At 40.5% G+C, this 72,089-nt stretch overlaps 1 protein-coding gene, 1 long non-coding RNA gene and 1 pseudogene across 3 annotated transcripts; all 3 read right to left on the bottom strand.

Annotated features, from left to right (window-relative positions):
- Positions 1 to 34,089: 34,089 nt before the first annotated feature.
- Positions 34,090 to 35,521, bottom strand: LOC134646234 (uncharacterized). 2 transcript variants are annotated; one of them, XR_010096629.1, is made up of 3 exons: positions 35,380 to 35,521; positions 35,245 to 35,301; positions 34,090 to 34,418 (listed from the first exon to the last, which is right to left on the bottom strand). It is a non-coding gene; the product is annotated as an uncharacterized LOC134646234 (long non-coding RNA). The 2 variants fall into 2 exon arrangements; XR_010096630.1 differs by having other exon boundaries at positions 35,245 to 35,298.
- A 3,943-nt stretch (positions 35,522 to 39,464) lies between these two features.
- Positions 39,465 to 46,746, bottom strand: LOC134644562 (uncharacterized; annotated as a pseudogene).
- Positions 46,747 to 52,593: 5,847 nt separating this feature from the next.
- On the bottom strand, positions 52,594 to 59,580 carry LOC134644561 (histone-lysine N-methyltransferase EHMT2-like). Its single transcript, XM_063497650.1, has 8 exons — positions 59,478 to 59,580; positions 59,232 to 59,394; positions 58,919 to 59,111; positions 57,898 to 57,999; positions 56,977 to 57,048; positions 56,707 to 56,808; positions 54,336 to 54,441; positions 52,594 to 52,646 (listed from the first exon to the last, which is right to left on the bottom strand). The coding sequence occupies exons 1-8, from the start codon at positions 59,578 to 59,580 to the stop codon at positions 52,594 to 52,596; spliced, it is 894 nt and encodes a 297-aa protein (XP_063353720.1).
- Positions 59,581 to 72,089: the final 12,509 nt, after the last annotated feature.

The following is a 72,089-nucleotide window of genomic DNA, read 5'->3' as shown; positions in this document are numbered from 1 at the left end:
ATCAATATAAATTACAGGTCTGTGATAATGTTCAAATTTGTAATGAAAAAAAAAATGTTGAAGCAAGGTGGGATTGAACCCACGACCTTTGAGCTGCAGAGCCGTGTCATTACTGATTGCGCCACCTGGCAAGGGGGCGGGGCGGCTGAATAACAGAGACATCAGCAATCAGAAATAGATCGCGGTGAGAGGCGAAAAGCGCCGTTTTTTGGAGTTACAAAACGTCGTGTAACTCAAAAACTAGGAGGGCTAGCAGCATAATTCTTGTACTGGGTGAATCAGCGGACTTTGGTGTACTTTGACTGCGATTTTTATTGCTCTTTGTACCTCTGTCGCGGAGATATGACGAGAGAAGGAACAGCTTCATTTTTGGATTTTGAAAACTGAGAGGAGGGCAGATTTCCACCCCTTAAACAAACGTAATTTATGGCTCAACGGTAAGATGAATGTAAAAACTGCTTCCACTGTGAGTGTCAGCAGTGTCTGAAGATATATTGGCACAAGCTTCATGTCCTAACTTTGTTTTGTTAAGGAGAAATGGCAATTTGAAAATGCCTCCCGTTACAGAATTTCAGCTCTGAATTTCAAAACCTCCCTATAGACTTTGAATGGGGAGTAACCAGACCATGTGTCACTTCGAGGCAAATTGCGAAAAAACTGTAAATCTCACAATAAAGATAGTAACATTGTCTGAAAGCCAGCAAAAATACCTACGTTTTGATGTATAATTTGTGGGGGTTGAGTGGAAATTGAGCGAGTAGCAAGAAGTTGTTCAGACATGAAGAGAAAATTCAGAACAGACCAGCACACACTCTGAGTTAATTGCATAGCAACCATAGCAACGCATGTATTTTCTGAAAAATCACAATTTTGCAACTGAAAACTTAAAGAGGTATAAAATTAAAAAGGTAGAAGATCTGAAAAAGCTGAATCACACAGGAATAGCCAAATAATCTGAGAACATTTTAAAGTTTGAATGGAGTTTCTAGGTGAAAGTATGAGGAAGCAGTTAAGTTTCAAAACCAAGCAAGTTTTAGCAGAATTTCTGAAGATTTCCATTCATTTCAATGGGACAAATTAAAGGAAAAAAGTGTAATATTTTAAAAAGTATAATAGTAATAAACACCAAAAGTCATAGCAGGAATTAGCAGAAAGAGCAGAACAGTTTAGAGTTTGAACTGAGAAAATCGGCTGAAAACTGAGGGAGTAGTTAAGTGCCGAAAAACGTACGGAAGCAACTAGATTATGGTGGAATAAAGAATAAAGAGAAACAGGAACTCAATAGTGTGGATGCCTTTGAGGGCATCCACACAATAAAGAGAAACAGGAACTCAATGGTGTGGAAGCCCTTTAGGGCATCCACACAACTAGAAAAATTTGCATTTCCTGCGAAAATGCTGTGTGGATGCCTTAACGCTGAAGCTGTCTGCTGAAAAGCTGAAAAAGATGAAAAGTTGCGTGGTGGTGAAAAAAAAATGTTGCCCTGAGCAGGATTCGAACCTAGCCGTCCTTGTCTCAAGGTAGCTATTCATTTCACTGAGCCAAAGTCACTCTCACAAAGAAAAGGTGAGAGACTGACAATTTTGCTGAAATGAGGAGAAGCGGCTGAGAATTGTGCTGTTAAGAGGTGAAAAGGCTGAACACTTTGCAGAAAAGAGGTGAATGAGCAGAATTTCTGCTGAAAAGAGATAAAGAAGCAGAAAGTTCCACTGAAAAGAGAGGAATCAGCAGAATTTCTCCTCAAAAGTTTTTTCTGGAAACAGCTGAGAATTGTGCTAATAAGAGGTGAAAAGGCTGAAAATTTTGCAGAAGAGGTGAATAAGCAGAATTTGAGCTGAAAAGAAGTGAAAATTCTGCTGAAAAGAGTTCAATCAGCAGAACTTCTGCTGAAAAGAGGTCAATGAGCAGAATTCTGCTGAAAAGAGGTCAATGAGCAGAATTCTGCTGAAAAGAGGTTTTTGCTGAAAACAGCTGAAAAAGCTGGTATTTGTGCTGAAAAGGGGTGAAAAAACTGAAGATTCTGCTTAAAAGGGGTGAAAAAGCTGAAATTTGTGTTAAAAAGAGGTAAAAAAAAAAAAAAAAAAGTTTAACTGTTAACTGAAAGAAATTTTGCCATATGCGGGATTTGAACCCGGACCTCCCAGTCTGAGAACGGATGCTCATCTCACTGAGCTAAAACACAGGTCAACCCGGCAAGGAAATTCAGTGAGGCCATCTATAATATGGCAGAAATGGGCAAAAAATATTGCAAAACAAATTCAATGTCTCAAAAAGTATAGAAGTTATGAGCACCAAAAGTCATAGCCGGAAAGAGCAGAAAGAGCAGAATTTTTTAAGATTCGAATGGTGAAAATCGGATAAAAACTGTGGGAGTAGTTAAGTGCCGAAAAACGTACGGAAGCAACTAGATTATGGTGGAATAAAGAATAAAGAGAAACAGGAACTCAATAGTGTGGATGCCTGAGGCATCCACACAAAGAGAAACAGGAACTCAATAGTGTGGATGCCATGAGGCATCCACACAATAAAGAGAAACAGGATCTCAATAGTGTGGATGCCTCAGGCATCCACACAACTAGAAAACTTTGCATTTCCTGCGAAAATGCTGTGTGGATGCCGGAACGCTGAAGCTGTCGTCTGAAAATGACTGAAAAAGTTGAAAAGCTGCAAGGATTGCATGGCAGTAAAGAAACTGAAAAATTATGCTGAAAACAAGTGAAAAAGCAGAATCTTTTGCTGAAAAGAGGTGAGAAGGCCAAATTCTGCTTTAAAGGGGTACAGAAGTTCAAATTTGTACTGAAAAGAGGTGAAAAGGTTCCTTCTGAAATGAGTAGAAGATACTGAGATTTGTATTGATAAGAGGTCAAAGGCTGAAAATTCTGCTTAAAACAGGTGAATCAGCAGAATTTCCACTGAAAAGAGGTAAAGAAGTAGAACGTTGCACTGAAACAGGTGAATCAGCAGAATGTCTGCTAAAAAAGAGATTTCTGTTGAAAACACCTGAAAAAGCTGGGATTTGTGCTGAAAAGGGGTGAAAAAACTCACAATTCTGCTGAAACGGGGTGAAGAAGAGGTGTTGGGCTGTTGAGAAGAGTTAAATAAGTTGAACTGATATGTTTGGGTACAAATACGATGATTTGGCATTAATACTGGGTTTTAGCACAACTACTGTGATTTGGGTGAAATACTATGATTTAGAAAAAATATTATGACTTTGTACAAATACAATGTTTTGGCACAAATACTATGATTCTATAATTTGGTTCGAATGCTATGATTTGAAACAAATACTATGATTCGGCAGAAATACTATTATTTAGTAGAAATACTATGATTTACCAGTAGTACAATGTTTCTGCAAAAATACTATGATTTGGTAGAAATACTATGCCTTAGTAGTAATACTATAACATAGCAGATATAATGTGATTTTGCAGACATGGTATGTTTTTGCACGAATACTACGATTTCGCTCAAATACTATGAAATTGCAGTAATACTATGATTTTGAAGGAATACTATGATTTGGTAGAAATACTATGCCTTAGTAGTAATACTATAACATAACAGATATACTGTGATTTTGCAGACATGGTATGTTTTAACACAAATACTATGATTTCGTTCAAATACTATGAAATTGCACTAATACTATGTTTTTGAAGGAATATTATGATGTGGTAGACATACTATGCCTTAATAGTAATACTATAACATAACAGAAATTTTAATTTGGCACAAATACCATAACTTGGCACAAATACCATGATTTGGCAGAAATACTTTGATTGAGCAGGAGTACTAAGATGTAGTAGAAGTACTTTGATTTAACAGAAATACTATTATGGAGGAGTAATACTTTCTGCAGAAAAGACGGAGAGAAGCAATCACAGTAGCTGCTCATCTCACTGAGCCAAAGCAGTTCTTGTTCCAACAAGAGATATGATGAGAGAAAAAATATGCAGGGGGGGCCGAAGAAGCTGAATTGTTGTGAAAAGAGGGGAAGAAGCAGAACTGTATGCTCGAAACAGGTGAAAATGCTGAAATAGTGTTGAAAAGAGGTGGAAAAGCTGAAATTCTTCTGAAAGAGCAGAACAGGCTGAAAATTTTCAGATACTCATTGAGCCAAACTGGAAAAGAGGTGAATCAGCAGAATTTCTGCAGAAAAGAGGCAAAGAAGCAGAAACTTGCGCTGAAAAGAGATGAATCAGCAGAGTTTCTGCTGAAAAGAAGGTTTTTTTTCTGAAAACAGCCAAAAAAGCTGGAATTTGTGCTGAAAAGGGGTGAAAAAAAATGAAAATTTTGCTGAAAAGGGGTGAAGAAGCTAAAGTATACCAAATCAAAGTATTTGTGCCAAAACATAGTGTTTCTGCCATATTGTGGTACTATTACATTACAACATGAATACGGATTAAAGATGAAAGAAACTGGCAACAAATTCCTCCACTACAAACCAGTCTGATACCACTTCTTTGCAGTGTTCACGTTTACTAAGGCACTACCCAAAAGGCGCCACAAGAGGGCACTCCAACACAAGAGATGACCTATGTACACTGATGCACTTAGTAACAGTCAGCCTCCTTGAATTGGCAGAAATACTGTGATTTAGTAGTAATACTATAACATAACAGATATACTGTGATGTTGCAGACATAGTATGTTTTTGCAGTACTCATTTGTAGTGAAAAAAATTAGCAATATAAATTACAGGTCTGTGATAGTCTATAAATTTGTAGTGAAAAAAAAATGTTGACGAAGGTGGGATTGAACCCACGACCTTTGAGCTGCAGAGCAGTGTCATTACTGATTGCGCCACCTGGCAAGGGGGCGGGTTGCTGAAAAACAAAGACATCATCACTAAGGCACTACCCAAAAGGCGCCACAAGAGGGCACTCCAACACAAGAGATGACCTATGTACACTGATGCACTTAGTAACAGTCAGCCTCCTACTTTGCCACTACGTAATACAGCAGAAATACAGTAGCAGAAATACAATGTTTTTGCAGAAACACTGTAATGTCACTCAAATACTATGAAATAGCAGTAATACTATGATTTGGCAGAAATACTATGTTTCAGTACAAATACTATGACAAAGCAGAAATACTATGACTTAGAAGTAATACTATAACAAAAGGGAGTCCTCAAAATACTATGAAATTGCAGTAATTCTATGATTTGGCAGAAATACTGTACTTCGTACAAATACAATGCTTTGGTAAAAATACTATATTTTGATTTTAACTCTATGATTTGAAAAAGATGAAAGCATTGAAAAAGGTGAAAAGGCTGAAAATTTTGCAGAAAAGAGGTGAATCAGCAGAATTTCTGCAGAAAAGAGGCAAAGAAGCAGAAATTTGCGCTGAAAAGAGGTGAATGAGCAGAATTTCTGCTGAAAAGAGGTTTTTTTTTCTGAAAACAGCCAAAAAAGCTGGAATTTGTGCTGAAAAGGGGTGAAAAAATGAAAATTTTGCTGAAAAGGGGTGAAGAAGCTAAAGTATACCAAATAGGGCTGCCACAAACGATTATTTTGATAGTCGACTAGTCACCGATTATTTTTGCGATTAGTCGACTAATCAGGTCATGCATCCCTTGAACGTAAAACGTACAGCTTATTGCACCAGCATGCATCTGCTCTTATATAACTATCAGTAGCTTACAACTTTAAGTGTTTAAGGTATGTGCTAACTAAAAGTAAAGACAAGATGATAGTTTATTAAATTTAAATGAAATTTGCAGATTGTTTCGGTGGAGTTTAATAAACGCAGCCGTCTGCTCCTTGCTATCTAAAATATAACAGGACACTGGAGTATATTCTCGAGCATCTCACACTTGTTAATCAGTTGTCTGCTTGAGGTTTATTCAGCTGTGTAAAAACTATAACTTTAATCTCAGCCAAACCGATTTACTCATGAACAAATAAAATACTAAAAAAAGCCAAACAATAACATTTTTAAGTTATCTAAGTGACTTATATATCATGTTTAACCTGAGTAGCGAAAGATTTGCCGGGAGTCCGGTGTTCTCACGGACTCTAGTGAGCCTTGCCCCCGGCTAGCTATCGAGCTAGTGGGTAACAGACGTCTCCGAAAACGTCGGAGCGCTTTTGAAAATATGTGGTGTCTTGATAAACTGAGCAGATATTTGAAGTTTACACAGCTACATTCTCGCCTGAAAATATGTTAAACGTTTATTTTGTGACCCAGAAAGAATAATAAAAGTAACATTAAAACTAAGTAGCTGCCGCCACTGTTGGAAACTGAGCTGGGTTGCGCTATGAATTCTGGGACACAGTTTCTTCTTCTTCGGGGTTTAACGGCAGCTGGCATCCTTGTACATGCAGTGCTGCCATCTTCTGTTTCAGTCCGTTATTACACTCTTAAATCCTACTACTTATTCCTGCATCTTTTGGGATCTTACAAAGCTTCAAACGACGCGTCGACTATTAAATTAGTCGTCGACGATTTTCATAGTCGACGTAATCGTGACTAGTAGACTAATCGTGGCAGCCCTAATACCAAATCAAAGTATTTGTGCCAAAACATAGTATTTCTGCCATATTGTGGTATTTGTGCCACAAAAGTTACTACATTACAACATGAATACGGATTAAAGATGAAAGAAACTGGCAACAAATCCCTCCACTACAAACCAGTCTGATACCACTTCTTTGCAGTGTTCACGTTTACTAAGGCACTACCCAAAAGGCGCCACAAGAGGGCACTCCAACACAAGAGATGACCTATGTACACTGATGCACTTAGTAACAGTCAGCCTCCTACTTAGCCACTAAGTAATACAGCGATATTACAGTGTACAAATTCACATAAACTTGCAGGGGGAACAAACAAAGCAGGAACAAGCCCAGGCTGAAAGATGAAAAGGCTGAAAATTTTGCAGAAAAGAGGTGAATCAGCAGAATTTCTGCAGAAAAGAGGCAAAGAAGCAGAAGCTTGCGCTGAAAAGGGATGAATCAGCAGAGTTTCTGCTGAAAAGTTTTTTTTTTTCCTGAAAACAGCCAAAAAAGCTGGAATTTGTGCTGAAAAGGGGTGAAAAAAATGAAAATTTTGCTGAAAAGGGGTGAAGAAGCTAACGTATACCAAATCAAAGTATTTGTGCCAAAACATAGTGTTTCTGCCATATTGTGGTACTACTACATTACAACATGAATGAAGATGAAAAGAAACTGGCAACAAAGTCCTCCACTACAAAACCAGTCTGATACCACTTCTTTGCAGTGTTCACGTTTACTAAGGCACTACCCAAAAGGCGCCACAAGAGGGCACACCAACACAAGAGATGACCTATGTACACTGATGCACTTAGTAACAGTCAGCCTCCTACTTAGCCACTAAGTAATACAGCGATATTACAGTGTACAAATTCACATAAACTTGCAGGGGGAACAAACAAAGCAGGAACAAGCCCAGGCTGAAAGATGAAAAGGCTGAAAATTTTGCAGAAAAGAGGTGAATCAGCAGAATTTCTGCAGAAAAGAGGCAAAGAAGCAGAAACTTGCGCTGAAAAGGGATGAATCAGCAGAGTTTCTGCTGAAAAGTTTTTTTTTCCTGAAAACAGCCAAAAAAGCTGGAATTTGTGCTGAAAAGGGGTGAAAAAATGAAAATTTTGCTGAAAAGGGGTAAAGAAGCTAAAGTATACCAAATCAAAGTATTTGTGCCAAAACATAGTGTTTCTGCCATATTGTGGTACTACTACATTACAACATGAATGAAGATGAAAAGAAACTGGCAACAAAGTCCTCCACTACAAAACCAGTCTGATACCACTTCTTTGCAGTGTTCACGTTTACTAAGGCACTACCCAAAAGGCGCCACAAGAGGGCACTCCGACACAAGAGATGACCTATGTACACTGATGCACTTAGTAACAGTCAGCCTCCTTGAATTGGCAGAAATAATGTGATTTAGTAGTAATACTATAACATAACAGATATACTGTGATGTTGCAGACATAGTATGTTTTTGCACTACTCATTTGTAGTGAAAAAAATCAGCAATATAAATTACAGGTCTGTGATAGTGTATAAATTTGTAGTGAAAAAAAAAATGTTGACCAAGGTGGGATTGAACCCACGACCTTTGAACTGCAGAGCTGTGTCATTACTGATTGCGGCACCTGCAAAACGAAAACATCTGCAATCAGAAATAAAAGAGATTTCTGTTGAAAACACCTGAAAAAGTTGGGAATGTGCTGAAAACGGGTGAAAAAACTCAATTCTGCTGAAACGGGGTGAAGAAGAGGTGTTGGACTGTTGAGAAGAGTTAAATAAGTTGAACAGATATGTTTGGGTACAAATATTATGATTTGGTAATAATACTGTGTTTTAGCACAACTCCTGAGATTTGATTGAAATAATATGATTTAGAAGAAATATTATGACTTTGTACAAATACAAAGTTTTGGCACAAATACCATGATATGGCAAAAATACTATGATTTAGCAGAAATACTATGATTGAGCAGAAGTACTAAGATGTAGTAAAATTACTTTGATTTAACAGAAATGCAATTATGGAGGAGTAATACTTTAAAATGGGAAAAATATTGATACACACACAGATACACAGAGCCTAAAGGGAACAGTATTGTGGCATGGAGTGCTAACAAGAATTTGAGGTCCATATTAGAAAAGCTGCTAAAATCATAAAACTTTGCAGAATTGTAATAAATGATGAATATGAATTACTTGTCTGTGATAGTGTGTTAATTTCTAGGGAAAAAAATTTTTTGACCAAGGTGGAATTGAACCTGTGATGTTTAGGTTGCTGACCAGTGTCATTACCAACTGCGCCACTGGGAAACAGAGCAGCAGCTTGGAAAACGGGGAGATGAACTGTCAGATTTAGATCGCGGTGAGAGGCGTAAAACGCCGAGTTTTGGAGTTAAACTAGGTGGGATAGAAGCACAATTCTTGTACTGGGTGAAACAGCGGACTTTGCTGAACTTTCACTGCGATTTTCATAGCTCTTTGTACCTCCGTCGCGGAGGTATGACGAGAGAAGAAACGGCTTCATTTTCAGAGTTTGAAAAGTGAAAGGGAGGACAGATTTCCACCCCTCAAACAAACGTAATTTATGGCTTAACAGTAAGATGACTGTAAAAACTGCTCTATGATTTACATGAAATACTTTGATTCAGAAGAAATTCTATAATCTAGCAAAAAGCACTACAGCATAGCAGAAATGATATCACTGAGCAGAATTACTAGGATTTAGCACAAACACTATAATTTGGCTCAAAAATCTTTATTTTGCAGTTATATTATGATTTGGCAGAAATACTATGACCAGTAATAATATAACAGTACATAATACTGTTATTTTGTGGAAATACAATGCTTTATCACAAATACCATGATATGGCAAATATACTATGATTCAGCAGAAATACTATGATTGAGCAGAAATACTAAGATGTAGTAAAAGTACTTTGATTTAGCACAAATACTATTAAGCAGGAGTAATACTTTAACATGGGAGAAATATTGATACACACACACATACACAGAGAGCAAAGTGTGCAGGGGCTGTTGAGAGTCTGGGCTTGGCATATCTAGGTCAGCTAAATTGGCTGCACCTGCTGTAATCAGCCCTTGTAATCACTTCTTTGCATTGTTGACGTTTACTAAGGCACTACCCAAAAGGCGCCACAAGAGGGCACTCCAACACAAGAGATGACCTATGTACACTGATGCACATAGTAACAGTCAGCCTCCTACTTTGCCACTACGTAATACAGCGGAAATACAGTAGCAGAAATGCAATGTTTTTGCAGAAACATTGTAATTTCACTCAAATACTATGAAATATCTGTAATACTATGATTTGGCAGAAATACTATGTTTCAGTACAAATACTATGACAAAGCAGAAATACTATGACTTAGAAGTAATACTATAACAAAAGGGATTCCTCAAAATACTATGAAATTGCAGTAATTCTATGATTTGGCAGAAATACTGTACTTCGTACAAATACAATGCTTTGGTAAAAATACTATATTTTGATTTGAACTCTATGATTTGAAAAAGATGAAAGCATTGAAAAAGGTGAAAAGGCTGAAGATTTTGCAGAAAAGAGATGAATCAGCAGAATTTCTGCAGAAAAGAGGCAAAGAAGCAGAACGTTGCGCTGAAAAGAGGTGAATGAGCAGAATTTCTGCTGAAAAGAGGCAGAATTTCTGCTGAAAAGAGGCAGAAGGTTCTGTATGTAGAAAAAGAAACACGATAAACCATGTGTGAAATAAAGAAATGAAATGAAAGAACAACCTGATTGTGCTCAAATTCACCAATCAGAGCTACTGCCTCTGTCTGCTTCATTAGGCTGGGTACTTGTATGTATTTCGGTCCATATTAAAAAAGCTGCTAAAATTATAAAACTTTGCAGAATTGTAATAAATGATCAATATAAATGACAGGTCTGTGATAGTGTATAAATTTGTAGTGAAAAAAAAAAGTTGAACAAGTTGGGATTGAATCCACGACGTTTGAGCTGCAGAGCCATGTCATTACTGATTGCGCCACCTGGGAAGGGAGCACGCGGCTCAAAAACATAGACATGACCAGTCAGAAAATAGATCGCGGTGAGCGGCGAAAAGCGCCGTTTTTTGGAGTTACAAAACGTCGTGTAACTCAAAAACTAGGAGGGCTAGCAGCATAATTCTTGTACTGGGTGAATCAGCGGACTTTGGTGTATTTTGACTGCGATTTTCATAGCTCTTTGTACCTCCGTCGCGGAGATATGACAAGAGAAGAAACGGCTTCATTTCCAGAGTTTGAAGACTGAGAGAAGGACAGATTTCCACCCCTCAAACAAACGTAATTCATTGCTCTACGGTAAGATAATTGTAAAAACTGCTTCCACTGTGAGTGTCAGCAGTGTCTGAAGATATATTGGCACAAGCCTCATGTCCTAACTTTGCTTTGTTAAAGAGATATGGCGATTTTAAAATGCCTCCTGTTACAGAATTTCAGCTCTGAATTTCAAATCCTCCCCATAGACTTTGAATGGGAAGTATCCAGACCATGTGTCACTTCGAGGCAAATTGCGAGAAAACGGTAAATCTCACAATAAAGATAGTGACATTGTCTGAAAGCCAGCAAAAATACCTACGTTTTGATGTATAATTTGTGGGGGTTGAGTGGAAATTGAGCGAGTAGCAAGAAGTTGTTCAGACATGAAGAGAAAATTCAGAACAGACCAGCGCTCACTGTGAGTTAATTGCATAGCAACCATAGCAACGCATGTATTTTCTCAAAAATCACAGTTTTGGAACTGAAAACTTAAAGAGGTATAAAATTAAAACGATAGAAGATCTGAAAAAGCTGAATCACACAGGAATAGCCCAATAATCTGAGAACATTTTAAAGTTTGAATGGAGTTTCTGGGTGGAAGTATGAGGAAGTAGTTACGTTTCAAAAACAAGCAAGTTTTAGCAGAATTGTGGAAGTTTTCCATTCATTTCAATGGGACAAATTAAAGGAAAAAAGTGTAATATTTTAAAAAGTATAATAGTAATAAACACCAAAAGTCATAGCTGGAATTAGCAGAAAGAGCAGAACAGTTTAGAATTTGAACTGGGAAAATCGACTGAAAACTGAGGGAGTAGGTAAGTGCCAAAAAACGGGGGAGCAACTTGAAGAATAAAGTTTAAAGAGAAACAGGAACTCAATAGTGTGGATGCCTTTGAAGGCATCCACACAATGAAAAGTTGCAAAAAGTTGTATGGTGGTGAAAAAAAAAATGTCGCCCTGAGCTGGATTCGAACCTGGCCCTCTTGGACTCAAGGCGGCAACTCATCTCACTGACCCAAACTTGTTCTCACTAAGAAGAGGTGGACAGATTGACAATTCTGCTGAAATCAGCAGAAGCTGCTCAGAATTGTGCTGATAAGAGGTGAAAAGGCTGAAAATTTTGCAGAAAAGAGGTGACTCAGCAGAATTTCTGCAGAAAAGAGGGAAAGAAGCAGAACGTTGCGATGAAAAGAGGTGAATGAGCAGAATTTCTGCTGAAAAGAGGCAGAAGGTTCTGTATGTAGAAAAAGAAACACTGTTAAACCATGTGTGAAATAAATAAAGAAATGAAATGATAGAACAACCTGGTTCTGCTCAAATTCACCAACCAGAGGTACTGCGTCTGTCTGCTTTATCAGGCTGTGTACTTGTATGTATTTCTGCCATGAAGCGTTAACAAGAATCTGAGGTCCATATTAGAAAAGATGCTAAAATCATATAACCACCTGGAAAGGGGGCGGGCGGCTGAAAGACAGAGACTTGGGCAGTCAGAAAATAGATCGCGGTGAGCGGCGAAAAGCGCCGTTTTTTGGAGTTACAAAACGTCGTGTAACTCAAAAACTAGGAGGGCTAGCAGCATAATTCTTGTACTGGGTGAATCAGCGGACTTTGGTGTACTTTGTCTGCGATTTTCAATGCTCTTTGTACCTCCGTCGCGGAGATATGACGAGAGAAGAAACGGCTTCATTTTCAGAGTGTGAAAACTGAGAGGAGGACAGATTTCCACCCCTTAAACAAACGTAATTCATTGCTCAACGGTAAGATAATTGTAAAAACTGCTTCCACTGTGAGTGTCAGGAGTGTCTGAAGATATATTGGCACAAGCCTCATGTCCTAACTTTGCTTTGTTAAGGAGATATGGCGATTTGAAAATGCCTCCCGTTACAGAATTTCAGCTCTGAATTTCAAAACCTCCCCATAGACTTTGAATGGGGAGTAACCAGACCATGTGTCACTTCGAGGCAAATTGCGAAAAAACAGTAAATCTCACAATAAGGATAGTAACATTGTCTGAAAGCCAGCAAAAATACCTACGTTTTGATGTATAATTTGTGGGGGTTGAGTGGAAATTGAGCGAGTAGCAAGAAGTTGTTCAGACATGAAGAGAAAATTCAGAACAGACCAGCGCACACTCTGAGTTAATTGCATAGCAACCATAGCAACGCATGTATTCTCTGAAAAATCACAATTTTGCAACTGAAAACTTAAAGAGAGATAAGATTAAAATGGTAGAAGGTCTGAAAAAGCTGAATCATACAGGAATAGCCCAATAATCTGAGAACATTTTAAAGTTTGAATGGAGTTTCTAGGTGAAAGTATGAGGAAGTAGTTAAGTTTCAAAAACAAGCAAGTTTTAGCAGAATTGTGGAAGTTTCCCATTCAATTTCAATGGGACAAATTAAAGGAAAAAAGTGTAATATTTTAAAAAGTATAATAGTAATAAACACCAAAAGTCATAGCTGGAATTAGCAGAAAGAGCAGAACAGATTAGAGTTTGAACGGTGAAAATCGGCTGAAAACTGAGGGAGTAGTTAAGTGCCGAAAAACGGGGGAGCAACTTGAAGAATAAAGTTTAAAGAGAAACAGGAACTTAATAGTGTGGATGTCTCAGGCATCCACACAACTAGAAAAATTTGCATTTCCTGCGAAAATGCAGTGTGGATGCTGTAAAGCTGAAGCTGTCTGCTAAAAATAGTTGAAAATAGCTGAAGAAGCTGAAGAAATCAAAGTCAGTGTTTAAAAAGTTGTTGAAATTTTAATAACTTTGCAGAACAACATCAAGTTAACAAAAATGTAATAACTTAGCAGAAATGCAATAACTTAGAAGAAACATAACAATTCAGCAGAAATGTTGTAGTTTACCAGAAGCTACAACTTAGCAGAAATGTAATAATTTAGAATAACATAACTTAGCAGAAATGATATAATTTAGTACAAAATTAATAACTTGGCAGAAATATTTCAACTTACCAGAACTGCTATAATTTTGCAGAAATGTAATTATTAGGAAAAAACTGTAAACAGATAACAGCTGAAAACGATGAAGTAACCTCAAAGTTACTTGTTTAACTGTGAAAAATGACCAGAAAGATTAGAAAAGGAAAAAAAACAATTCAATTCAATTTATATAGCGCCAAATCACAACAAAAGTCGCCTTAAGGCGCTTCATAGATACAGAGAAAAACCCAACAATCATATGACCCCCTATGAGCAAGCACTTTGGCGACAGTGGGAAGGAAAAACTCCCTTTTAACAGGAAGAAACCTCCAGCAGAACCACGCTCAGGGAGAGGCGGCCATCTGCTGCGACCGGTTGGGGTGAGAGAAGGAAGACAGGAATACCAGCCAGCAGATAAACTGATGTGAAAAAAAACCAAGGTAAAATTGCAGAATTTACACAGTTGGTGAAATGTAAAAATGGCAACAAAAAAACCCCAAACAAACAAACAAAAAAAACCCACAAACAACATTTACGTAATAAATGCACAAGATGATTTGATGATAAATATGGTACCAATCTACAAAATACTGTCGAATTGAAGTCCACATTGTGATATATTTGAGGTGTGGAGAGTCACACAGCTGAACAATCGATGTGCATATTTAAAGAAACAAGGATCAAATAAAGAACATTGTTGTGGAATAAATTACAGTGAAAAATAATCACTGCTTTGCGTTAGAGAGTGACTTATGATGAGGTATTAATCGGGTTAACTTTACCTCTAACAGCTTTTCACATAGTGCTGTGACCAGGGTGAAATCCATCATAAAGTAACTGTAAACAGTAGAACCATTAGCATGAATGTTATGGTTCTACTCTGATCAAAACTCAAGTCAGCTGTGTGACCTGATATAAAATGATAAAGAGGAACACATATAAATGACCTTTATGAACTTTTCAAAATGACTTTATATGTCTGACCCATTATCTATATATATTAGAGCAGATGTGGAAAACCACTGTTAGACCTACTCTATACTAATGTAGTTACTGACACCCCATACTAAGGCAGGATTCATACAAACACACATTATTTATTCTCTTAAACATTTTCTTTTTTCACATTTTGAGATTGTGTAATTTCTATAAAGAATATGTGTAATGGTTCAATAGATATAGTTGTCTGTGAAGGTTCTCAGTCATCCAGGTCATCGTAGTCTAAGGAGCTTAGACAATAGATATAGTTATTTAAATGTCCATAATAATCACATGATCATTTTTGTACATCCTACAATTCAAGATTTAGAGCTGTGTGTTTGTATGAATTCAGCTTGCTATACTTATAGACTTAGATATATTAATCCACTATTTACCCAAACAAATTACATTGTTTGGGTAAATAGATTGGGTTTGTCCTACAAAATAATTATTCAACAATAAAAAAAACCCACAAAAAACATCTGCACATTAATCCAGAGTTCAGTTTCATATGTCTGATATTGTTTGTTAAATCTGGTGACACAAACACAGTCAAAAATTCCTTGCTAGTGTGACATGTGGTCCTTTTTGCCTTTGACCAATGGTATGCTGGTTACTTGGACCAGTTTAGTATTTGCTGTCACAGAGGAATGTTAACCATAAATCCAAAAGACAAAACTGAAAAAAATATGTTAATTGCAAACATGTTTTTGCTTAGTAAAAGGACTGAAATTACATTGAAACTGTCACATTAAAGCCTCATTGTAAATATCATCACAAACAGATGTTTTACACAGAGCTAACAAAGCTCCACCACATCTGATCACTGCATATAAATGTAAAAGAAAACAAAAAAAAAATAGAAAAATTAACACAAGGGAAGACTTTTGATTTAATAACTAAGCTTAAAATAAGTGTTACCTTTGAATATTTGTGGGAAAAATCTGATGCTACCCCAAGAATTCAAAGCCACACTGGAAACGATGACAGGCTTGCAGCCCTCTGTCTTCCTGGAGTGAGGTGCCTGATCAGTAGCACTGAGTTGACAGAAGTCGGTGTCTGTAAGAGTGGCCAAACACTGATACTCTGTCCACTTGCGTAGAGTCTAAGAAGCTGGAATGCAGGCACACTGTACGAGCTTGTTCTAAAAAATACAGAAAAAGGAACATTTTATTTGTGTTAAGGCCTAAAATCTACAAATAAGTTATAAAATTGACAATTTTGAAATACCTTATAGGTGCTGCAGGCCACATAACCAGAATCCAGAGCAATCTCACACTCACATGATGGTGAGGAAAGACATGAGCTCTGCAATGAGGTTTGAATGTCTCAGTTGGGACACTGAAGAACTTAGAAGACAGCAATACCTGCACAGAGAGACAGAGTAGAAAAAGCATAGATTTGTAATCCATAATGTGAATTAAAACTCAAAAAGTGTCAACAAGTATAATCATTTGAGTGTGTAATTCTTTATGCATTAAACAGAATTTAAATTAATTAAATGAATTAAAAGCAATGACATTTTTATCAAAGATAAAGAATTGTACCTCTCTCTGCTCTGAGGATCACTGAGCATCTCTGACAGGAAATACAGTTTCCTCAGTATCTGTCATCATTAATGGTGTCAGAGGTGTGTAGTGTGGCAGCATGATGATGGTCTCCAGATCAGGCAGGAGGTCAGGTGATGGGTGTGTCATCTTCTCCATTGAAGACACACTGGTATGGCAGTTCATAAAACAGCAGTCTCTGTGTGGCATGTAGTTATCTGTGCAGTCCAGCACTGATGGATCAGGTTTGGCTCAGCAGTTCATGAAGATGGTGTTAAGATGTTGTTGTTTCAGCAGAGGATGGTGAAGCTTGAAGGTTTTCCCACAAAAGAAACAGGACTGTGTGTGCCCTGTCTGAAAAAATACATCTACAAAACATAAAGTGCTTTTAACACCACCCACCCACCCTCCCCACCCACCCATCTCAGCCCCCAAGTGTCTATGTAATGCTGGTATGGGGTGTCAGTTACTAAATCTAATTAGTGAATCAGAAAGCGGGGGCTACACCTAAAGCCCCCGCTTTCTGATGTCTTTGTTTATTAGCAGCTTTTTCCAGCTGCTCAGAGAATTCTGACTTGGCCTTTATCCATCCAAACCCAAACCCACCCAGATAAAGGCCAAGTCAGAAAATGGATGCAGAAACTTTCCATGTACTTCTAAATCAGATTTAATATATATTCTGTAAGCTGTAAAAATGTTTTTCTCTACATAATATATCATTATAGACATCTCTGGTAGCCTAAAGATAGTTTAAAACTTTTAATATTTTTTTACCTGTAAAACATGATTAGCAAAAACTCATTCATCCCAAAAACATTTGATTCTACAAAATGTACTATAATCAAGAAAATATAATTGTCTGTATTTATTCATGTGACCCATAATAAATACCTGCATTTATCTGGGCTTTATTTATTTACTATTTCATATTTGAAAGTCCTTTGAGGGGAAGCTCTCGTTTGTTGAGATACATACGTCAGAGTAAAAAAAGTACCAAAAAAATGACAATTAACATCCATGAAAAAATGCATTAGTAGATTTAGTCATTTAAAACATGAGAATAAAAAATAATGTCCGTTTAATACTTTTTGTAGCATATTTCAGATCTGAGGTGCATGATAACAGAAAGCAGATCTCCCGGCTCTGCATGAAGTACAGCCATGATTTGGTGAAATGATTAATAACATTGCAATAAGAAAGGGTCTTCTTACAGACAGAGTAGGGAAGACAATATGAAGAAATAAGATTTTTCAATGAAAAATCTTTTTCATGCTCTACAATCAGTAAACTCTGTAACAAACATGATCTGTAATTGTTTCAAAACTCACCAGACGACTTCATGATTGGCTGGAGGACAGGACACAAAACACAGGGTTGTGGTAACTGTAATATGTCCTCAAAACACCTGAATGAAGATTCTGCTGTGGCTGAGAAATAAAAATGAGGTCAAGCAGGGTGTTCTTGTCTGTAGTGGCAGAAGTGATCAGCTGTGAATACCCTCTCGACTGAAACTGCTCCAGAATCTGTTTTCTTCCACTCTGTAACTGGTTCTCATTAAAATCTCCACACACAATGATTGGGTGACAGTCCATTATTTCAAGTGAATCTAAAAGACTTACCAGGTTTTGCATGAACGGTGCCAAACTGTAGTCAGGAGGTCTGTACACAACCGCAATGAGCGCAGGGAATGGAGCCTGAACTTTCAACACTAAAAACTCAAGATCAGTGACATTATGCAGATACTGTTTTACCTGAACCTGAAAATGATTCCTCAAATACACAACAACTCCACCACCACTTCTGCTGGCCATGTGAGGAAAGTTTGTGTAGGACACATGTCTGTTGCGTTTGAACATGGTGTAGCCGTCCAAATGAAGTCTGTCTGCAACAAAGGAGCCTTGGAGGTGAGACTCTGTGAGACACAAAACATCTGCTAAACACATTTCATGATGACTCTTGATGTCACTGATGTGAGATGGCAAACCCTCCGTATTGTGATGGATCAGTGTAAGAGTGTCAGGTCTGCTGGCTGTTTCTCTGAGCTGAAGAAGAGGCATCAGTTCCTCAACGCTGGCTTGTCTCATGGTTTGGAGCGCTGCAGTTACCTCGGGATTGGCATAAATCCTTTTCTCATCCAAGTCCTGTAAATAGAGTCCACTGAGAGACGTCACCCTGCTGAGAGCAACATAAGCCATACCTGGTTCAAAAATGTTCTTCATTGAAACTACAGTTGTCTGTGTTGTAAGACCCTGGGTTTTGTGGATTGTGCAGGCAAATGCTAGCTTTACAGGAAACTGTCTGCGTACCGCTCCTTTAAACTTCAGACTCTCCTCTGCTCTCTCAATGTAAACCAGATCATCAGATGCTGCATTAGCACTGCGGTTGTGTCTCATAGGCTGCCGGTTGTCCATTCTGAGCCCCAGTTTAATTATGTGTCCATCATTTTCAGATCTCACCACCTTTATCAGTATGCCAAAAGCACCGTTGACCAAACCGTTTAGTGTGTCCAAGTTTCTGGTCAGCATCACTCGGGCTCCTTCAGCAACATTCAGGGTGTCGGGTAAATCATTTCTCCCACCTGTAAATGGTCTGTCTCTTTGTGCCATTCTGCCTGTACATTTATCCTTCTGGAAATCGTCTGCAGTGATGATTATAATGTTTGAATGAAGCTTCTTGAGCGTATCTGTGTTGTGGGATTCAACATACTTGTTGGTGGCATAGATGTGTAAGACCTCGATTGGACATTCTTCTGGTGCAGTCACAGCCTGTGACAACAAATCTCTGTCGCACTGAGAAAGCTCATCTGTCTTTTCTTTGACTCTAATCCTGTTCAGCATCTCTGCAAAGGCCACATCATCTTTCTGACGCATGATCTCGGTTAGAGTGATCATCTGAAAATGTTCCTGCCATAGGTCAATCTGTTCTGGATCATAAACACAGAGAGGCTTAGACTGTCGCACTGGTGGTAGCTGGTAAAAATCTCCAACAGCTAAAACTGACATTCCACCAAAAGGTCTCTGAGTGCCTTTGATGTGTTTCAGTCTTGCATCCACATAGGCAAAAAGGGGTTTTGAAACCATTGAAATCTCATCAATAACAATAATTTCAGCATTTATAAGCTCAGATCTGACTTCATCCAGTTGGTTACCAAGTCCTTGAATGGGTGGTTTCAGACTCCTGGGTAGTTTCAGTAGGGAATGTAATGTAGAGCCATTGATAGAAAAAGCTGCTGTCCCAGTAAATGACGTCAGTAAAACAGTTGGATTTGATATGTCAGCTTCTTCTGCATTAGCAGGCAGTCTGCTCAGGATCTTTGATGCTTCAGAGTGAATACATTTAATCAGATGTGACTTTCCAGTTCCTGCACCACCGTTGATATAGAAGAAAAATGGATCTGGGTTCAAACCACAAACTCGCTGAATACACCAGTCTCTTATAGCATAGAACACGCAGGCCTGCTTCTGGTTCAGATGCTGATACATTACACGTACCACAGCTGGATCGACTGCAGGTTGTTCTCTGACGGCTCTGATCTCTGTTACAGCATCAGACTGACGACTGTAGTCGGGAACATTTTCCTGTTCGTTCTCATCATCAGAATGTCTCTCAGGAAGATTCTCATCACATTGCAACCTCACAACTTCAGATTCAGGAGCAAGATTACACCATTCATCGATCACAACATCCCTATTTTGTTCAAACTCTTCCAGTGCACTCTCAATATCCTCAGAGTTCTTCTCATACTTGTCTTTATTTCTCTTCACAACCCTTTTCACAGACTCACTGTGGTCTGAACATGGAAGTCGCACAAAACCTGAGTTGTAGAAGGACTGATAGGTTTGGAACCCTTGTGGTTTCAGTTCCTGCTCTGATCTGTGTGGAAGGTAAAGTCTCAACAGTCGTCCATAATATTGCTCAGGATCTTTTTCCTGTGAACAGTGGTAATACCTGATTATAGCTGGTTTATCATTCTTTCGCCTTTGTACAAATCCAAGTTGGTTTAGAAGAGGAAGCACATCTTTTCCTTCATTTGGACCACTCACCAACCGGCACAGGGCAGCAAAATCAGCCAGGGACATTTCCTCATATTCAGGTGTCTCAGGTCTGCATTTGTATTTATCACTCAAACTTGTCATCCAAATATTACAACTGTCGTGTGTTGTGGTTTCCAGGTAGCTCATCGGGCGACTCATTTTTACTGGGTTATCATCTGTTGGTACAAATACAACACTGCGGGAACATTTTTTCATTTTTATGCCACAGACTCGAGTCACACACTCCTGTGCGCTGATTTCTCTCTTTTTTGAATAAGCCTGCATCACAGCTCTCATTTCATCACATTCATTGACCGTGTTCTTATCAGAGTTGTCAATAACTGTCTTTAGATATTCAGAGAGGCCAGATTCTTTCTTCGTTATATATTTACAGAGGTATTCTATACATGAATAGGCATTCAAAATTAATCAGACATCTAAATTAGAGTTCCAGGCTTCAAGCAGGTCTGGGTTGTAATTGTTGATCCAACAGTCCTTTCGGTCACGTTTCAGAATCAGCGCTGTTTTCTTGTTTATGTCCTGGAGGCATTGTTCATACTCATTCATTGTCAAGTTGCATCGTGACAGAATCTGTTCTATGGTGAGGGAAGCAGCTTCAGGTTCCTTCAGCAGGTTCAACAAAGGTCTGAGTTTGGCTTTTGCAGCTTCAGTGTCTGAATCCTCATCCTTTCTCACAATCATTGTTCTTGTGGCTGGTGGTTTTGGAAACCCAAATCTACAACCAGAGTTCACACTCTTAAAGCATGTCTTTGTGTGGTTTTTGCTGTGCTTTTGTAGTTCAGTGACTTTTTTGTGCAGTTCAGGTTGTTTTTCTGGATCAGGGAGTTGAGCTGAGATGTATCTGTCCACAAAGTCACAGACAGTTTGGTCATCATCCACATCTACTTCTACCTTTTCTCGAATCCACAGCAACATGTGTATATGCGGACTACCTCTGTGCTGGAACTCAACTCTGTAAAAGTAATCAATGATTTCACCAAGGGGCTGTGCAGGAGAAAAAAGTAAATCTCTGAACAAAGCCTCAACACGCTTATCAAACATTCGCATGGTGGTTACTGGATTTGATCTTAGAATTTCACACTTTTCTGACCAGTCCAGGGCTTCAAAATCAACCTCTTCACCTTGCTGTCTCTTTATTGCTTGAATCACTTCGGGCCATCTCATCTCAGCAGCAGAGAAAGTGACAAAGAACTGAGGTGTTCGTATTTGACGGACCATACTGAATAGATCTTTGGTGGTTTTCTGCCAGTAAGCTGGAGTTCCTCTGAGTGGCTGCATAAATCTGATTGCATCTTTATTTCTTACCAGCTTCTCTACTTCTGTCTTACTTTGTAACATTCCTGATGTGATTTTGCGTCCATCTTTGGTCATAGTTTTACCTTTCCTTAGCTGTATTGTCATGCTGGAATTAGCCAGGTGTATTTCAGTAACAAACTGTGAGAAAAACAGGTAATTTGTATCTTTAGCAAATCTTGCATCAATGTTGAAAAGCCTTGACTTGAAGTAAGCACTCGGTGTGAGTTTAAGACGTCTCTTTTCATCCAGTGAATTCTGACCAGTAGGAAACTGCACAGGAAATGCCATGGCTTCCAAATGAGGAGTTCTGAAGAAGCTAACAGGATTGTTTCTTTCTGCAGGAGCAACACAATATGTGTTATCAGTGAAAGAGAGAATCTCTTCTGAAATGTCTACAGGCTGCAGACAACTTTCTAGAGCAAAACCTCCATTGTTCAAATCACTTTCTGGTTCCTCTGGATTTTGTTCCTCTGGTTGTTCTTCGCAGGATACCATATCAATATCTTGTTCACTTTCAGACTCACTTTCACACAAAAGGGCATCTTTTTCATAGTTGTCAATTTCCATTAGATCTGCTTCATCATAATCATCACTTCCCATGCTGGCTTCATCACTGCTGTCATCATCAGGTAACGTGGGATCACAAAGCAATGCATCATCTCTGATAACAATATCTGTGTACTGTGGATGAATCTGTTTGAGTTTACGCAGGGCTTGGATCAGTTTAGACCAGGTGACAGTCTGGAACAGCTGATGGCCTTTGTAGCACAGTTGTCTTTTCAGCTTGATCCTCATTATCTGCGATTGGCTTCTGATTCGAGGTAAACAGTCAACTGTTTGTTGGACCTCAGATGGGACACACACCACATTACCACGTATGAGTCTTTGTCTGCCCTTTGGAAGAGGAATAATCTTAGCAAATGGGATGCATTTGGCAATCAGATGTCTCTCCAGAATGTTGAGATCACACAGTTCAGCTGGAATATCCTGCAGATCTAAAGCATTGACAGCAGCGAGCCTTGGCATGCGTACACTTTTGAGGGAACTGTGACACGTGTGACAGATATACTCCTTTTTTCTCTCAACAGGAAAGCTGCAGTGATCATTACATGCTTCATCACACATATGAACAAATTTACCAGTTAGACACTGCTGAGCTACAGTTTGGTGTTTTGAGCAATTTGCTCTTTTGCAGATTTTCACCTGATTAGGAAAAGAAGCTTTTAGACAAACAGTACAAACATAAGATGGTGCTGATTTAATGTTTGATCTGAAACGAGATATGGCCTCATTCATTAAACTGTTATCTGGATTAGACTGTAAACTTTCAGCTGGTTGATGCATCTGACGATATTTTCTTTTTATGTTCATTGCACATCTGATATTATGCATCTGTCTAAAAGAAAAACCGTTCCAATATTTCACTCTCATTCGTTCTCTCATATTGTCCTTGTGTTGTTGCTGAAATTGTTTCTCTTCTACATAACGTTTAGTGATATAAGATTGTTTTCTATGTTTAAATTCTTCACTTTCTTTATACAAGTTGTAAACATGTGACCTCATGTAAGCTTTATGTTCCTCTCTGAATTCAGCACAAGTTCTGTAAGTTCTTCTTATACGCTCCTTCTGCTTCTCTCTGAACACTGGAGATTCTCTATAAGATTCTCTATATGTTTTTCTCATACGTTCTTTCTGCTTTTCTTTGAATACAGGAGACTCTCTGTATGTTCTTCTTATACGCTCCTTCTGCTTCTCTCTGAACACTGGAGATTCTCTATAAGATTCTCTATATGTTGTTTTCATACGTTCTTTCTGCTTTTCTCTGAATATGGGATCGTCTTTATACATCCTTATGACACATTTTCTTTTTTTCTCTCTAATTTTAGCACTTTCTCTATAGATCCTTCTCATTTGCTCCTTCTGTTTTTCCTTAAAATCATCCCTTTCTCTATAGCTCTTTCTCAAATGTTCTGTCTGTTTCTCTCTATATGTAGCATTGAATTTATAAAGATTATTTTTGTACACACTTTTCTTCTGTCTGCGATCAGGATCATTAGACTGTCTACTGGAGTGTTTTTTCTTTGCCTTAAAGCTTTCATTAAAAGTGTACATCTGCCTTTCTTTCTTTTTCTGATTTTCCTTCCTTTGTGGTAGTTGGTGTTGGGACAATAATCATCTCCTCATTTTTTTCCTTTCCTGTTTATTACGTTTCAACAGTTTATATGAGAGTTCTTGTGTTGTCTTAGTTGAACAGGAGGCAGTGTTTGAATCATTTTGAGGAATAGAATCGGATGTTACCTGAATGCCACTCACACAAGATGCAGAGGCTTTATTTAGCAGAGACGCAGCAGCTGTCTCATTTGAATAATCCACTCTGGATGATGTCCCTTCTGTGGTTAAAGTGTCGGTCACAGTTTTTTGTGTCTGCTCAGTGGATGTCTGGGAGTTTAATTCAGGAACAGGTTCATTTAAAGCTGCGGCTGGAACACTTGCAGCGGTTTGTCTGTATTCGGTGGTTTGATACGCATCTCTTTGGTCAGCAGCGTTTTCACTGTGAAACTCGACAGGCTGTAGCTCATAAGTGCTGGTTGGTGCGATGCTAAACATTCGGTACAAACATTTGATCCTGTCAGTCATGCCGTTAAGACGTGTGAATTTTAACATAACTGCAGTTCCACCACTTACACCTAGTGACAATGGCATTCCTGTAGACTTACGTGAGTGAGGGTCAAAATATGCGTACCTGAAGTCAGCCTGCAAACTGCAATGACGTTTCCTCCCATGACTAGCAAAGCATAGCGAACCACTGAAGCCAAACACTGTAGTCCCTGTTCATGGCTCGGAAGATGATCTGTACCATCAAATGTGCCGTAATGAGCAAACTGAGACATGTCCACTTGATACTTGTGTCTGCGGCTGGTGACCACTGTGGGAAGCTCATCAGTGGCTAGAAACACCCTGTTCACAACCCTCTTTCTGGCATCTGAATGCACGGCATGGCCTTTGTCCAACACACTGTTAAGATCTGCTCTCGTAATGAATTCATCCTCGTGTAAGAATGACAGGAAAACCAAACTGTTAGCCATGCATTGCTGATTCCTGTAATTTCCATACTTAGGAGAGGCCTGGCTTCGGGACGCACAGATGCTACTCACTCGTGGACGACTTTCACTGTTTGTAACCTGTACATGAGACGGTCCTGGAGCTTCTCCATCATGCTGCGTTTGCACAGTTACCTGGGGTTCAGTCTGAATTACCTGCTGTACTTTAGCATCTGGCACACATGCTGAGCGAACACCTCTCTTTACCACATCTGCATAAGACAATGCGGCTGTCTGGACGCTGCTCTGCACTTCTGGACTGGGAATACTTGTAACTGACACCTTTACCTGCTCACCAGTCTGAGAAGCATTTACCTGTTCTCGCTGCTTTTGCCATCTAAGCTTCTGGGACTGCGACCTTTGACCTTTTCTTGGCATTTTGTTGAAGTACAAACTGGAACTTATATGTATACACAAATGTAAACAAAAGTCAACCTGTAAACACTGAAAAACTAATGACTTTAATGACTATTAAATCAGAGATTTATCAGAATTAATGTAAAAGGCTCACTTAAATACAAACTCAATATAAAAGTTATTTAAAGTTCTTTGAAAACACTTTGGTCTGTTTTATTGTAGCTTTTTCAAAAACTGTATATTATTACTTATATTTTTTTTAACCAGACTGGATAACAAATAGGTCTATACTTCTGTAATGTAATATGCAGAATAAATCTCAACAATCAATCAACAGGCTATAATAAAACTCTTAGCTTTTAAGTAGACTTTGTGTAAATCTTTCAGATATTTAAAATTTAAAGCAAATATAAGGAGCTGTGATGGTGTGGTGATCAGATGACAGGCGATGGGGATTCTTCAGCTGGATGTTCTGCAGCAGTCAGGAAACAGAAAGTCTGGGTTCTCAGGGCAGCCTCTAGATGACAATTCTAACTGAACACTTACACTGAGTGACAAAAAAGGGTTTGTCCTTAAATAATAATAGTATAAACTTGTAGTCAAATGTTATAGCCAATGAAACAGACTTGAAAAATGTATTTGAATCAAGTTTAATATTTATGTGAATATAAGAGTCTGAATTACAAAATAACCAGATTATCTTACTACAAATATCTCAAAAAAGGTGTATATAAGTTTATATAATTGATCAAATTGCACTTTTAAGCCAAACTATCAGTGTTTATTTCAAAGTGTAATGCAAGTAATGTATATTATTGTGCTATCTACTGTACAATATAAAGCGCCTTGAGGCGACTTTTGTTGTGATTTGGCGCTATATAAATAAAATTGAATTGAATTGAATTGAAAATTAAAATGACAAATGTAGGGCTCTGTAAGTAATTTCTACAGTGAGTTCTACTGTACTGTAATTCTATTACTGTATATTCAACTTTTTACTTGTAATTTCCAGCAAAATGACTGGATGTGAGAGAGTTTAACGACAGGAAAGATGGAGCAGTGAGAGCGGAGATCTCTCAGAATTCTGAAAACAGATCGACGAAGTTCTGGTAACTTCAATTCCAAAAACTTAGATTCTGGTAAAACTTGATTTCAAGTCACAGGATTGCGTTTCAACTCAGGTTCAAGCTTGTCAACTTAGATAGAGCTCATGGCGGAGAAATGATAGAAGATAGAATGGCTTGTCAAAAAAGATGGACCAGGGAGAGGGAGAGTGATAGGACAGACTGAATTGCTTGTTAATGATAGAGGGAAAGGGTTTTCTGCAGCAGGTCACCTGTAAGACAGAAAGAAAGTGGAATTAGACACACTTCCAGTGAACCTGGCTTTACCGTATTTTTCAGACTATAAGGCACATTTAAAAGCCTTAATTTTCTCAAAAATAGACAGTGCACCTTATATATGGTTGCGCTTACTGACTTCAAACCAATTCTATGTGGTACACGGCACTCAAAAATCTGTCAAATGTTTTAGTATGTCTTTGGTAAGCTACAAAGCAGCACCACTTGATGTATTGTCGGAGCATGGCTACCATAGTCACCACCCTCGTAGAGTAATTCGTACTGTGCTCCAACGTAATATGGTGTGTGTATAAGGGCCTGGCACCTGTTGAGAGCCATGTTTATGAAGCAGATTTCAAACTGATCAATCCACATTCATCAATCCACAAATCCTGAAAAGTGAGTGTATTCTGTATTTTATGTCTTATAACTGAACAATGTTGAGAGTTATTGTAAATGAGTTGAATAAAGTTTGGCTTATCTGTTTTGTTTGACTTAATGTGCCTTAGAATTTAGTGCGCCTTACAGTCCGAAAAATACAGAACATGTATATCATTACACACTGAAGAGTTGTACAGTACATTATTAGATTCAACTGAATGAAAATGTTTAACATATGGTGGTGGAACATTTCTAAGGACATTTTTGCATTCTATTAACACAATAACAACAAACAGAGTCTGTAAACCAAGATGTGGTGCTACAGTAACTTACTGTAAACATTATATGGTCAAGCTAAACCCACACAATGAAGTTAGAGCAGACAGTTTCAGACCACCTGCTTTAAACACTTCACATGCACTCAACTCAAACTTATGACACATCACATGTTCCTAAATGCCCAAAGGTCTCAAATTCCCATTTCTGTGTGTACTTACCTGGTACAACAGTATATCATAATGTCTGGGGAGCCGTTAACACAAAAGTAAAAAATAATTTACTCAGTATGACTTTTGGCAAAATGAAAAATTTGGAGACAGATGACTCCTATACAGCAGTTTCTACATATTTCAGTAAAATATGGGGCATGTTTAATACACACCCCGCTAAATCTACAAAAAACTTAGCATGGCCGATATTAGGGCCTAATTAAAAATGTAGTATGATGATAATAGAGATCTGTAAGTCTGGAAATGTTTACATAGACTTTTCTATTATTTGATGATTGCCAAGAGCTGTGCTGACTCACAGCACTAAACTGAATCTCCTATAATGAGAAACATTTCCCAGCACTGCACCTCAGACAAACCTTTACTTACCAGACTTGAGACGATCAGATCAGCAGTCTAGAGAAAGGAAACAATTCATCAGATCACTGTTTGATGATTCAGACTGTTGAGCCTCTTCACACACGATCCAATTTACTGTGACATAAATTAACTATTAAATTCCTCAATTTCTTTAAGACTTTATGAGCTTACTGTAGTGTAAAGAGGAGATAAATGAACTGCATCGTCTCACATGGCATGTGTAATAAAACCATTCATTACTACAGAAATGCAAAGAATAGCCACCAATATTTGTTGGCACAAGTGCAGGATACACCAAATATTTCCTACACAGAAGCCTTGTGGCTCCAACATTTTCTACCACAAGTCAGTGCTAATAAAGTGTGAAAACCAAAACTTTTAATGTCCTTTCAGGTTCAAAATGTTAGATACAAAGTAATTATTTAAATCAGAAGCAACAGAAAACCTCATCATGTCTGATATGAATATGTAAATCTTAGAATACATGTAAATATTTATGTATTTTGCAGTGTACCTTTTAGGCAACTTTTCTATTTAATTTTAAAACACATTATATTCACCAAATAAGTAATAAACCAATTGCACACTGGCTGTAATGTACCTAACAATGTCCTCTCACACCTCTGGTTCTCTTAGTTTTTCATTATTGCTTAACTGTTAAAGCTATTACTTATACCGTGTCAGGCAAAATACTTCTACAGTATTCTGACTTTAATGTAATACATAAGCAGAATTTTAAAGGCAATATAAATCAATACCTGTGCAGCTCTTAAGTGTTTGAGCAACCACTTATACTGACTCCCCTAAGACACTTGAATTGTTCTGTCTGCTACTTAAATCCACAAACATAAGGAGAAAATGAAAACCTGTATTAAGACATCTGACATTTAGCTATGTTTGGATTTGATAAGCCATAAGAAATTTAAATAATACATAAATGGGCTATTAAACTTCAGGGACATTTTCTGGGACAGTCAGAGGTCCTGTGTGGGTGCTTTGCTGCCACACGTCATAAATCCTGTTTTTGCCAATCAGTAAATGGAAACATGTCACAAAAAGTCAAACTACTGTATCTAAGTTGCCACATGTGCTTGCCAAATGCCAGGTTCATACTGCTTCAGTTACAATCACTGTTTACTTACCAGCAAAGGCAAAACCAAAGATCTCTTTCACTCTGTGTAACAAAAGACAAAGCACAAAAATACAGAATGAGACAACTCAAATCAGCATCAGAGTCAATACTACATCACTTTGTGTAGTCCAAAAGATTCAGTACACTTCTTTGTTTACCACAGCAACAAACAACTCACCCTTTTTTTTCTACACCTTATTAAAGATTACTGTCTTCATTAAGGTAATATGTGGTTTCATCCATTTGTAATAAGCCACACATGTTTCTCAGTTATGTGATAGCTCTATTAGTTTGGTGCTATTAGATAACACAGTAGATTTAATAAGCAATGATTTGCTACACCTAGCACTGCACACTTTATCAAATTCTGACATCACAATTTCAAAGCATGAGCAATCATAAATGAAAGCTTGGATGATATATTTGTAGGCTTCAACATTTGAGCTGGTCTGCATTCAAATTCTGCTTCCTAAAAATATTATCACTTGCACACAGTGTCATTTAGTATCATTTAATATGCTGTTTTTTTAAATATCTACATATCATATTAATGGTGAACTGCAGCATTTTATTCATTTGAAGGTGGCCTTTTTTAGATTTCATTAATCTTTCACAAAGTGAGAAGTTAAACAGAACTGCAGGTGTAGGTTTTATTTAAAAAAAAAAAAAAACAACAACAACCTGCACAAACAAGTGTTTGTTAAACAGTTTTTAAAAATTAACTATAAAACTAAAATTAATTAATTAAAAAAAAAACTTCTTCTTGTTAAGAGATGTTATTATTCTTATATTATATGTTCTCTCTCCTTTCTGTTAATTAACCCACAACACAAACCGGAACAGGCACGTGACTCTTTTTCTCCCGGCTTTCAGTCAGAGGCGGTAAAATGGCTCCTTTGAAGTTGCCGACCCTGCTGCTTCAGCTGTGGTTCTAAAATGGCGGCTCATTACCTTACAACCTAAAGAGTGAGGCCGTTTTAACTGACTGATTTGTGAAGAGAAGAACTAACTTCAGCTTCCCTAAGAGACTCAGAAACACTAACACACAGAATGAACCAGATACAACACTATAACTGTATTAAACAATCAAATGAACCATATTCATTTCACACTGGGCCTATAGGAGCTAGGCTAGGTGTTAGCACTTGGTTGTTAGGGCTAGCATACCAAACACTTCTTTTACATACTAAAATTAAAACGTTTCACTAAAAAAGCAGCCATTGTGTTACTTAAAATGACCTATACTTCGACTGGCTTCATAAGTCACTAACAACAACTTGGTAAATCCCTCAAACAGCTTATAAACATTTCATTTCAGAGAAGAGAGACAGAAGCAGCGCTTACCGGCAGGGATCAAGCAGAGAGTGGGCGGAGATTCAGCAGTCAGCCAGAGACGTAAAAAAGAGGCATTCACGGGTAGTGGGAAACTTCGCCATTACACAAAATTGGCATTGAAAACATGAAAAATATATGTAAATTTAAATATTAATATACTAGTTTTTTTGCAACAAAAAACAACTAGCAGAAATTTAATTCTATAAGTTTAATAAATGTTTCAAACAGGGTTCTTTGAATTTGAAATAATGGTTAAAAGACATAAATAAACATAAGGTCATTATGTTAAAATGTACACCAAGGAGCAGGTGTTGGTGATCGCCTAAGCATTCTCACAGGACAGTAGGAGCTGCACTGCAGGACTGGGGTTCAGGAGGTCCCTTAACCCCACTGCCATGAGACTTTAACAGCGACTCCTGACATATTCATTGCACATTTGTTTCTTTTATTCTAATACATATTGGTTGTAATCATATGAATTCTGACCTAAATGGACTTGCACACACTTGTTCACCCCTGCTCGGTGAGGTAAAGGTGTGGCTGTCTCCAACAAGACTCTTCAGTGAAGGTTTTAAAGACAACCATCTAAAGTATAGTCTTAACAGTTACACTTTCTGAAAACACGTGTTAATGTAAAAATCAAATTAGTAAGACAAATCGGTTTCGTAGAGTGGAAACCTGTTAATACACAAAGACTTGATCTCAACTATCAGTAATTAGTGCAGGGGTGGCTTTTACACACACACACACACACAGGGCGTAGATTTGGTTTTGGCATTGGTGGGGATTGATGATTCAACCACCGAACCCTGCCCTGTTTCTTTTCTTTTTCCTTTTTGTCTTTGCTTCTTGATAAAAGGGGACAAATATGCTTGCCTACATATGCTATTCTATATGCTTTTAAACCATTTAAAATTACAATTCAATATCCAGCGATTCAATAATCACTGGATATTGGTGGGGACATGTCCCTTCCGTCCATGCCAAATCTACGCCCTTGCTGTACATACAGTGTTTCCTGTAGGTAGGTTTCTAGGTCGGTCAAAAAGCCTGGGACCTGCTAAATTTGAATCCATCAATCAGAGAGGCTGTGTACTTTTTCTCGCCCAAACAGGTGCACACGCAGGAACAGAGAGAGAAATCTCAAACAAACAGCCATAAATTCCTAACCGTAGGGGCTAAAACAGTCATTTTTAGACTGTTTTGTTCAGACAACATGGGGGAATCTTGTAATGTTGACCATTTAAAATAAAAATATGAAATATTATAGATATATGACATAGATGATTGGCTGGCTGGGAAACCATGAAGACCCCAATATGCAAATTTGAATGTGCCAGCCCTCAGATATGATTGGTTGTCTTAGAAGCCATATAAAAAGCAGTAAAACTGTGCTATGATTTGGTAGAAAAACTATAATTAATTAAAAATACTATATTTGGCAGAAATAAAATTTTTTAGCAGAAACACTATATTTAGCACAAATCTTATGAAATAGCAGAAATAGTATGATTTAGCACAAATGGCGTAGATTTGGTTTTGGCATTGGTGGGGATTGATGATTCAACCACCGAACCCTGCCCTGTTTCTTTTCTTTTTCCTTTTTGTCTTTGCTTCTTGATAAAAGGGGACAAATATGCTTGCCTACATATGCTATTCTATATGCTTTTAAACCATTTAAAATTACAATTCAATATCCAGCGATTCAATAATCACTGGATATTGGTGGGGACATGTCCCTTCCGTCCATGCCAAATCTACGCCCTTGCTGTACATACAGTGTTTCCTGTAGGTAGGTTTCTAGGTCGGTCAAAAAGCCTGGGACCTGCTAAATTTGAATCCATCAATCAGAGAGGCTGTGTACTTTTTCTCGCCCAAACAGGTGCACACGCAGGAACAGAGAGAGAAATCTCAAACAAACAGCCATAAATTCCTAACCGTAGGGGCTAAAACAGTCATTTTTAGACTGTTTTGTTCAGACAACATGGGGGAATCTTGTAATGTTGACCATTTAAAATAAAAATATGAAATATTATAGATATATGACATAGATGATTGGCTGGCTGGGAAACCATGAAGACCCCAATATGCAAATTTGAATGTGCCAGCCCTCAGATATGATTGGTTGTCTTAGAAGCCATATAAAAAGCAGTAAAACTGTGCTATGATTTGGTAGAAAAACTATAATTAATTAAAAATACTATATTTGGCAGAAATAAAATTTTTTAGCAGAAACACTATATTTAGCACAAATCTTATGAAATAGCAGAAATAGTATGATTTAGCACAAATGCTGTATTTAGCACAAATCTTATGAAATAGCAGAAATAGTATGATTTAGCAGAAATGCTGTATTTAGCACAAATACTGAAAAGCAGCAGAAATGCTATGACTTAGCACAATATTAATAACTTAAAAAATCAGCAAAAAAAATATAACAGTCACACAATCACAAATATGTACACATATGGAAACATACATGCACAGAGAGACACACACAGGACGAAATTCAGTCAACCAGTCTAAATATATTGAATTTAAATCATACAATAAGATGCTCCCATAAAAAGGCTCTCTCGCCCTCTCTCTCTCTCTCTCTCTCTCACACACACACACACACACACACACACACACACACACACACACACTAGCAGCAGCAGCAGCCAAACCGCCTGGGAGCTGCTGAATTTGAATCAACCATATAAAAAGCAGAAAAACTGTACTATGATTTGGTAGAAAAACTATAATTAATCAAAAATACTATATTTGGCAGAAATACTATTTTTTAGTAGAAATACTATATTTAGCACAAATCTTATCAAATAGCAGAAATAGTATGATTTAGCAGAAATGCAGTATTTAGCACAAATACTGAAAAGCAGCTGAAATGCTATGACTTAGCACAATAGTAATAACTTAAATAGAAAAATTGGAAAAGCAAAATGAACAGCTGAAAAAATCCTGAACATGCTAAGGGTCCCTCAAATGTAATTTTTAAATTAAAAAAAAGTATAACAGTCACACAATCACAAATATGGACACATGTGGAAACACACAAGCCCAGAGAGACACACAGGATCAAATTCACTCAACCAGTCTAAATATATTGAATTTAAATCATACAATAAGATGCTCCCATAAAAACTCTCTCTCGCCCTCTCTTTCTCTCTCTCTCTCTGTCGCGCGCGCACACACACACACACACACACACACACACACACACACACACACACACACATACGGGTGTATGTGGTATGGCGGGACTATACTACGTCAATCCACCCGGCGGTGGTTTACGGGGACTACCGTTTCCAGAGGACTTAGAGCCAAGGGAGCGAGGTTAAAGTGTTTGAAAAAATCTGAAAAAAATTTGGGTCACTTCAGACCTAATACACTCCCTATAGAAGTCTAGATACACTGATACACACCAACCAGACTCTATTGTGTTTTGTGGAGACATTGTCCACTTGACAACGATGTGTTTTATGAGGTCCAAAACAACCAATATCGGGACTTTAAAGGGACAATGATGTCATTATTAAATAGCTCATCATTACCATGAATACACATCTGACAGCACACAGGATTACTGGGACATCATTTTATTAGTGTTCTTGGATCTGAACATTAATTTTAACCATAAAATTAATGGATCTGAACATTAATTTTAACCATAAATAAAAAAGAAATCTAACCCTAACCCTAACCCTATGGACAAAAATGCCCACGCTAACCACAGAAATATAAAAATATAGAAGTTTAAAGGTAAATATTAAGGGGAGAAAATATGCATTTATATTTTTTTATTTTAAATATAACCTGTCAAAAAAATATATTAAAATAAGAACCTGTCAAAAAAACTAAATAAATTAAATAAAAAAATTATGAAATACAAACTACTTCTGTAATTAACAAGAACTTTTTTTAAACAAAACATCAGGCAGCCTGCTGCACAATAACTCAGTTTTAACAACAGTTTGGCCATCTGACCAAGATGTAAAACCACATCTGGCTAAACAGTTATTTTAGTTCATTTTTTTCTGCCTTTTTGCAGTTAATCCTCTGTTTCTTACAAAATCTCTTATGTTTTGAACTGTTCTTCCTGCCAACATCGGATCTTCTACCAATTTGCAATGACTGCATTCATTTTTGGTGGCCAGTTTCCCTTCGTTTATGTGGTCTTTAAAATGCCTCATCACTGCAGCAACCTCAGCCTTGGACCACATGTTTTTGGGAGCTCTTCGGGAATTGTGGGATTGAGCAGCATTTTTATCTGGAAGATATATAAAGTAGTAGTAGTTAAAACAAACAAACCAAACAAAAAAAAAAACCAAAAATCATTTGCTTGTAAAAAGAATGGATGCTACCCTGTCCTAACTTCTGAAATGTGTTGGTACCATCAATATCAAAACGAGCTAAAATTCTCTTTGAAAATTTATCAAATTTCTAAAATGAGACAACATTTAGTGTTCCACTGTGAATAAAAGACTGAATAAAAAGTTGAATAAAAGTCTCTTGATGCATGCTCAATCATCCAGGTAAGTAAATCCCAAAACGTTGATTCTGTTAATCTGGATGTAGCGTTTTCAGTGGGAGAAACATTTTGTCACTCATCCAAGTGACTTTTTGCCACCACTCTGCAGTTTGCCATATGTTGCAAAGTGATGAAACAATAGATGATGAACAATTCAAGAACCTTAAAGCACAAACATCTAAGTGACGAAACATTTCTCCCACTGAAAAAACTACGTTCAGATGAACAGAATCAACCTTTTTACTTACTTAACTGGATAATGAGAATGCATCATGCAAGCACCATAGTATGTCCCATGAAGTAGTCTGTAGACAGGCCTCACCCAGTCATTAAATTGTTTGTCAGCTATACAATTACCCTTGAGCTTCTGAGAATAATAGACTATGCATAATGGCTGTGATGTGATGATTCCGTCAAATCCCTAGAATTAAAGCAGGAAGTCTACTTTAACACATATGGATATTGTTTGATTTTAAAATCCATTGTGGTGGTGTAGAGAGACAGAATTGCAACGCAATTACAAAGAACGTGTCCATAAGCTTAGAGAACCAACTGCACCCCTTACCTTCAGAGGGAGCAGCAGTCTCACTTGCTGCAGGCATTATGAGTGGTTCTTCATCTGCTGATTACACAATTTGATTAAGTTTTAATATTTGTAACAAACATTTTATCCACAGAAACCAAGCTAGTGGTAACTTACCACAATCTACAGTGTCTTGGAGCTGCGCTGTGTTTGTGGAATCAGCTACTGCATGTACAGGCTCACTGGTGCCACACGCCGACATTGTGAGTGCTGTGTCATCATCATCTGATTCACTCTCACTGTCCTTTGTTTCAGCATCACTTAATGCAATTTCATCTGAGAAATTGTGGGAAAAAAAAACCCAACACAAACACAAACCCCCCAAAAACCTCACATTAACAACGAGATGACAAAATACAGAACAAATACTGGAAATTATACTTTTTCCACAGTACATAGTTTTACTATTTAAGGCCACCACTCTGCAGTTTGCCAAATGTTGCAAAGTGATGAAACAACAGACTTCAAGAACCTTAAATCATGGACATTTAACAGAATGGTCTGTGCTTTAAGGTTTTAATTCTGTTGATAAAGCATAATATTCAACTACTGCCCTAATATTTGCTCCTTTCAATACAAACCTTGAATTTCGATCTCATCCAGTGATTTCCCCTGGATCTGGGAAAGATGTCCTTTTTCCAGTGTTAAAAGCAGTTTGGAAATCTTGGCCAGCTGTGTTGTGGGAACTGGTAATCTGTAGAATTCGCGGTGAACGCAGATATCATGACCCAGGAAATCTGCAACCTGATCAAGTTCATTGTTTTTCTTTTTTTTTTCTTTAAAAAAAAAAAAAAAAAAAAAGTTCATTGTTTTTCAAATTAAGGACTTGTGAGAGTGTGGCAACATGTTTTCTGAGCTGTGTCGATCTTAGATACTCAGGGTGCTTTGCTCCACACTGGTGTGCATGAACACGCAAGGAGTCCATTCCTCTGTAATGACTCATTGATCGGGGTCTTGCAAAGAGGTAGATATTAGTGGCACAAATACCACAGTCAGGCCTCCTACTAACCAGTAGTGACAGAGCATCCAGCATGCTTGGTGTTAGCAGAACTGGAACATTTCTGTCCCTTTTTCCCATTATTTCTATTCTATAGAAATAGTTACAGAGTCTCTGTTCCATTTCTGAGAGCCCCATGGAAACATCTGTGTGGAGTGCCGTTTTGTCTCTTTCAAGAAAACTTTTGAGGCGCATCTTTGAAACCTCTCCAGAACGTCTTCGATTGAACACAATGATTTGTGAGAGTGTAACTTGTGCAAGTTGGGCATAATTCTGAGCTGTGGCTTCGTTCTCCAAGCTGCAAAAGGCAGTTTCTGCAGATTTTTGAAGGTAGTGATGGAGAATCCGAACATCTTCTGTAAAGGGCAATGTTGATGGCTTGTTAAACTTTGCCTCACTCAATGTGTTCAAGGCACGGTGAGACACCATCTCGGACCATTTGGAGACATACAACTTCTTGAACGCATCAGTGGACTTGATTAGGGCTTCATCCTCTGTCATGAGGGCACGACAATGGATAATGTCAGACATTTTATGCAGTGTATGTCCCAGTTTCAGCGCAAGGCTTGGAGTTTTGTATGACAGTGTCTCTTCATCAAAACCTGAAACTTTCTTTACTGCTTGCACAACTCTCTGGAAGTTAGCAGGCTTAATAGCTTCTTCGATGTTATGCACTGAGAATTCTGTACGCAGACACAACAACAAACGTCCCGCTTCACGAAGCTTCTGTCGTATATAATCATACTTAGTAGGGTCTTGTCCATGTTTATTGTAGAGGGACTGGGCAAACTGAATAACAGTAAAGTCATTTCGCACAGCTGAGGCAATCTCATCTTGTTTCATAACAGCAAGAACCTTCCACACTCCACTTGACACCTGCGGATAACACTGAGACTCCAGAGTTAAAGCCAGGCCGAGTACTTTGGTTCTTCCAGGTTCTTTATCCGTGTCATCTTTTGGTTTGTTAGGACATCTGCGGACATGTCTCCAAAGATCCTTGCGAACATACATCCCTTGACAATAAAAGCAATGAGCAAACTTTCCCTCTACTGCTTTAATCTTGGGTCTTCTCTTCACTTTCAGTGGTCCCACTCCACCATGCAACACTGCAGCATTATGCTTAAAATTTCCCTTATTTCTCAATTTCTCTAACAGGCTTTTACGCTCGTTTGAGTCTCTAGGCAGGGAAAATGCATGCACAACATCAGGAGCTGTTTTGTGCGTTTTCAGGTGGCGGGAAATTTTAGCTTGTGGTTTGCCACAAAAATAGCAGTAATTTCTTTTACTTCTTTTTTTTAGTCATTTTTTCTGATTCAGTTTCGCAAAGCTCACTTTTATCTTCTGGCTTGTCCTTTGTCAAGTTGTGGATTAAATTCGTTGAATCTGATTGTTCATGCGCTTTGGAGATGTCATCTTGGCATAGCAGACCTTTTGATGTGCTTGGCAATAATGAGATGTCTTCATCTGAATCTTCATCATATGACTCTGAATCTGGCACATATTCTTCTTCTGATATGCTGTGGTTGCCATCATCATCGCTTGATATTTGATCCAGAACTGAATGTGGCAATCCATCTTCCCCTGAATATTCAGAAATTTCTTCTTTCTGGAATGTAAGAATAAAAGTTATTTTAATTGATCAATACTTTAGACAGGTAAAAAAAATAAACTGAAAAAAAGTCAAGCCAAATATGAATGGGATACACACCTGTGTTGACTGGTGACAATTCTGATTTGACAATTTTGCAAGGCAGGATTTGTGCCAGACCCCTAAACAAACTGAAACACATTTTGATAGACTTCATTTAGCTTTGCAGTTCTATTTAAGTGAAGTAGTTTTTTGTCAAAGCATTGCAGTAATGTCAAATGCTGAAAAAAAAAAACAAAACTGTTCACACTTAAGGATATTTTAATGACTACACATACACTGCTCCCCCCCCCCAAAAGGACATCCCAGATGTGAATGAATGAATTATTCTTATTAAATAGTTTGTTCTTTAGGTAGTTGAATGGCATGAAAGTGTGTAGTTGAATGTGTGTGGCCTCCAGATGCCTGTATGACTTCCCTACAATGCCTGGGCATGCTCGGGATGAGGTGGCGGACGGTCTCCTGAAGGATCTCCTCCAAGACCCGGACTAAAGCATCCGCCAACCCCTGGACAGTTTGTGGTGGATGGAGTGAGACGCGATGTCCCAGATGTGCTCAATTGGATTCAGGTCTGGGGAACAGGTGGGCCAGTCCATAGCATCAATGCCTTTGTCATGGAGGAACTGCTGACATACTCCAGCCACATGAGGTCCAGTGTCATCTCGCATTAGGTGGACCCCAGGGCCAAACGCACTAGCATGTGGTCTCACAAAGTGTCCGAGGATCTCATCTTGTTACTGTTAAGGGTTCGAAATTGGTGGAGAGTACAAAACCAAGACAGTCCAGAAGGTCTGAGTCAAAGCAATCTTTATTGAAGTTCACGCGCGGGAAGACAGTCACTGCATACATCAGCAAGGGTCTTCACCAAAATTATACTTCAGATTGCTTTTATAGCATCAGAGTATTATGACGCCCCATCTTGCGTTTACAATCACATAATTTGCATGTACAGAACATTTATGTATTTTAAGAATTAACTGCAGACACAGAAGTTCCTCTTTTGGCTTCTTCTTCCAAAGAAGGCAATAAACTCAGGCCTCTGTGGTCTCCAGGGGCTGGTCCTCTCCACTCGTCACCTGTTGTCAAGACAGAAGCTCCAGTGCAGTATGTTAACTGAGTGCCTTCAGGCCTCTACTTAAATCTGTTTCTAGGTTATATGTAATATATATATGTGTTTTGTAAGCATGTGTGCAATCTTTCTTAAGCTCCCAGCTTTCTTAACCGATGGATCACCCAGACATAGCGCTGAATGAAGCTTGTGACCTTTAATTACCTGGGAAAGCTTCAACTCTTTAGGTCATAGAGCTGCACTATGTGTGTAAAGATATAACAATATAAAAATGGTTATGACTGCACCTGTGAAAGATTAATATGGTGTCAGTATGTTTAAATGTCTCAAGGCCATCTCAAAGTTATAAGCTGTGTGATTAATGCTATGACAAAGCTATGAAATATATTGTAATAATGAAGCAATTTTCCTTTATCCTCACAATCCTCCTTTTGACCTCTTGCCACAAGAGGTCACCACACCGTGTGCTGTGTCACTCCTCGGCCCTCTCAGTCATTTCTACGTCCATCAATGGCATCATAGACACCGGGGTCACCGCCCCGGGGTCCACTGCCCTCGTAATTACCTTTTCCAACAATCCTCTGACACAAGGAATGAGACAGCATCCGCAGGTGACCAAAATCCCTAGAAAAGCAGATACAGATAGCATGGCAGACATTACAAACCCTTTCCACTGCCCAAACACGGATGTCATCCAGCCCTCAAAGGGATTCTCAATTCCAGAATCTTCATGCATGGTTCTTGACAACGTTTTAAGACCTTCCAGAGCTCGGGTAACTGACCCATCCGGGGCAGTATTATTAGGGATAAAAGTACAACACAGGTCACCAAACATAGCACAGACCCCTCCCCTCTCAGCCAGAACCATGTCGAGAGCGAGTCTGTTTTGGACCCCCATTAACGAGGTCGGACCCAACTGCTCCGCCACTCCCTCAAAGGCATCCCTGGTCAGGTTTGAGAGTCTCAGCAGGTTATAATGGACATAATTTATTCTATCCACGTTCTTGTTTGGGGTCACTGGAAAAAGAGCAGAAATGATTGGTAAGTTTTCAAAACCAGCTGCTACTTGATCTGCCAGTTTATACTCGTTAGGAACCCCCCTGGGCACTCCTATGGAGTCGATCCAGGTGGGTGAATTCATCCTAGGGTCATATGCATGTGTCCCCTTACCCAATACATGTCGCTTACGCCTGGCTGCCAGTGTGCGTGTGTTACTCTGGGGAATTACTGTCACTCTGTTGCCGATTAATATCAGTTGAGCACCCAACCTTACCATTGCACAGGTCCCGACACTTCCTAGTGGAACACGGACCAAAAGAGTTCTTTCCCCACAATAATAGTACAACCCACTTCTTGCCCACGTACCTATTACTGTATTTGAGTCATTCTTAGCATTGGTGGTTCTTCCTGTAAGTGTCGTAGCACACCAGCTGGGATCAATATCTCCCAGCTTGTATTTCATTTTGTCTGTTGAGAACTTAAAGCAAGTGTAGTTATCTTTTTTGGGTCTAAATGGTCCTACCTTTGTTCCTTTATCAATTGGCGGGAAGAGGCTGGCCAATATCGAACAATTGCCAGTACTCGCCGCTTCTCTTGTAATTTGTAGCATGCAGTCATATCCCCATTTGTCCTCTGGATACAGTGGAGCGGGTTCTGTGAACAAACGCGGCCTAGCTGAAGCACAAGCAACACAGTTAGATACATCTTGTTCTTTTGCATTTTGAGCCACCCAGTCCAGCCACAGGTTACTGTCACTGAAACCGGTGGCGCGTTCAATTAAGTCCTGAGGCTTCAACCTGGTGTAATCCACAATCAGGACTCGCCGCTTTTGCTCCTCACGGGTAACAGTTAACGACCCGTTTCCCCAATCCCCTGTACTATTTATGACCGGAGGCTTGGGCTTTGGGTTTACTAAATTCACTCTAATCACCCCTGTTGGGTCTGTCCCTGAAACATCTACCCCAATCACCAGGTAGAACACGCCTCCTGGACTATTGGACCTGGGCAAAGAGCTCCATGGTCCCAGAGATAGGGTGATAGGGTTCTGTGAAGCAGAAAAGTCCCTCTGGATCGCTATCCCTTTCAATCCTTCAGGGACGTGTGGCTCCCACTTCACTCCAGTCCAGGCTACCACATTGCCCCACCCAGGAATGCACCAGTGCCCTGCGGTATATGACGCTAGCACTGGGCGGATTCCCCGGCTGGAGTGAGGGTTCCCTCCCCGGGTACAAATATCCGGGTGACTGCAGATCCACACGTCATAACCCCTCCAGCTGCTGTTTGCGCCTTTGCAGTTAATCACTCCACACAGATCAAAAGAGTATGAACTCGTGGACCCTTTAACGTAGTCCAATTCCATGCCATTATAAGCGCTGAGACACCCATCCCTTTTACCTGATACCTCTCGTTTGGGTCTCTGTAACGGCCACATTTCAGTGTTCTGTTTTTCAGTCTGCGGAGGGCTGGGCTGACCTCCGTGCTCGGGTGGGCTGTTCCAGGCTATCTGCCAAAAATACACAAAAATACATATGAGCAAAAGTAATACTATCTTATATAACAACCATGTGGTTGTGAGGAGCATTTTTACCAATTTTCTCTCCTCACGCTTCCTGTTACGTGCCTGTAAGTCAAATGCATGCATGGTGTCGTGTGAAACTTATACTTCTTTTATCAAAATATATTTATTTAAATGCTTTCCTTTTTTTTTTTTTTTTTTTTTTTTTTTTTTTTTTTTTAATGTGTTACCACTCCCTTGCGTTGGCGTGGGGATCTCCTCCTTTGCTGTTCTTCTTGCTTCGGCCTCCCAGGTAGACTACTGTTCGGCCCGTTGCACGGGGGAGAGGATTTATTTTGCCTCTGGCTGTCGTCCGCCCCCGTGTTCGGTGGAGCTAGGTCGCTGTCCACCAGGCTCTCGTCTGCTGCAGCACACTGCGTCCAGTGATACCAATTTTCACCTTTTCCTTTCAAACGGACCGCTGTGGCCGTCCGAGCCGTCACCTCGTAGGGTCCGGTCCAGCGAGGCTCTTTCCACTTCCTCTTTATGACTTTCAGCCACACTGCTTTTGCCTCTGGAACCTCTCCTTCTGCCGTGGGCCTCCCGGCGGTCACCTGTTTTGTAAAACTGGACACAAGAGCCTTTAACTCATTAAAATATTCAGCATGAGATTTGTTACTTCTCTTGGACTGCTCTGTTTCTGGAACCACCGTCCAAGGCGCCGGAAACTGCCGTCCTGTCAGCAGCTCGTAGGGCGTGAAACCTGTGGATTGGTTAACAGAGCATCTTATGGTCATCAAAGCAATTGGCAGGGCTGCAACCCAATTCAACCCTGTCTGTGCACAGATTTTAGCCAATTTGTTCTTTAAATTTAGGTTCATTCTTTCTACTTTTCCTTGGGACTGAGGGTGGTACACTGTCCCGAATTTATGCTGGACCCCCAACATTCTCTCCACCTCTGCTAAATCCTTATTTCTAAAATGGGTCCCATTATCTGATCTAATTCTCTTGGGAAACCCATGCCTTGGGATGTAGTGGTTAATCACATTTAATCACACTTTTTGCATCCTCTCTTTTAGTCGCCCATGCCTCTGGCCAGCCGGTCAGAGCATCCACACATACCAACAAGTACCTCAGTCCTCCTGGTCCCGCATCCACCATGTCGGTGTAGTCTATAACAATTTCTTCTCCTGGTCTCTTTGGCATGAGGAACTTACCTGGTTCTGGCTTCACCGCTGGTTTTGGATTGTGTGCCCCACAAATCAGACACGTTCTAGCTTTTTCTTTTATCATGTTTCTCAAATTAGGGTGCCACCAGTGGCACAAGTTCCTCTCCATCTGTGTCACACCCACGTGACCAAGTCCATGTGCCTCACTTACCTTCTTTTCAGCTAGCTTAGCTGTTAGAGCCGGTCGCCCGTGGGGTCCTCTCCACAGACCTCCTTCTTTTCTGGCTCCTCGGGCCTGCCACACCTCCTTTTCTTCTTGGGTGACTTCTTCCTGCGCCCTTCTGGCTTCCTCCAACACATTAACGGTTGGCTCTTCTTCAGCAATAACCTCCACCATCTGCCTTCGTCCTTTGTAGCCTGCTGCTTCTTTGGCGGCTTCATCTGCTTTCTGGTTTCCTTTTGCTACCATTGTGTTTTCTTGAGAGTGTGCTTTGCATTTTATGATGCTTACCATGTCTGGGTCGTTCAGCGCGTCTTCCAGTTCCTCCATTTCCTTCTTGTGGCATATTGGGGCATTGGTTGCGGTTCTGTAACCTGCTCTCTTCCACTGAGCAAGTTCCACGTGGGCTGCCCCAAACGCATAAGCTGAATCAGTGTAGATGTTCACCTTCATGTTCTTGGCCAGTCTCAGGGCTCGAGTCAGGGCTATTACTTCCGCTCTCTGTGCTGACTGCTGACCTTCTATTCTTCCAGCTTCTTTTACCTCATACTGTCGTCCTCTTCTGGAAACCACCGCGTAGCCTGCTTTCAGTCCTTCTTCATCACGGTGACAACAGCCGTCTGTGAACCAGTCCTCCGCACCTATGATGGGTTCTGCTTTCAAATCTTCTCTGACCTTCTCTTCAGCTTCAGCTCTTTTGGCACAGTCGTGTGGTTCCCCGGACCCCATCAAGTCTGCCATGTTTATGCCCTCATGTGTAAACGTCAAGTTTGGAGCATCCAGGACTTTGCTCAGTCTCTGTTGTCTCAGTGGTGTCATTGTGAAGGCTTGTGAGTTCACATAGGCTACTACACTGTGTGTGGTGAGCACTTTAAGTGGATGTTCTCTTACTACCTATTACTTCCGCAGGCACAAACATCCTCCACTGCAACCACTGAACATCCAAGGTATGGACATTGAGGCTGTGGACAGCTACAGGTACCTTGGTGTTCATCTGAACAGCAAACTGGACTGGACTCATAACTCAGACGCCCTCTACAGGAAAGGGCAGAGCAGACTGTACCTGCTGCGGAGACTCAGGTCTTTTGGAGTGGAGGGCCGACTCCTGAAGACCTTCTATGATTCTGTGGTGGCCTCAGCCATCTTTTATGGTGTGGTCTGCTGGGGCGGCAGCATCTCTTCTGGGGACAGGAAGAGACTGAACAGGCTGATCTGCAGGGCCAGCTCTGTTCTAGGATGCCCTCTGGACCCAGTGGAGGTTGTGAGTGACAGGAGAATGGTGGCTAAGCTGTCATCCCTGTTGGACAACATCTCCCACCCCATGCATGAGACTGTGACAGCACTGAGCAGCTCCTTCAGTGGGAGACTGCGGCACCCACGGTGTGGGACGGAGAGATTTCGCAGGTCTTTCCTCCCCACTGCTGTCAGACTGCACAACAAAGACTCCAACTGATCAACACACACATTCACACATGTGCAATAATCTTTTCTGGTATCGTTGTATTTTTACTGAGTTGTATATAGCACTTGTATTCTATTTTTATCTTATTGCATATTTTATTCTATTTTATTCTACTGTATATAGTATTTTATTTTATTCTATTCTGTACAGTTGTATACTGTATTTATTCTTATTTTATTTTATTCTAATTTTTGCTTCATAACTTTTGCACTGTCCACTTCCTGCTGTGACAAAACAAATTTCCCACATGTGGGACTAATAAAGGTTATCTTATCTTATCTTATCTTACTACATGTGCTGTTTTCTGAATGATTTTGGCTACCCCAGCTGCATGCTGTGTACATGGGGGATGTCTGGCCTCTGTTGGATTTAATCTTACGCTGACATACATAAGCACATCCCTACCTCCTCCTTTTTTCTGAAACAAAACGCCATTCACAATCTCATTTGTTTCAGAAACATCAAGATAGAATGGTTCATCATAGTTGGGTGTGGCCAGATCTGTTGCTCTTGACAGGTCTTGTTTGAGTGAAATGAATGCTGTCTCTGTTGGTGGTGTCCATGGTAACTCTGCCTTAAGGTTTCGAACGCCCACCTTTTTGATCAGGTCCCTTAAGGGGGCCGTCTTACCCGCATAATTCGGGATAAACTGTCTGCTGTAGCCTGTCAGCCCAAGAAAGGAAAGGAGCTCCTTCACAGTTCTTGGTTTTGGGTGTGTCAGAATCTGGTCTCTGTGTGTGTTCATTAAACCCACTGACCTGTGTGCAATGACTCGGCCCAGAAACGTTACTTCCGGTCGGACCAGCTGCAGTTTTTCTTTACTTACTTTAAACCCACATTCTGCCAAACGGTTCAGAACCACCAGAGAGGCTGCTGTGCAGGCGGATGCGGACGGGGCTGCGACTAGCAGGTCATCAACGTACTGAATGAGTGTACAACCTTCAGGCAGGTGGCACGGTGACAGCGCGTCCTTCAGCACCTGATTGAAAATGCCTGGAGACAAGGCAAAGCCCTGTGGCAGGCGTGTGTATCTGTACTGCTGTCCTCTGTATGTGAATGAAAAGATGTCCCTGAGTGATTCATGCAGAGGGAGACAAAAGAAAGCATTAGCAAGATCAATACATGTAAACCACTTTTGTTCCCACGAAATGGCAGTTAAAGCCGTGTATGGGTTTGGTACAGGCACGGTGTCTGTACGTAGTATTGCATTAATCGCTCTTAAATCATGTGCCATCCTGTATTTGCCTGTCCCGTGCTTTTCTACTGGCAGAATAGGTGTATTCCAATATGAATGAGAAGGCTCGAGCACACCTACTTCCAACAACCCCTCAATTGTTTCTGCAATTCCTTCCTCAGCTTCTGGTTTGTGTCTGTACTGAGGTCTCTCAATGGGTACTTCCGATTTTAGCTGGAACAGGACGGGTGAACAATTGGCCAGGCCAACATCCGTGGGCCCTGTTGACCACAAACAGTCAGGGAGCTGTGAAAGCGCTGCCACTGCGTCAGGGTGATCTGTTTTCTCCCTGCCGTGTGTTCTTGAAATTTCTTTGTGTTCTACAACCACCGCGTCGTTAGACAGACAGGTGATTCGGTAGGTTTTGCACTGTGGTGCATACCAGACATTTGGGATTTGAGTACTTTGCCACCAGCTGTTATCCAGGGCTCGCTTGACCATCGGACCCAACTCTCTGGCCTGATGACCGACGTGGACCGCCAAAGTGACATGGGGAGCTGAATCGGAGCCCATCTCGTACCAAAGCAGTTGTTCTTCCGTCAATTTTGCAGCCGCTGCTACCCCTTCCGGGCCCACATAAATGTTATGGCAACGCACGCTCCAAGTTTGACCTTCGAGGTCATTTTCAAAATTTTCTCGGTACGTGTCATCGTCGTCCCTATCATAAAACAGAGTGACGTGGTAAGGGTCACGCGGCGGGGTGTAGACGGCCAGGCTCATTATCCAGGGTCTCCACAGCTCATATTGTCTCAGAATGCCGTCTTCCACCAGCCTCCCCCAGTAGATGTCGGCTGTAGCTTGTTCAGAGTCTCGGATCAGATATTGAGTCTTTGTGAGTGTCCCCAGGCACGGGAACTGGTTTCCGCCTGGCAAAGTAACCGTCAGGCCATCTGCGGAACAGGTGATAGTAGCTCCTAGCTTCACGAGCAGATCCCTGCCCATGAGATTTACTGGTACCTGCGGCGACACCACATATCTGTGCTTCAAAGTCTGTTTTCCCAGCTCAGTCAGTGCTGGATCAGTTAATGGCAGAGTCATTGGAACCCCGGAGAAACCAACCACGCTCACAGTGTGGTCAGATATGGTTGCACTGTTTGGTGTGGATATAAGCATGGAGTAGGTCGCTCCAGTGTCCACCAGGAAGGTCAGTGGTGTTCCTTCCACAGTCATTGACAGCATGGGATCTGCCATTCCCACACCGTCCGGTTTCTCAGGGCCCCGTCAATATTGCTCTTCCCAGCCCCAGTCTGCCACTGGATACTGGGCGAGTGGTGCTGCACCTGGGTTAGGAGCTTGGTGTCCACCTCTGTATCCACTTCTTCCTCTGGGAGCTCCACGTGCCTGGGTTTGGTAGCCTCGCCCACGGTAGTTCAGGGGCTGTTCCGGGCAGTCTCTCGCCCAATGTCCCTCTGCTCCACATCTCAGACAGGCATTCCATGACGTGTAGCTGGGATTCCCCGTCCCACGAGCCCTTTGTCCTCTCCCGGCGTAACCACCACGCCCTCTGTACGGTCTCGCCACCCCCCAATTCCCCGCGGGTTGTCTCTGCCTTGGTGGGTTGACGGGCCAGCGGTCATCAGGATAAAGGTTGGGGTCCAGATCTGGCCACTCAGGCACGGGATCAGGCTGTGGCTTTGCCATCATCATTTTCTTTGTGGCTTCCTTATTTTCCTTCTTTTTTTCGCTGGCTTTATCTCTCGCCTCTATCAGCTGTAATTTCAAGAGCAGCGCCTGCGCTTCCTCTAGCTCCCTCTTCTGTTTGCTCACGTCATCCTTCTCCAACATCAACCGGTGCGTTATATGCCTCTCCCATTGGGTGGAGTCGGCCACAGCAAAGTCTGGATTTTTCTCCAAATCAGTCCTCACCTGCTGAGGCAGCCCTGCCAGCACCGCCGCTCTGAACCACGCTCTTGATTCTCCTTCTTGACCAGGATGTATCCCTGTTTCTGACATCCACTGCTCTTTTGCCCTTGCTAGAAACTCTAAAGGTGTGTATTGTGGATCCCAGACTATTTTAGGAATGGCTCCCGTGTTTGGGGTCGGGTACTTCTCACGCACTGCGTCCGCTAGAGCATTTCGCACATTGTGATATGGCATGTTGTTGGCGTATTCAGTTGTTCCTGCCATTTCTTCCACGTCAGCCAGGCCGCAGGCCACCATAGCTCTCCCAGCGAGAGCGCGGAAGTCTCCCAGCGCAATCTCCTCTCCTTCTGTCAACGCCCCCAGCTTCCTCAGCCATCTTGCTCCTCCTTCTGTGACGGGAGGTAATTGTCTAACCAATGCTTCCAGATCTCTTACCTTATATGCTCGGTATATTGGTTCATGTTTGGGTCCCACTATCAGCGGCAAGTTCCGGCTTGTTCTCGTGACTTCGTCCTCATATTCCACTTCTCTGTTCTTTCCAGTCTTTCCGGAATGTCTTGGCGTGTCAAATATGAATTGGCGTTTGCCTTTGACGGTGGGCTTAGGTTTTGTATTTGCGGGTCTGTACACTGTTCTACTGCGCAAATCTAGATTTCTGTGCTGCTCACAGGCGTCTTGTCCTTCAGTCTCCTCATGTTCTTCATCCGTCTCGTCTTCCGATGAGGTCTTGCAGTCTTCCATGTCCTCCTCTATCACTGTCTTCAGGGCTTTCTTCCCTTTCCATCCAGGCTTCAGGTCCTTTATTTCCTCCTCCACAAGTTCCTTCAGGGCTTTTTGCTTCACGACGGTCAACGTTGCTACTACCTCGCGTAGAGCGTCTCGGTCCTCGTGCATACGTCTACGAACCTGCCCGTCCCAGAGGTCCTTCTTCTTTGTGATCTGCTTGCCTGCCTGGCTCACTCTCTGTCCCCTGTGGAACGGCAACTCAGCAAACTCTGACCTTCTTTCTTCTTCATCTGGTGAAGTCACATCTTCAGTCGGGGCAGCAGGTGAGGCTTCGGTGTGAGACACCACCGTCGCTGCCGGTTCTCCTGATGAGTCCTGCATCGTCCGGGCCAGGCGACACGATACCACACCTGGACCTGCGGTACAGGCCGTCTGTGTCCCTGCATTCTCCATGTGCTGCTGTCCCACCACCGTTGTTTCCTCGAGTTGGGTTGGTGTTTTCTTTCCCATAACTACATTTGCGAGTCCTCCTACCACAACGCCAGTTTGTCCACCAGGGCCATGCACTTGTCCTCCTTCTAAGGTCATCACTGGCATCACATAAGGGGGAGGAGCCTCTGCTCCACCAGGCTGCGGCGGGGCACTTGGAAGTGGGGTGATCCACGGATATATTGTTGGTGTGTGAGGGTTATTCACTCCTTCGCTTTTTAGCGTCAGTTTTATCATTTTGTCCTCCAGCTTTTCATTATCTTCCTGTAATTTCTGCATTAATTTCATTATACTTGCCATTTCTTCTTCCTTTGCTCGTTCAGACTCTTCCACTTTTTCCTTCATCCAGGACGACACTGCATTGCACATCATCATCCACTTGCAGCAGTTCCCATGCATTGCCTTCAGGGCCGTCATTTCCTTTTTTGTTTTCCGGTTGACTGAGCGGCCTCCTGATTGCTCCTGTAAGGTTTTCAATATCTTCTCACATCTCTCTCCCTCTGTTTTAAGCACGGCGTCCAGTGCTGTCCTGTCAGCTAAACCTTTGTGTTGTAATTCAAGAATTTTGCTTACCTCTTCTTCCATGGCTCGACACTCCTTCTCAGCTGCTTTAGATGAACCTGTACAGGCCATCCTTATGGCCTTTTTCAGCTCCTCCATCTGGTCTTTCAATGTTTTGTAGCGTCTCTGTCCGGTACCCGAGCTGTCAGCCATTTTGTGTCTTCCTGTAAGACAGCACTTACCTCTTCAAAATGGCTGCTATCGGCTCCTCCCTTTCAGTCACCCACCGGCACTTCCCAGTTCAGCTCAGTGCTCGTCCGTCCGCTCTAACAGTCACTTCCTCTTTTTAATTCTGCTTGGTGACACACACACACAGTGAACTCATGATCCACCACATCATTCGTATAATCAGGCACCCATTCACCCCTTACCCAAAGGCAGTCAGCATAGTAAAATATAGAAAAAGTGAAATACCCACCACTCAACTTAATCATTGTTATGTTAGTGTGTTTGGTTTAGTTTTGTGTGCAACAATGTGAATAAAACTATTTCTGCACTCCTCAAGGGACCTCAGTATGCCTGTCAGGAAACAGATGCACTTCCGTTCACGCACAAGTGAGCAAAGGGGAACCACACTCTAGCTGTCTAGGGACCAAGCTTGTCTTCAGCAAATGTCATCAAATAATACATCACACGTTACCAACTAAAAGCAATTATGTACAATTTCAGATCAATCTGTCAAACTAGCACATTATCACCGCAAATGCAAGGCTACTATAACACAACATTAGCATTATTACTGTCACTCTCCATGTTCTTCATCTTGTGATGGCTCTAGGGAAATCTGAACGTCCTCGCACAAATCTACTATAGCACTAAATAATGAAAAGCTCGTGGTCAACCACCAGACAATTTCAGCTTCTGTAATAGTTGTGGCCACTTCGATATCTACAGGGTCGTCAGGTGCGTCTGCCCGTTCTCCATGGAAAACCCGACTCGCCCTGTAGAGACCCTCACCCAGAGGAATAAGTTTTACTCTGCAGTACCCAAAAGTGAACATCTTCCTCTTGCAAAGTGTGATGTGTGTTATGAGAATTAGCAAACAAAATTAATTTATTTCTCCCATGTGCTGGGCTGCACAGCACATGTAATGCAGCTGAAAATCTAACCTAGGCCTATAACAGGTAATTAAACATAGGCATATAGCACAACAATGACAGGTAACTCTACAGTTCTGCGGCCTCCTCGCTATTGTGTTCTACAGCCTCACGCAGGGAGGTTACCAAACTCAGGCAGTCATTTAATAACAGGGGAAATTCTGTTTCAGTCAAATTAAGAGTGATACTGAAGTAATGATCAGTAAGACCAACCTCACAGCAAACACGCAGTTCAGTTTCTACCCACCACGTGTCACCATGTGTCACTGGAGTCAACACCAGACTGAAAGTGAATCCAGTCATATTTCTACTAACTGACTCAAAATCAATATCCTGTGTGTCATCCATTAAATGTACCTATGCTTTGTAAGAATAAAAGTCCAATCTCCCACCCACACACACAACTACAATGCGAGCTATCCGGTCCACTGGAAGTCAATGTCAAAATCCTGAAAAGCGCGCTCACAAAAGCCTGGAAAGTCACGTTCCGCCTCAGTGGGATCACTATTATCACCACAATATAATTCCAGTGCCCGAAATATAAGCAAACTACGAGCGGTAAAGTGTAATAACACTTGTTGTGAGTGTCTTACTACTGCAGTTACTAAAAAACCATAATGAACATCTGAAAGCACAGCTTTACACCGACAGGTGACGTTTGCAATGTCGCCCGTACATGTATATTCAACCACACAAGAACCGTTATCAAACATGCGAGCGAAACGAGACAGGAAGTTATCCCCTCCACTCAAAGAAAATGTTAAACTCACTAAATGCAGTTGCACAAAATATAGCAAAGTCCCGTTCGGCGTCAGTGGGGCTTAAATTTCTATTCTCTCTACAGTATAATCGAATAGCCCGAAAAATAATGACACTGCTGCATGCAAAGTCTACTAGTCTTTCTTCTGATCGTTCTATCACTGAAGTAACTTTAAAACCGTAAGTAATGTATGAAGAGACAAGGTGACATCGACAGGTTACAACGTAAAGATCGCCTATCGGCGTATGTTGAAGTAAGCAATACCCTGAATCAGACATATGTGTCTGTGGAAACTTGATATTATATTAAAATAATAAAAATACAAACAAACAAGAAAACGCAAGTCCTCCTAAGTTCCTCAAGTGTTAAATCGTTACGGTACGTGGAAAATAGAACACTTCACAAAGTAGCAATCGTTTCTAACAACCGTAATACAAACAAAGTAACAATAAAAAGTTATTTCCTTCAAACACCATATATAACAACCGTAATGACAACCAAGTAGAAATAAAAGTAAGTCTTTCCTTAAAACACCAGCAAGTCGTCTGTAACCCAGGCTCTGCAGTCAGTCATTAACCATTCATTAGTAAACAGGAAATGTAACTTCAAATAAGTCAGATGCACCTAATTTACATAAACACAGACACACAAAGTGTAAAAATAAGCCGCGTGCTGCGATGCACTTGGCAGGCAGACAATATATACCGACCTAAAATTACAGTAAAAATATCACACACAGACGTCTTAGAAAAAATCATATATACAATCATATATACAAGGCCTTAGAAATGCGTACCCTACACAATTTAGACAAATTTTAAATTAACCCTCCAAGGGACAAACTCCAAGTTTTTGATAATCAATGACAGTATCAGGTCCAACCTGTATCTGTTCTAATTGCTAAGGTTCCTAAATCAATTTAAAAGCGTCCAACGCCCAAGGTCCAACCTTTGCTACCCAAAAAAGTGCATAAACCGTTCCAAACGGTAAAGTGGTCCAACCACTGGCTATTTAGGAGCGTCGTTGTTCTCCACACTTGCCAAGTGAACTATCCCTCCCAGAGGAAAATGCCGAGCGTCCCCGACAGATTGGAAGCGTCACCTTCCGACAAATGCACTTCTTAGAACATCCCACAGTTCCGTTCTATAGAAATTTAATTATGTTTTACAGACATCCTATGAAACCACCTCAACCGACTTTCTTGATGTCCCAGCCCAGCTGTACATTCAATCCTGACTGTATTACCATACACAGTTTTCAAATTACCTATATCCTAAATTCAGTAGTCCAACTACTGTAACTTATCCTTTTCCTATTTCCGTTACTTTTTACTTATTCATATTCAGTAGTCCAACTACTTTAACTTATCATTTTCCATTTTCCATGTATAATTACAAAATATCAGATCATAACAACACAACAGTCACCAGTAATCTAATGAGTAGACATCAATTTCAATCATCCAATTCGGCACACTTCGGAATATTTCAACAGGTTGTGCCTACCTTTTGAGATGGGCTGCCCTTTGTCCACTCAGATCGATCACTGCCTCCTGATTGTGCGACCCCCTTGGACGTCCACAACGCCACTCTCTCCTTAACCAACACCGGCCAATGCACCAAATGTTAAGGGTTCGAAATTGGTGGAGAGTACAAAACCAAGACAGTCCAGAAGGTCTGAGTCAAAGCAATCTTTATTGAAGTTCACGCGCGGGAAGACAGTCACTGCATACATCAGCAAGGGTCTTCACCAAAATTATACTTCAGATTGCTTTTATAGCATCAGAGTATTATGACGCCCCATCTTGCGTTTACAATCACATAATTTGCATGTACAGAACATTTATGTATTTTAAGAATTAACTGCAGACACAGAAGTTCCTCTTTTGGCTTCTTCTTCCAAAGAAGGCAATAAACTCAGGCCTCTGTGGTCTCCAGGGGCTGGTCCTCTCCACTCGTCACCTGTTGTCAAGACAGAAGCTCCAGTGCAGTATGTTAACTGAGTGCCTTCAGGCCTCTACTTAAATCTGTTTCTAGGTTATATGTAATATATATATGTGTTTTGTAAGCATGTGTGCAATCTTTCTTAAGCTCCCAGCTTTCTTAACCGATGGATCACCCAGACATAGCGCTGAATGAAGCTTGTGACCTTTAATTACCTGGGAAAGCTTCAACTCTTTAGGTCATAGAGCTGCACTATGTGTGTAAAGATATAACAATATAAAAATGGTTATGACTGCACCTGTGAAAGATTAATATGGTGTCAGTATGTTTAAATGTCTCAAGGCCATCTCAAAGTTATAAGCTGTGTGATTAATGCTATGACAAAGCTATGAAATATATTGTAATAATGAAGCAATTTTCCTTTATCCTCACATTACCTAATGACAGTCAGGCTCTCTGGCAGGCACAGAAATGCCACCCCACACCATTACTGACCCACTGCCAATATGATCATGCTGGAGGATGTTGCAGACAGCAGAACGTTCCCCACGGCATCTCCAGACTGTCACATGTGCTCAGTTTGAACCGCCTTTCAGCTGTGAGGAGCATAGGGTGCCAGTGCCGAAGTTGCCAAACTTTGTGTTTTCTGGCAAATGTCAAACGTCCTGCATGGTGTTGGGCTGCAAGCTCAATCCCCACCTGTGGACGCTGGACCCTCAAGCCATCTGACCATTTGAGCAGACAGATGCACATTTGTGGCCTGTTTGAGGTCATTTTGCAAGGCTCCTCTTGTTCCTCCTTGCACAAAGGTGGAGGTAGCGGTCCTGCTGCTGGGTTGTTGCCCTCCTATGGCCTACTCCACATCCAGGTAACACCTCCATGCTCTGGACACTACACTAACAGACACAGCAAACCTTCTTGCCACAGCTCACATTGATGTGCTACACTAGATGAGCTGCACTACCTGAGCCACTTGTGTGGGTTGTAGACTCTGTCTCATGCTACCACTAAAATGAAATCACCACCAGCATTCAAAAGTGACCATAACATCAGCCAGAAAGCATAGGTGCTGAGAAGTGGTCTGTGGAGTTACATCGCATTGTTTAAGTGTTCCCTTTATTATTTTGAGCAGTTTATGTTATGGAATGGGGAATTGAGGACAATCCCAAGTATACCATTTTTACAAGGTCCTGCACCAAAGAGGTAATACTACATTTCTTTAATTAGATGTGACCACCCACTGATTAAAAAGGGAGCAGTGTTCATTTCAGCTAGTCTTAACTTGTTGAACTCTATTAATGCTTTTTACTATATACTGTACCTATTCACTAAGTGTCTCACCTTTGCACTTATAGCCAAGCCACTTGAGGGAGGAAACCGGTCCCACACACTGAATGCACTTGTCCAAAGATGATATTGTTGTGCACACCAGACGATGACTGTGACACTGTTAGCAAAATATTGCAACATTTACAGTCAGGTCCATAAATATTGGGACATCGACACAATTCTAACATTTTTGGCTCTATACACAACCACAATGGATTCCAAATGAAACGAACAAGATGTGCTTTAACTGCAGACTGCCAGCTTTTATTTGAGGGTATTTACATCCAAATCAGGTGAACAGTATAGGAATTATGACAGTTTGTATATGTGCCTCCCACTTCTTAAGGGACCAAAAGTAATGGGACAATTGGCTTCTCAGCTGTTCCATGGCCAGGTGTGTGTTATTCCCTCATTACCCCAATTACAATGAACAAATAAAAGGTCCAGAGTTCATTTCAAGTGTGCTGTTTGCTTTTTGAACCTGTTGCTGTCAACTGCCAGGATGAGATCCAAAGAGCTGTCACTACCAGTGAAGCAAGCCATCATTAGGCTGAAAAAACAAAACAAACCCATCAGAGAGATTGCAAAAACATCAGGCGTGGCCAAAACAACTGTTTAGAACATTCCCAAAAAGAAGGAACGCACTGGTGAGCTCAGCAACACCAAAAGACCCGGAAGACCACGAAACACAACTGTGGTGGATGACCAAAGAATCCTTTCCCTGGTGAAGAAAACACCCTTCACAACAGTTGGCCAGATCAAGAACACTCTCTAGGAGGTAGGTGTATGTGCGTCAGAGTCAACAATCAAGAGAAGACTCCAGAGCATCACCAGGGATGAAACCCGGCGTCTGGTGATGTCTATGTGTTCCAGACTTCAGGCTGTGATTGACTGTAAAGGATTTGCAACCAAGTATTAAAAAATGAATGTTTGATTTATGGTTCTTATTCTGTCCCATTACTTTTGGTCCCTCAAGAAGTGGGAGGCACATTTGCAAACTGTTGTAATTCCTACACCGTTCACCTGATTTGGATGTAAATACCCTCAAATAAAAGCTGACACTCTGCAGTTAAAGCATGTCTTGTTCGTTTCATTTGGAATCCATTGTGGTGGTGTATGGAGCCAAAAATGTTAGAATTGTGTCGATGTCCCAATATTTATGGACCTGACTGTATTTGTTTTGGACAGTTGGAAAGGTGAGGTGTTTTCAATTCAGTTGCAGATATCAACTAATACACTTCATCCCAGTATAAAATTTGAAGGCAATCAACCTCTTCACTTTTTTCTACTGGAACCATTTTACTGGGATTAGGGGAATTGATTCTTTCACTTTGTTGTTATCTAGAATAGTTAATTGAGTTAAAACACTGCAACTTCTTAAAAACGGCACATGCATTCTTATCTGTGTGGAGTGGGTCAGAGTAAAAAACAAAAAAACAAAAACAAAATTAAAAAAAACAATCCTTCCTTATTTGCTGATCCTTGCGGCTGGAACCTATTCCAAATATGATGGGTGTACAGTGCCTCTCACCCGAGTTGTATCTGGGAACTACAGATTCCGCCCAAAGACATGCAGTTAGTGGGGTTAGCTGGACTGGTAATTCTAAATTGCCCATAGGTGTGAGTGTGGTAGAGTCTGTCAGTGTGATACCCTGCGACAGCCTCTCACTCCAATTAACAACTGATTCCTTTGCAATCATCCATCCTCTTCCACTTATCCTTATCAGGATTGTGGGGTAGCAGGTTTGGGGCCTATACCAGCTACCATAGGGCAGTACAACCTGGACAGATCACCAGTTTAACATGGAAGGAGAAGCATTTGCATTCACACCAAAGGGCAGTTTTGAATCACCAGTTAACCTAACCCCATAAGCTACATCTTTGGACTGTGGGAAGAAGCCAGAGTACACAGCCAGAGAGAACCCATGCACTACAGCAGTAAAAAGTGCCTAAAACAAGTTAAGAAGTTGTATAGTACTATCTATCTTAATGTTCAAGCCTGAGTTTCAAACCATTTCAACATAGAAACAAAGCACATGTAGTCAGTTCTGCATGCTGTAGGTGAAACTGTCAAAAAATAAGAGAAGACCCCTCCTAAAACCAGAGTGATGTCACCATGGAGCAAACTTTGACGGAGTCCCCCAATAACAGTGTGGTCCTCCTAAGTCACATTTGGGTGGTTAACACACACACACACTCAGATGCCATCCAGACTTGCACTTTGAAACAATGAAAAGGACCTACAAGCCATGGTCCATGTAAATCACATTACACCCAGGTGACTGCCAAACACACACACACACACACACACACACAGCATCCATAAAGAATGATGATAGATTAAATTATTAGTTCATTAAGTGGTACACTGGATTATATTTACCCTTTCAGGCTCTGGATGTTTCAGGTCCAGATCATTGTTTGGAATGCAGTTTGGTTGCGGCTTTAGGCAGCTCACAGTCTTCTGAATCTGGCTTGTCTCAGTCTTCGTGTGTAACAGATAGAAAATGAAGACAAAAGAACAGTAATCTGACAATTACTACAAATGCATCATTCAAGAGGATGAATAAACCATTTCACTATCGGCAAATAGCATAAGGGACACATCGTGCATGAGAAACATTCATTAAAATCTGTCCTAGGTCAATGTTACCTCTTCAGAATCTTGCGCTGAAGAAGAATGCATGGCTTCTGAGCCTTGCTGAGGCATTTCTTCATCATGATCCTGCAACAAAGAAAAGATGGCACAAAGATTAGGCCAAGTGCTCTTCTTGCAACAGTACTGGGCAGGCCTGTGCTTCTGTTTTTAATTTGCATGTGTGGGGGGACCTTTCCACTCAAGTGTTTTCTTCTGAAAAAATACTGGCTACAATAATTAACAACTGATTCCTTTGCAATCATCCATCCTCTTCCACTTATCCTTATCAGGATTGTGGGGTAGCAGGTTTGGGGCCTATACCAGCTACCATAGGGCAGTACAACCTGGACAGATCACCAGTTTAACATGGAAGGAGAAGCATTTGCATTCACACCAAAGGGCAGTTTTGAATCACCAGTTAACCTAACCCCATAAGCTACATCTTTGGACTGTGGGAAGAAGCCAGAGTACACAGCCAGAGAGAACCCATGCACTACAGCAGTAAAAAGTGCCTAAAACAAGTTAAGAAGTTGTATAGTACTATCTATCTTAATGTTCAAGCCTGAGTTTCAAACCATTTCAACATAGAAACAAAGCACATGCAGTCAGTTCTGCATGCTGTAGGTGAAACTGTCAAAAAATAAGAGAAGACCCCTCCTAAAACTAGAGTGATGTCACCATGAAGCAAACTTTGACGGAGTCCCCCAATAACAGTGTGGTCCTCCTAAGTCACATTTGGGTGGTTAACACACACACACACTCAGATGCTATCCAGACTTGCACTTTGAAACAATGAAATGGACCTACAAGCCACGGTCCATGTAAATCACATTACACCCAGGTGACTGCCAAACACACACACACACACAGCATCCATAAAGAATGATGATAGATTAAATTATTAGTTCATTAAGTGGTACACTGGATTATATTTACCCTTTCAGGCTCTGGATGTTTCAGGTCCAGATCATTGTTTGGAATGCAGTTTGGTTGCGGCTTTAGGCAGCTCACAGTCTTCTGAATCTGGCTGGTCTCAGTCTTCGTGTGTAACAGATAGAAAATGAAAATACAGTGCATTTTTGAAGAGGTTTTTGAAACATTAAAGAAACTCTATGAGAATGATAAGTTTCAAGCTAATGTCTTTAAAATATTCACTGTCATGTATAGAGAATATAGAGAAAAATAGTCTGTGTGATTTCTTTAATCTTTTTTAAGCCATTGCTAAAGGAGTAAAACAATCACCTGTAGCAGCAACGAACTATCACTAGGGCCCATTTATCCCCGAGGGACAAAATTTAAACTGAATCTAACTAAAGAGGTTAGAATCACATTAAACATCAATCACTGTTAACATTTAGAAACCGAAAGCCATTTTTTATTTCTGCATACCTGCTGATATTTTTTTAGTGCTTTTAGAGGGCTCTGATGTGGCAGCAATCACAATTGCCTGTTTTCCATTAGTACCTACCCCGGTTTTTCCAGTAGGTTATAGTACCATGTAGTTTTTCAGTAACTACTGCACCAAGGTTCCAAGTGATCCAAAGTGATCAGAAAATTTGACATAGACAGACTGAATGCCAACAGGTGGCTGGTCAATGGTGTCACTCGATAAGTTATGAGTGCGCCTCCTTCATGAAAATCCAAGCCATCATTTTTGAAACTCTGAAATGTTTGAAATGGCTACCAAAATTAACAGCATGATCCCTGAATTGAACACTAAAGTATAGACTGAGCAGCAGGCATTGTGTCACCTTGACATCCATGCTTGCTGTGGCATTTATATCACTGGATGCTCGGCTGCATTGCTATAGTGACCCCAGGCACAGTAGGTGATACTCAATTTCAATGGAAAACTAGATGCCCTAAGTCACGTTAAGCCAATTTGAGTAGGTACAAATGTAAAAATGGCTTACGGTATGCAATTTATCAGTTCCAAAAAGTACAATTGTAGAAATACCTTGCATCTCCAGGGCCAATCCGAGTCACCATAATTATAGTCTATTTCTTCGCCTGGACTTATGTCTCTGCTTGCAAATAAGCATAGATGGGGCTTTCCATTGATATTTAATATTTTCATCTTAGCACTTGGACTGATGTGGTTGTCGTTGACAAGTCTGCCTAATGACCCATCTTCTTGAGATGCATCCACACTGTGGGGTTAGGCAAAAAAGTATTAGCTTAACTAGTTTTTGTTAGGAAGCTTTTTTTTTCATAAATCAAAAGCAAAGTGTAATTTAATCTTAATCAAACTACACTGATATAATACGCACCACCAGAGTTTTCCATCAAACTTGAATTCAAACATGAACACCTTCAGGCTGTCATGATAAACTCTGTGTCTCCGCTCACATTCGTCTTTTGTTATGAGTTTACCTCTGTATTCCAAAAGGAAGTCTCCTTTTTGGAATGGAACAGTCGTGAAAATGCCCCGACCTGAATTGCAGAGGCATGCCAAGTGAGTGACAAAAGACAAAGTGACAAACTCCAAATCTAATCCAAACTAAAGACCAACTTACCTTTGAAGGCATTTATGTAGTGGATATCAAGTCCCAGTTTGTTCCTTCCAGCAGAAACATGACAGACTGCATCCTCCCGTGGAGGAATGCGTCTCCTTCGCATGTTCTCCTGTACGTTTTGATTGCCTGTATTACCAAAGCATACAAAGTATTACGATTATCGTCATCATTGTCATCATCATCAGTAGTAGTAGAACTAGCAGTAGTGTAGTTTACAGCATAAACACAGCTGACTTATTCATAGTCCTAATTTATGCCTTCTTTTAAAATGTTAAAGGCCTAGTTCTCAAAATGGCGACATGTGACATTTCTGCAATGGCGACTGCAGAGAGTGATACAAGTACTGAGAAAGCTTAGGCATCAAAACTGTAAGAAGTTTTTTCTTCAGGCATATAAATAAATACACGATTAAATACACTTATACCGCTTGCTTTTATTTTAGGGCTGTTAGCAGAATGGACAGACATTGGACAAACTGCCCGAAATTAGATGACAGCGACATCAGGGATTTTGACTCAGACTGCGCTGGTTTAATTGTTAATCACGTTAGTCGCGATGTCGGCATTAACACGTTTAAGCCACATTAATGCTTTAACACCGAGTAAATCCTAACACGGGTTAGCCCGCTTTATCGCGTTGACGCGGTTAGTCATCAGCCCTATTTTATTTACTCAATGACAAACGCTGAGGCAGTTTTACTTCTTCAAAAACTAGCTAACAGTCCATAAAGCATATATTAAAGCAGTTTAATATAAGCCTGTGCACCTATAATTTCATATAGTATTAAAGTCATGGTGCATTTTACATTAAAAAAGGCTTACCTTTGTGCTTTTAATCAGTCTTCGTATTGCCGTCGACATGTACTTGTTAAAGGGCACGCGCGCGAAATCATTTCCGGTAGGTACCGCCTATATATATAGCCTACCAATCACAATGACTTCCGGCCGTGTGTATTGAAAATGTGTATTAAATTGTAGTACTTACACACATCCAGTCTAACTCGAAACGTCGCTGTGCAATAAACTGGAATACACAAAAATCAGGTGAGTGGTATAGGTGGACTTTTAAGAAAATCAGAAAATCTTTTAATTATAGTTTAATAAATGAATTTACACTACAGTTTAAGCAAATACAGGTCAAAAGATAAATAATGACCTCAAAAGAAGTAGAAAAAATTATTATTTAGACACTTAAAAATGCATTTACAATTCATGTTTTAGGGGGACACATGAATACACAGCAAAAAGTCGAAATGTCCCTGTAGCCCAGGTACAGCGTCAGGTCAACTGTCCATCCATACCACATAGACGCACGCACACACACACACACACACACACACACACAGGGAGAGAAAACCAAGTTTCTAGGTCAGTCAAGCAGCCTGGGAGCTGCTAAATTTGAATCCACCAATCAGAGAGGCTGTGTACTTTTTCCCGCCAAAACAGGTGCACCTGTTTTTACACACACGCAGCACAGAGACAGAATTTGTGCTGTCTACTTTTCATAGTGAGGACTCCCCTCAAACAAATGGCTATAATTTCCTAACCATAGGGGCTAGAACAGTCATTCTTACACCGTTTTGTTCAGAAGAGATGGGGGAATCTTACAGTGTTGACAATTTATCATTAAAATATGAATTATTGAAGATATTTGACTTCTAATGCACCATAACTGAGTAGAGGCGAAGAGAAAACTGCCCTGACTTCCCCTCGAACAAAGCTTTGTAACTCTAAATCTCTTTGGAGTATCGATATCATTCTTTCACCGTAAGAGACAGCAGGCTTTGGTGAACAGTCATGGAAATTTTCAGGTCTCTGTGGGAATCCAAAAAAAAGATATGACGAGAGAAAAAATTGCCTCATTTCCAGAGTTTGAAATCTGAAGAAATCTGAGCGAAGGACGAATTTCCTACCCTCAAACAAGTGTAACTCATCTCAGAACGGTAATAGGTGAGAAAAAAATTCTTGAATTGTGAGCATCAGGAGTGTCTGAAGATATACTGGGACAAGCCTCATGTTTTAACTTCGCTTCGTTAAGGAGATATGACGATTCGAAAATGCCTCTCATGACAGAAATCAAGCGGTGATTTTGAACAAACTCTCCATTGACTTTGTATGGAGACTTTTCTGACCTTGTGTTGGTCTGAAGAGATTTGGCAAAATTCTATAAATCCCACAACAATAACAGTGACATTTTCAGAAAGCCAGCAAAAATACCTACGTTTTGATGTATAATTTGTGCACGTTGAGTGAAAATTGAGCAAGTAGCAAGATGTTGTTCGGACATGAAGAGAAGACTGCGAAACTTACAGTGGCTCACTGAAAGCCAAGTGCATAGCAACCATAACAACGCATGTATTTTGTGAAAAATCACAATTTTGCAACTGAAAACTTAAAAAGGGATAAGATGAAAATGGTAACAGATATGAAAAAGCTGAATCATCCATGAATAGCCCAATAATTTGTGAACATTTTAAAGTTTGAATTTCTCCTCAAAAGTTTTTTCTGAAAACAGCTGAGATTTGTGCTAATAAGAGATGAAAAGGCTGAAAATTTTGCAGAAGAGTTGAATAAGCAGAATTTGGGCTGAAACGAAGTGAAAATTCTGAAAATTCTGCTGAAAAGAGTTCAATCAGCAGAACTTCTGCTGAAAAGAGGTGAATGAGCAGAATTCTGCTGAAAAGAGGGGGGTTTTTTTCTGAAAAGAGCCAAAAAAGCAGGAATTTGTGCTGACAAGGGGTGAAAAAAATGACAATTTTGCTGAAAAGGGGTGAAGAAGCTAAAGTATACCAAATCAAAGTATTTGTGCCAAAACATAGTATTTCTACCATATTGTGGTATTTGTGCCACAAAAGTTACTACATTACAACATGAATACGGATTAAAGATGAAAGAAACTGGCAAAAAATTCCTCCACTACAAACCAGTCTGATACCACTTCTTTGCAGTGTTCACATTTACTAAGGCACTAACCAAAAGGTGCCACAAGAGGGCACTCCAACACAAGAGATGACCTTTGTACACTGATGCACTTAGTAACAGTCAGCCTCCTACGTAGCCAGTATGTAATACAGCGGAAATACAGTAGCAGAAATACAATGTTTTTGCAGAAACACTGTAATTTCACTCAAATACTATGAAATATCTGTAATACTATGATTTGGCAGAAATACTATGTTTCAGTACAAATACTATGATTTGGCAGAAATACTATGACTTAGAAGTAATACTATAACAAAAGGGATTCCTCAAAATACTATGAAATTGCAGTAATTCTATGATTTGGCAGAAATACTGTACATCGTACAAATACTATATTTTGATTTGAGCTCTATGATTTGAAAAAGATGAAAGCATTGAAAAAGGTGAAAAGGCTGAAGATTTTGCAGAAAAGAGATGAATCAGCAGAATTTCTGCAGAAAAGAGGCAAAGAAGCAGAACGTTGCGCTGACAAGAGGTGAATGAGCAGAATTTCTGCTGAAAAGAGGCAGAACAACCTGGTTCTGATCAAATTCACCAATCAGAGGTACTGCCTCTATCTGCTTCATCAGGCTGTTTACTTGTATGTATTTCTGCCATGTGGTGTTGACAAGAATCTGAGGTCCATATTAGAAAAGCTGCTAAAATAATAAAACTTTGCAGAATTGTAATAAATTATCAACATAAATTACAGGTCTGTGATAGTGTATAAATTTGTAGTGAAAAAAAAAAAACATGTGGCCCAAGGTGGGATTGAACCCACGACCTTTGAGCTGCAGAGCCGTGTCATTACTGATTGCGCCACCTGGAAAGGGGGCGGGCGTCTGAAAGACAGAGACTTGACCAGTCAGAAAATAGATCGCGGTGAGAGGCGAAAAGCGCCGTTTTTTGGAGTTACAAAACGTCGTGTAACTCAAAAACTAGGAGGACTAGCAGCATAATTCTTGTACTGGGTGAATCAGCGGACTTTGGTGTATTTTGACTGTGATTTTCATAGCTCTTTGTACCTCCGTCACGGAGATATGACAAGAGAAGAAACGGCTTCATTTTCGGAGTTTGAAAACTGAGAGGAGGACAGATTTCCACCCCTTAAACAAACGTAATTCATTGCTCAACGGTAAGATAATTGTAAAAACTGCTTCCACTGTGAGTGTCAGGAGTGTCTGAAGATATATTGGCACAAGCCTCATGTCCTAACTTTGCTTTGTTAAGGAGATATGGCGATTTGAAAATGCCTCCCGTTATAGAATTTCAGCTCTGAATTTCAAAACCTCCCCATAGAATTTGAATGGGGAGTAACCAGACCATGTGTCACTTCGAGGCAAATTGCGAAAAAACGGTAAATCTCACATTAAAGATAGTAACATTGTCTGAAAGCCAGCAAAAATACCTACGTTTTGATGTATAATTTGTGGGGGTTGAGTGGAAATTGAGCGAGTAGGAAGAAGTTGTTCAGACATGAAGAGAAAATTCAGAACAGACCAGCACACACTCTGAGTTAAGTATAATAGTAATAAACACCAAAAGTCATAGCAGGAATTAGCAGAAAGAGCAGAACAGTTTAGAGTTTGAACTGAGAAAATCGGCTGAAAACTGAGGGAGTAGTTAAGTGCCGAAAAACGTACGGAAGCAACCAGAATAAAGTAAAGATAAAGAATAAAGAGAAACAGGAACTCAATAGTGTGGATGCCTTGAGGCATCTACACAATAAAGAGAAACGGGAAAACAATAGTGTGGATGCATTGAGGCATCCACACAATAATAAAGTATAAAGAGAAACAGGAACTCAATAGTGTGAATGCCTGTTGAGGCATTCACACAATAAATCCGAGGAATAGTAATAAGTGTGCCTCTTGGCATAGGCACACTTAATAATAAATCCAACGAATAGTAAGAAGTAAATCCGAGTAATATGTGTGCCTCTTGGCATAGGCACACTTAATAAATCCGAGGAATATTAATAAGTGTGCCTCTTGGCATAGGCACACTTAATAATAAATCCGAGGAATAGTAATAAGTGTGCCTCTTGGCATAGGCACACTTAATAAATCCGAGGAATATTAATAAGTGTGCCTCTTGGCATAGGCACACTTAATAATAATAAATCCGAGGAATAGTAATAAGTGTGCCTCTTGGCATAGGCACACTTAATAATAATAAATCCGAGGAATAGTAATAAGTGTGCCTCTTGGCATAGGCACACTTAATAATAAATCCGAGGAATAGTAATAAGTGTGCCTCTTGGCATAGGCACACTTAATAATAAATCCGACGAATAGTAATAAGTGTGCCTCTTGGCATAGGCACACTTAAATAGTAATAAGTGTGCCTCTTGGCATAGGCACACTTAATAAGAATAATAAATCCGAGGAATAGTAATAAGTGTGCCTCTTGGCATAGGCACACTTAATAAATCCGAGGAATAGTAATAAGTGTGCCTCTTGGCATAGGCACACTTAAATATACACTTTAGGACGAGGGGTAAAGGGATCAATAACAATTTAAAATTTATAATTTACAGTTTGATGATTTAAAGTCTCACACAACCCCTCGAAAGGGGAGGGAGACTGCTGCTTCCAAATAGAGCACATTTCATTCATAATGATGTCAGTCCAAGCCCATCATGTATTCATGATTTGAATCCTGGGTTGTGTGAAATCCCAGCAATACACCTTAGACAAAGCAAATCTGTGAACTAAGGTGTAGGTCTGTTAGGTTATGTTGTGGTGATCCTCGGGTTGGGGGATTTGTGTTCATACTGGAGTGCAAAATTAAAACCAATGGAAGATGGACAAGAAAAGTTCAAAGCCATCAGGTGCTCAGTTTAGAAAAAAATAGAAAAGAAGAGGAGGAGAAACGAGCAAAAGATACAGGTAAGTAGATGTGTCATTGGATAATGGCAGGTCATCCTGAAACAATCAGAATACTTTATCAATCCCTAAGGAAATAATGTGGATTACAAGTGCTCCAAGAAGAAATGGTAAAAATAGTAACAGTAACAGACTAAACCCCAAACAATACATTATGTTACAGATTTTAATATTAATTAGTCAGTGTCAATTGTTGATTTGTCCTGTTCTCATTGTATGACGAATTATGATGGCTGTTTGGTAGCCGTTTGCATAGAGCCCGTTCTCACTCCCGAGGCGTAACATCCCGACGTTTTGTCACGTCCTGCGGCGTTCCTGAGGAACGCGAAAGGTGACCTTCCACGTTGTTATGGTACGCGGCGGTTTCCAGCCCTGTACTGCAGCCCTAAACTTAACCTTATCACTAAGCCTAACCATAACCTTATGCCTAACCTTAACCATAACCTTATGCCTAACCATAACCTTATTCCTAACCTTAACCATAACCGTATCCCTACGCCTAAACCTAACCTTATCCCTAAACCTAACCATAACCTTATGCCTAAACCTAACCATAACCGTATACCTAAGCCTAAACCTAACCTTATGGCTAAACCTAACCATAACCTTATTCCTAACCTTAACCAGCACTTTAATGAGGTGAAATAGTGTTTTCTAAAGCGATTTTAAGGGAAAAAGCGAAGATGTGTAGATTGAGTCCAAACGGTTCTCATGTGTCCGCAGTTTTCCGATGTCGTGACGTAGGAACGCCTTGGGTGCCCGAAAACGTAATATGTTGACGATTTGTCACCTAGCGTAAAATGTTACGATTTGGGAGTGAGAACGGGTTGTTGCATACAAGGCATACTCTCTCTCTCTCTTCATATCTGTGTGTGTGTTTCTCTGGTGAATTTCCACAACAGTTTCATGTTAATGTACAATCCTTAATATGTTATGTGTGTGTGTGGGGGGGAGTGTTCGCCCGGGGCGCCAAACAGGCTAGGACCGCCACTGGACGGGGGGCAGAGCAGCAGAAAGCCCTGCGCCCCACGGTGGCTAGCCGGGGGGAAAGGACGGAAAGAGAACGAGAGGAGGAGGATCTGAGACACCGAGAAGGAACGGTGATCTGAACCAGGTCAGAGAGGTATGAAGGCGAGAGATGATGGATAGCCTTGAATGTGTACAAACGTATCTTGAAATTGTTGCGGTATTTGACAGGGAGCCAGTGAAGCTGCTGCAGAGCAGGGGTGATGTGGTGCATAGACAGTGTTGGGAAGGTTACTTTTAAAATGTATTCCACTACAGATTACAGATTACATGCCCCAAAATGTATTTTGTAACGTATTCTGTTACGTTATTCAGTGAGAGTAACGTATTCTGAATACTTTGGATTACTTAATATATTATCATGCTTTTTACAACTACATGAATATCCTATTGCTGTGTGATTTATTACTATTACTGAAGGTTACTCTCCATACCAATACCAACTAGATGTTTAAACCTTAATATAAATGAGTAACAGTAGGTGGATATTAGGTAAAGCTGCACTTTTTGCAGCGATCTCGTATAGAAAACTATTCCGCGCGTATATAAAACAGGTCCGCAGCTCCGAACCGTAGTAAAGGGACCTCTGGCTAATACGTCGGGTTTGTGTCGGGCTCGTAGCCGAAAAAATAGCTTTACTTTGTTGTCTGGGTCAACTTTGCTAGCGAGAGACAGAGAGAGGCGTTGAAAGGCTGCTCCAACGGAACTTATTGTTTCGGAGGAAAACACGAACACAGCGTACAGTCAAGCCTTAATAGCTTACTTACAACTGGGCTCGTCAGGCACTCTTCTTGGCTGCAGTGGTTATTGTTATATTTACATGCTTCCAGCTCCCGTTTCTGCTCGGTGACAGCTCGTACTTTTCCTTTTTCTCCCTCCCTCGCTCACAGACACATAGCGGTCCATTCTCCCTGCAGCACGGACTGCACTGCCCATGAGGCTACATTCTTTAGGGCTATGCCTGTAGCATTCTGCCTGTTGCCTTCATATTAAATCATTTTTGTGAATAATTTTTTTAAATATTTCTTCATGCCATTATGCGGGCCGCAAGTAGGGGTGACATGGGTCGCAAGATTGAGACACAAGCATTAGAGCCCTTTTAATGCGTGTTTTGTTTGGGGCGTGGAAACCAAAAATAGAGAGGGCATAGCCAAACATATGAAACAGGAAAATACCGCCGTGTAATCCCTTTATTTCAGCAAAGTAACTGTATTCTGAATACCACCTTTTTAAACGGTAACTGTAATGGAATACAGTTACTCATATTTTGTATTTTAAATACGTAACAGCGGTACATGTATTCCGTTACTCCCCAACACTGTGCATAGAAGGGGTCCTGGTGATGATACGAGCAGCAGAGTTCTGGACATGTTGAAGCTGATGGATAGATTTTTGACTAAGACCAAAAAGAAGAGAGTTGCAGTAATCGATCCAGGAGGTGACCGGGCTATGAACAAGAATGGCAGCGGCATGTGGGGAGAGAAAAGGACGGAGACGATTAATGTTACGGAGTTGGAAATATGCAGTGATGTTACTGATGTGTGAGTTAAAAGATAGAGTACTATCAAGGATGACACCCAGACTTTTCACACATGGGGAAACGGAGACCGGCAAGTTATTGATTGTAATAGAAAAGCTATTAGTTCTGGATAGTGTTTGTTTAGTGCCGACCAGGAGGAGCTCAGATTTGTTACTATTGAGTTTGAGAAAATTGGAAGAGAACCATGAATTTAGTTCAGCTAAACAGAGGGTGAGAGAGGACGGGGGGAGAGCAGAATCAGGTTTAGTGGACAGATAAAGCTGGGTGTCATCGGCATAACAGTGAAACTGAATATTGTATTTACGAAAAATGTGTCCAAGCGGAAGAAGGTAGATAATGAAAATAAGAGGCCCCAGGACAGATCCCTGGGGCACGCCTGCAACCAGAGGAAAGGGCTGAGAAGTGAAGGATTTAAGTCGAATAAACTGAGTGATTTAAACCAGGCTAGTGGGATATGGGAGAGATTGATGGAGGCTAGCCTACTGAGGAGAATAGAGTGAGAAATTGTGTCAAAAGCAGTAGTCAGATCGAGAAGAATAAGAATGGAGAGTAAACCAGAGTCAGCTGCCATGAGAAGATCATTGGCTATTTTTATTAGCGCAGTTTCAGTGCTATGGAAGGGGCGAAAACCAGACTGGAACTGTTCATACAGATTATTATTAGTTAAGTATGAGTGGAGTTGTGTGGCCACTATCTTTTCAAGAATTTTTGATAGAAATGGTAAATTGGAGATAGGACGGAAATTATCAAAATTATTGGGATCTAGGCCTGTTTTTTTCAGTATTTGACATGATCACCGCAACTTTATTACTTCCTCAGCTAGGAACGAGTGCAGAAAGGTGAAGCCATCCATGCAGAGTGCAGACAGGCAGCACATGTTTGAATCTGATCTAATGTATCTAGATTTGCTAAATAGTGGCGGGAGGTGTTTTTGGTTATGTGTGTATAGTGCAGTCACCACATGCCACTGATCCCAGCAGTGATAGAAATTTGGGCAGCTCCAAAGAACTCGACGCTGGTGATGGTGAAGATAAGATGGAGGCTTGGATGGAGTGACCTGTGAAGGAGGTGGGCTGCATGAAGGAGTCTGTGAGGGAAACTGAAATATGAGCAGTGTGATTTAAAGTATGCAGAGTGGAGGCTGATTGGCTTGAAGAAGGAAAGCAAAAAGATGATTGGACCACAGCAATGATGCCAACATCGAGTTTTACAGTGTTGAAGGTGGAAGTGATGGAAAGGAATAGACTAGCAGCCTGGGAAAGCAGACAGAGCTTCCTTATTGAACTTTGTATAAGCTTTAAAAAGGTGCAGCAGAAAACCACAGTGTGCTCATTTTAAGGAAAAGTCACACATTTAAGCCTTACAAGTACACCGTGATTTAGATTTCTGCTATGTGGTAATTGGAGACCCCTATTAGCCCTGTGTGCCCTGTCTGTATGGAATATCTGAAGCTGAGTATCTCAGTATCCAAGGACAGTCAAACATACTGTACAGACTGAAAAGCTGGGAAAGCTGTGGCGGGGTGTGGGTTGTGGCTTAGATGTAGGAGAGGGGTGGAGCAGTGTGTCGGTGGAGGCTGACTCACATACCTGACCTCCATTATCTAATCATTTCTCCCCTTTGAGGATGCTGCTGGGACCAGAGAGGAGCAGCTGCCTAACCAGAGTCACTGAAACACGGTGAATAAACAGTTCAGTGTTTGCAGTGCTGTGTGCCGTGGGTCCCTCATGTCACACAAAACACCTTTTATAATAACAGCTCAAAGGTCTTCAGTGCTGTCCACCTGGTTTTGAGAACTTTAAATTAGCAGAGTTAGAAGTTAGCAGGGAGTTAGCTGCTAGCGGCTAATGACCAGCACTACTGCAGGCAGGGCTGGACTGGGACACACAAAAAATCGGCCCGGGCATTTTGACTAGAGACCGGCCCACCAGGTATTTAAGCCATAAAGCCTTTGAATGAAAACGAACGCTGTGGTGACAGTGATGTACGCTGTCTTGTTGGTATATGTATGATGTCTATACATTTTATATCAGATAAAAACTTTGGTTGTAAGATTCAGATAATTATTTAAGATAAGATAAGATGACCTTTATTAGTCCCACAGGTGGGAAATTTGTTTTGTTACAGCCAAAGTGCAAAGTTATGTAGCAGAAATTAGAAAACACTGGAATGCAATAAAGTACAATAAAATAAAAATAAAATAAAATACTATATACAATAGAATAAAATAGAATAGAATAATATATACAATAGAATAAAATAGAAATACAAATGCTATATACAACTGAGTAGGAAAATACAAAAATACAACTTCGTCAGAAGAAGAATTGCACAAGAATTGCACATATAGCAGTCTTATTGCACATGTGTGGGTTTGTGTGTTTGATCAGCTGCAAAAGTCTTTATTGTGGAGTCTGACAGCAGTGGGGAGGAAAGACCTGCGAAATCTCTCCGTCCCACACCGTGGGTGCCGCAGCCACTGAAGGAGCTCATCAGTGCTGTCACAGTCTCCTGCATGGGGTGGGAGATGTTGTCCAACAGGGATGACAGCTTAGCCGCCATTCTCCTGTCACTCACCACCTCCACTGGGTCCAGAGGGCATCCTAGAACAGAGCTGGCCCTGCGGATCAGCCTGTTCAGTCTCTTCCTGTCCCCAGCAGAGATGCTGCCGCCCCAGCAGACCACACCATAGAAGATGGCTGAGGCCACCACAGAGTCATAGAAGGTCTTCAGGAGTGGGCCCTCCACTCCAAACGACCTGAGTCTCCGCAGCAGGTACAGCCTGCTCTGCCCTTTCCTGTAGAGGGCTTCTACATGATTCTCACAGTGCTCCCAGCGGTCTCCAGGTGAGAGGGGGAACGATGTAGGAGGTGAATGACGGCATCATCCGCTCCAATGCCAGGCTGGTAGGCGAACTGAAGTGGGTCCAGTGATGAGCTCACCAGGCGCCGAAGCTGAGCCAGGACCAACCGCTCCAAACGGTAGAAATAAATTAATAAAAGCGAGACATTTTAAATGAGAATAAGAAAGAAAAGTATTTCTTTATGCCCCCCTTTCCCTGTTAACCCTTTAAAGCCGGTCGGAGCGGACACGCTCCATAACTATTTTTAAATCCCGGTAGCACTGCAACCACGTAAGCTAGCGCAATAATTTGTTTTGCATATGAAACCGGAGGAGTTGTACTTACATCTTATGCCATCAGCTTGTCCTAGGTCACAGTTTCCTTCCACATATAGCTTTGCAAAAACTGCATAAAAAGCACTTGCAGCAACAAAAACATAATATTCCAGAAACACGCTTTGCCGATCTGATCAGCTGTTCATAACACTTCCTACGTCCATCAGCGTGAACTATCACATGTCCGCCATGACCTGTCCGAAACCGGAAGTGACGTCATTTGCGGAAATGTAGTTTTTTACCATCGGGGCCGTATGAGCCTATACTTGTGTTTTTAAAAGTTATCTTTGACTTTATGACTTTCTGTGTCATTTCTGGGATGCTTAGGACTCATATTGCACTGCTGGAAATAGTTTATTTTGATGCATATGCTGTTATTTTGCAAATTTGGATTATAATATTTATTTTCGTTTTTCCTGCAGTATATGAAAATTGGTGTATTTCAAAAATAAAACTATGAAGACATTTAAAATAAATTCCCTGTGGTGGAAAACTAGTTTGTGCAACTTTTTTGTATTTATAGTTTTGAGGGATAAGCCTCTTAAATTTCTCTAACTAGAAATATATGTTAAAAAAACAAAAACGATTTTCAATTTTTTTGTAGTTTATTGCACTTTTTTGCAGTTTATGTAATTACTATGCACTTAATGCATGCATATTATTAAAATTTGGGCTGTAATGGTTGTATTGATGTGTATCAACTTGAAATGCTCCCAAAAATGGCACTACAGCATGTAAAAATATAATATAAGCTCTGGCGCACTTGATTCTATGGTAGGTCTTAAAGGGTTAATGCCCTACCTGGCCCCCTGACAAAACTTTGCTAGACTGATGTAGTTAGTATATTTGAATATATATGAGTGCCTGTGTATAAATACACAAACAATACACATATGCTTTCAATTGTGTAATTTAAGTGATCTAGGTAGCTCTGTTTTGGAAGTTCAGTTAAAGCTAAAAATGTGTTTTGGAGTTTGTACATGCTTATATATTTATATATAAATATATATAAATAAAATAT

This window comes from Pelmatolapia mariae, linkage group LG16_19 (genome assembly GCF_036321145.2).
Source record: "Pelmatolapia mariae isolate MD_Pm_ZW linkage group LG16_19, Pm_UMD_F_2, whole genome shotgun sequence".
In the NCBI taxonomy this organism is placed as follows: domain Eukaryota; kingdom Metazoa; phylum Chordata; class Actinopteri; order Cichliformes; family Cichlidae; genus Pelmatolapia; species Pelmatolapia mariae.
This window is presented reverse-complemented; position numbering and strand designations above follow the sequence as displayed.

What these genes read in the sequence shown, in the direction of transcription:
- LOC134644561 (XM_063497650.1), bottom strand. Translation starts at nt 59,580, where the DNA reads ATGCGAAGGAGACGCATTCCTCCACGGGAGGATGCAGTCTGTCATGTT. An exon ending in TTTGATGGAAAACTCTGGTG is followed by an intron (nt 59,112 to 59,231) that starts GTGCGTATTATA and finishes CTAACCCCACAG; the next exon opens with TGTGGATGCATCTCAAGAAG. An exon ending in AACATCCAGAGCCTGAAAGG is followed by an intron (nt 57,049 to 57,897) that starts GTAAATATAATC and finishes TCTTTGTTGCAG; the next exon opens with GATCATGATGAAGAAATGCC.